We start from the raw sequence: 72,089 nt of genomic DNA, 5'->3' as shown, positions 1-72,089 counted from the left end.
TGTCAAAGTCCTTAACACCTTTGAGGAATATCAAACAAAACAATAGGTGCTACTTTAATGTTTAAAAGGGAAATCTGTCAAAGTCAGGATCTGTAAACTTCTTGAAGTCCTTTTCCAGGTTAACAGACTTAGTTCTTCTGGGAGGCCTCCAAAGGCACTAGGTCATCACTACCACTGGTGTCCATGACCAGCCCTACAGATGAGCAAGAGAAGCATGTCACCACTGTGACCTTTCTGGGGGCTGACCTAATAGTACACTGTGTTCTTCAGAGTGATTAAATTCTAAAGGGCATGTACATCAAAACACCAGTGCCATCATAATAAAAGTGCCTGGATGGATGTGTGTGTGTGTGTGTGTGTGTGTGTGTGTACCTATTAAGTCCCTGTATGTACAGAGATACATAACGTAGATAAGTATATGCATATGTGTATGTATACATTTATTTATCTATCTTTAATCAGCAAACTTTGAGCAATGGCCCACGATCAGACCACATCTGGACTATTGTACATTTTATGAGGGTTCATACATTTTATGAGGGTTCTAAACAATTTAAAATATACCCAAAAAAGGAATCCAGGCCAAGGAAAGATCTAGAAACTACTAGGTAGAATGAACAGATTAAGAAATTAGTTATTATTGCCCTGGAGAAGTGAAGATATAGTAAAAGTAGAGTCACTTCCAAATACTAAAGCAGTGTCACCTAGAGAGAGAAAGACTGGCAATGTATCACTCCAGGGGTAGAGCTGGAACAACTGGCAGAAATGACAGATGGAGAGATTGGTCCTCAATACTTGATGAACTTTCTAACAGCTTGAGAATGCACCAAAGTATTCAGGCCACTCAATTCAGCTGTCCTGCCAGTGTCCAGTTCAACTAACTGGAGAAGTTTGCCCGCATGGCAGCCTGAAAAGCCATGCTGAATGCATTCTCAGGACCCACATTCAGGCTGTCTACAATGTACTAATGATCCAAAAGAATAATAATAATAATAATAATAATAATAATAATTGCAAACAGTTATATAGCATACTTACTCTGTGCCAGGCTTTGTGCAATTACTTTACCTCTCAGAAGATAACAGTCCCAGAGAGATCTTTAAATCCTTCAGTGAGGCAGAAAGTAGGAAAATAATTCCACTTTTCACAGCGAAATATAAGTGAAATGGCAGAGAATTCAATCAGGTAAAATAATGTGACTTAGTTCTTTGGTTATTTTAAAATAATCTCATCCTTTAAACAAAATGTGACATATACAGACAATGAAATAATATCTACACTAATAAAAGACAAAGATGCTAATTGACCGTGCCTTCACTACCCCAAGCCATGCCCACCAGCCAATCAGAGTGGCTATATGCAAATTAACCCAACCAAGATGGCGGCTGGCAGCCATGGAGCTGGAGCAAGCAGGAGGCTTGGTTGCCCTGGTGATGAAGGAAAACAAGCTTCCCTCCCGCCCTGGCAGGCTGTGGCCTCCGCAAAAGGCAACAAAGTTTCAATTATAGAAGCTAAATAAATCCCAGATACCTGCTTCCAGCCAGCCTCCACTGGGAGCTTGGGTGGCTGGGGCTGGGGCCAGCCTGCAAACAGCCATCAGCCCCTCACCCAGATGGCCACACCCTCATGGGGTGAGGGTCCCTGCTGGTGGGCTTGGCCAGCCTGAAAACAGCCATCACCCCTCACCCAGACTGGCCAGGGACCCCAGAAAGACCCTCCACCCTGAAGGCGGTGTGGCCAGCCTGCAAACAGCCATCAGCCCCTCACCCAGACTGGCCAGGCATCCCAGCAGGACCCCCACCCTGAAGGGGGTGTGGCCAGCCTGAAAACAGCCATCAGACCCTCACCCATACTGGCCAGGCACCCCAGGGGTGAACCCCCTCCCCCGAAGGGGCTGTAGCCAGCCTGCAAACAGCCATCAGCCCCTCACTCAGGCTGGCCACACCCTCATGGGGTAAGGGTCCCTGCTGGGGGGCTTGGCCAGCCTGCAAACAGCCATCAGCCACTCACCCAGGCTGGCCAGGTACCCCAACAGGACCCCCCTCCCTGAAGGGGGTGTGGCCAGCCTGAAAACGGCCCTCAGCTCCTCACCCTGGCTGGCCAGGCACCCCAGCGGGACCCCCGCCCTGATCCAAGACACCCTTCAGGGAAAACCAGCTGGCCCCCATCCATGCACCAGGCCTCTATCCTATATAATAAAAGGGTAATATGCAAATTGACCCTAACAGCAGAACGACTGGGAATGACTGGTCACTATGACACACACCGACCATCAGGGGGCAGACGCTCAATGCAGGAGCTGCCCCCGGGTGGTCAGTATGCTTATAGACAAAAAGTAGATTAAAGGTAACCAGGGTCTGGTGAGAGGGGGAAATGGGGAATGATTGCTTAATGGCTATTGTAATAGCACCATTTTAGAGAGTTCAATTGTCCTCTCCCTCTCCCTCTTTGGCGCTTCCTGGCCATGCCCCTCCCTAAGAGGTGAGTGGTAGAAGGAGCCAAAAGGTCTTCAATTGTCCTCTCCCTCTTTGCTTCTGATGTAGTGGAAGCAGCCTCAATGTGGTGGGTACCAGAGTCATAAAAAAGTTATATCTGTGTCAACTTAAGGGAATTTGAAATTAGAGTCATAATAAGGAATAAAGAGGCATAGAAGGTTTTGACAAGAGCCCTGGACAGTGTGGCTCAGTTGATTGGGCATTGTCCTGTGCACCAAAAATTTGCCAGTTCCATTCCTGGTCAAGGGCACATGCCTGGGTCGCCGGTTTGATCCTTGGTAGGGGGTGTGCAGGAGGCAACCAATCGATATTACACCCTCATATCAATATTTCTCTCTTTAAAAATCAATTAACTATTAAAAAAAAGTTGACAACATTTGAATTTGATCCTGGCAAGTGCAAGCATATAAAGATGCCATGGTGGGTGGGAAAGCACAGGATGTGAGGATGAGAAATAGAAGACTGAATGTAGTTCTATGCCCCCGTTGTCACCTTGAATGACATATTCTTGGGGATTTGGGAGAGAGAGGGATTCTTTCTACATCCTTTCAATAGTGACGGAAGAATGAATGTTTACATCCTGGTGGAGGATGGGACTTTCCAGGTTTGGGGCTATCTTAGTCTCTTAGGGGCAGGCCTTGATTATGCATAACTATGTTGGAATTCATAATAGATCTGAAGAAGATGGTCATGCAGAGCTAGCACTGCAGTAATTTGTCCCCAAGAAAGCTGTATGGCTTCTAATTTCCACTTCTTTGTACGTATTTCTGCTTTTCCTTAAATTCTGCCTTCTCTCTAAGGAGGTCAAGTTCACCCTCTCTTTTCCCAAACTATGGAACTGAATAGAAATTGGGGAGACCTAAATTTGGCTGAATCAAAGCCCCAGTGAATTTGGAAGTGAAAGGATGAATTATCAGTTCTCTTGTTGCTGATTCTTTTTTTGTGATAAAAAAACACACAAACCCTTCATGTAGTCTGTCTTGGCAATAACTCGATTGATTATGAAAAATTACACTTTAATTTCCCTTTGGAAATACTTGCAACAATGAAGAGGAGAATTTACTCCCTTGAAGTCAGACAGCTGCCTTGATGTCTCTGTACGGTAATGTAATTAGTGAGCCACTGAGAAGCTGCCACTAAAATTGGCTACCGACGGAGGGGAGTAAGAAAGAGCTGCATCTTCTCATTCTTTGGCTTCTCACTGAATGCACAGAGGAAAGAATACAGTTCTTCTAAAGTACATGGCTAGTCCTGGATAATAATATGATCATTATAAAAATACTATAGAAAATATAGAGATGGAACAACCAGCATTTAAGCTAGTGTATGTTGAGTGCCTATTCCATTCCAGGTGCTCCCCATGCATTTATACTCTAAGACCCATTAAATCCATGACAAAACATTTAAGGCTCAGAGAGGTAAGTCACTTGTCTAAGGATGCAGAGCCAAGATGTGGACTTAATTCTGTCTGATGGCAAAGGCCATAAATAAGGTGATGCTTGTCTTTCCCCTTCTTAGCCCCAGTTTTCTCAGGCCCTTGGGTCCTGATATTCTCATAAATCCTCTCTATATTATGGCTTCCCCTAGTACTAGCTGCTTGAGTCTCCCCTGTCCTTACAGGCTGCATGCTCCCCACTTGACCTGTTTGTTTTCTGAACGCTGACTTGTCCTGTTCTTATTTCCTCAACTCCTTGTTATTCTCACGTTCCCTAACTGATATGAAGAGATTAATATACTACTCACTCATCACAGCAAATATTGGCTTATTGAAAGAGGTCATCTGTGGACAGTATTTCCATGATCCAAAGGAATGATTCTCTTATATGGAAAATGTCAGGCACCAAGACAAGCTGATTGAGAAATAATGTTTGTATGTCTGAGTGTGGCATTTGAGTGTGCATGTGGCTGCATGTTTGAAGAGGGGATTGCTGCTAGAGACATATTTTCATAGTATCCTAATAACATTCCTCCTAGCCAATACTTCCAATCTGTTTTCATTAATGCTCCCCTAAGAACAGTTTTTTCCTAATTGTTCCTTCCTATGACATAATGCTATCTGTTTAGCCACTAATGTAATCTCTGCTTTATACATAAAAAGAGTAAGGTTTTTAGACTCTAAGAACCAGTTTTTGCCCAGTTGTGTGTGATATGCTAATAGGCCAATGTTGAGAGACAGGATATAGCCTAGTGTTAAAAGCATACTCTCTGAGTTAAAATTCAAACTCTATTACATCCTGGCTGTGTGGTTTGAGCAAGTTACTTAACCCCTCTGTGCTTTAGTTCTATTTATAAAATGGGCATAATAATAGATCTTATTTCATAGGTTTGCTGTGGGTATTAAATGCATATAAAACACTTAGAAAAGGTCTGGAGGCAGAGTTGGATCAGCAGGCTGCGTGGGGTGACCAGGCCGACGGGAGGCCATGAGGGACGAAAAGGCTGGCAGGGGGGACAGTTGGGGGCGACCAGGCTGACAGCAGGGAGCAGTTGGGGGCAACCAGGCTGACAAAGGTGGCAGTAAGAGGTGACCAGGCCAGCGGCGGGGGCGGGCAGTTAGGGCGACCAGGCCAGCAGGGGGAGTGTAGTTGGGGGTGACCAGGCTGGCAGGGGTGGCAGTTGGGGATGATTAAGCTGGCAGGGGGGGCAGTGAGGAACCACTAGGCTGGCGGGGGCCGGGGCAGTTGGGGGTGACTAGGCCGGCAGGTGGGTTAGTTAGGGGCGGCCAAGCTGGCAGAGGGGGGCAGTTAGGGTCGACCAGGCTGGCAAGGGGGGCACTTAGGGGCAATCAGGCAGGCAGGCAGGTGAGCGATTAGGAGCCAGTGGTCCAGGATTGTGAGAGGGATGTCCAAGGGTTCCCGGATTGGAGAGGTTGCAGGCTGGGCTGAGGCCTCCCCCCTCCCCACTCCCCCACCCCCATGTATGATTATTGTGTACCAAGCCTCTAGTAAGAAAATATAAATAGGAAAAACACTTTTAAATTTGTATATAACTTTCAAATAAAATAATTTCCAAAGCTGTAATAATGAGAAACTTGAACATATTTGTCATCACTAATAGAAATCTTACCACAAACAGATGGTGGTAAATGGTTTAGAGGAGATGCTTAACAGCCTTAAGTATCAAAATAACAATTCTGAATTTAAGAAGTATATAAAGGAAATCATTCAAATCATGCCTAAAGATAATCTTAACCATTGTAACTTTTGTGAAGGGTTGCTTTTATTTTTATTGATTTTTTACAGAGAGGAAGGGAGAGGGATACAGTTAGTAATATCAATGAGAGAGAAACATCGATCAGCTGCCTCCTGCACACCTCCTACTGAGGATGTGCCCACAACCAAGGTACATGCCCTTGATTGGAATCAAACCTGGGTGGGACCTTTCAGTCTGCAGGCTGACACTCTATCCACTGAGCCAAACCAGTCAGGGCTGAAAGGTTGCTTTTAGAAAGGTTGGACATTTTAGCACCAGGAAGGTTTGTAACCTCTCCTATCTTTGGCTGACTTGTAGTTTGGGCGTAGCATGCAGCAGTGGGCCACATCCTGGTGGCTGGGAAGCTCTAACATCACCCATCGCCTTCCCTATTTTGTGTAAGCCTGGCCCACAACAAATGTGAGAGGAATTTTAACTAAGAGAAGGGTTGTTTTTGTTTTTAGAAGAATTTACTGAATTGTCTTAGTCGAAAAGAGAAGAAACAAGCTTGGCCATTTAAAGAGGAACAATTTTGGGCCCCATTCAGGCAGTCCTCACATGGGAGGCTTCACAGGTGGCAGCGCAGCCACAGCTCAGCACAGGAGAGGAAAGACTGCCACCAGGTCCAGTTTGTAGGGAATGCAGTGGCCAGGCTCTGACCCAGTGCGGCAGGAGGCGCATCTGTGGCTGAGCTGGTTTCCTGTGTGGCCCAAGTACTGGATTGCATCGGGCTCATTTACATCCTCTCCAGCACTAGGCCGTGTAGAGAGCCACTGGTAGATTTCTAAAAATATACAATTAAATCTCCTCTAGCCTCCATTTGAATAATTTTATGCTTTTTATTATTGTTTCCCAGCAGTGAACTCAGAGAAGAACTGCATGTTCTAGCAAAGCCTAATGATTGTTTTATAAATATTTATAAATCAGGTACTATCTTTCTTCCTTTCTCCTCTTGTCCTGAATATACATTATTTGGAGGCCCATTCTTCCCATCCTAGCAGATGCTTTGACGTTTCGCTGAGCTGGGAGGGCATTCAGAGTTTGACATTTTTCTTTGATTTGCTTGCCTGTACTTTGGGAGTCTTTGTTAAGAAGCTTCATTCTAAAGTATTTAAAGGTGGCCTCCTGAGGCTGCCTCATTGTTCACAGTTGCCAAAACCAAACTGAAGCCTCTTAGTAGAGATTTATATTCTTTTGCAGAAGAGAGAGCCCATTTAGTAAATTCATTTATCAACGGAGAAAATGTTACTCTTATTATTGGGACAATGTCTTTTGCCTGTCCTAAAAAGCATCAGGAATAAAGGGGAAGGCGAGGAGGAAATATCTCCAGCCAAAAAAAGTCAAAAACTGGCATCAGTAACCAGTTCTATGGGTCAGTCTTGTTCCTGGAAGGGCTGCTGTTTGTATTCTGGCAGTGGATGGCACTCCATCGATGTTTGGAAATCGTCTCTAGTGGCCCTGGCTTTCAGAAAGTGGTGCCAGACTAATTAGATTACATTAACTATGCCCAAACTATTATATTGGATTGACATTTTTCATTCTAAGCATTGAATCACTACAAAAGCTAATAACTAAATGAATGCAAGTTCCCTGTCTGGTACCAATCGGTTCTCCTGATTCTCACTGACTGTAATGGGACAGTGTCACATCAGAGGCCACAGTGAGACTGACAGCCCTGCAGAGTGGGCACTGCTTAATCAGAACTTGCTTTCCTAGTTTCTAGTTGTTCCCAGAGCCAAGGATATTAAATTGAGATCTTCCAGGAAACTGTTCTTGATGACAAAGGGAGAAGTGCTAGTCCAAGCTGCTTCATAGGTGAGCTCTCAGGGAGCAGGGGTACATAATCTCAGTAACCGTAATACCCATCGCCGCTACCAACAAGAGAATAGCAACCACCATGGAGCTGTAGGTCAAGTTTCTCCTTTGTACCAGAACAGACTCATATTAAGTGCTTTCTCACCTTCTCTCATTTTGCAATGATATTGGGGAAACAGCATATTTAAAAGTATTTGGGTAGGTGATATAATTCTCAGCCTCTGAAGAATGAGGAGATTGAGACTTACTAACTGAGGGGCTAAATAGCTTGCCCAAGTTCAAGGAGTGGCACAGCTGAGATGCACCTGAGACTGCGTGACTCCATAGCTGGTGCTCTGAAGCCCTACCTACATTTCATAAGAAGGGGCTCACCTTGGAGTGCGGTAGAAAGACCTCTTTACTTCCATTTTGTCACCTGGTTAAAAACAACATGTAGAGGTATTTTCTGACTTCCTCAATGATCCTGTAAAATCTGCTCTTTGTGGATTCTTTGCTCTTCAAAATAGTACCTCCAATACAGACAAAGGCAAGAATTAGTTCCTAGAATATTCTTTGGAGAAAGGGACATTCCTCTTCTCATGTTCTCTAAACAGAGTCCCAGTGAAACCAAGACCTGGATCTTACAGAGCTGCTCCAGATGTTAACTGGGATGGAAAATCCCATCTGAGACATGCATGTCACTGTCTGTCTAGCAGTTGAGAGAAAGAATCAAGGTGTGATATACGCCAGACCATGCAGAAGGCTGGCTGCTAGCGAGCCACCAACCACACACCACAAGCCCAGCAGAGCACCAGAATGCAGCCTCCCTGGCCTCTGTGGGAAGGCGCAGGAAAGGAAGTTAACTATCAATTTTTAAAAATCAAGATAAATCAGAACAATGAAGGACTTTACAGAACTAGGCTAGAAGACCACTTACATCTGGGTTAGTGGCATGGCATATAGCAGTGGTTTTCACATTTTTACATTTTCAAACAGTGAGACCCTTTTTAAAAATGAAGTTTCATATACATCTCTACTCTGCTACGAAGTTTAAATTGGAGATTCTCAGATTGTACCCGCAGCTGCTGGAGAGGGGGCAGGAATCCAGCCGATCACCTGCTGCTCCAAGTGTACCTAAGGCCCCACCAGCTCCCTGAGGATTTGTAAATTATCTTCTGCTGTATTTGTGTGGACCCTAAATTTACCTTAACTTTGAATATACTAGTATTTTACTAGCAAAGACAAATTTCAGTTTGACCCAATCAATATATTGTCCCAAATAGTGGCTCAGTGCACGAATTGGTGCACATTGAAAGGAAATTAATTAGAAGAAATATTTTACTATCACTATTCGCCCTTTCTCTATAATAGAAATGTCAGAGGTGAAAGAAAATTAGTAAAATGTACATGAAAATAATATATAAATTGATTAATAAACAATAACAACATGATATAACAACAAATATTTTCCATGAAATTTTTACTGTCAGAATCTTCATTTATTATTAATTTTTTAAGATATGTCAGGTATTCTGGAAAATTTACATCATTTGGACAAATTTTGCCTTTGCTACAACATCGAGTAAATTTTTCATCAGATGGTTTTTCATTGGAGAAATTTAGGGATAGGCAACATTGACATGTAACAGTCATTCCACCACAACTGTGTTTGATCATTGCATCCTCATTTACCTCATTTTTGCTATGAAGGCAGTTCCTACCATATTGGTAGTATTTGTCGATTACTGTTCTTCAGACATATTCTGTTGATGATGTCATTTGCTTTCAGCTTCAGAGGTATGTTGTGGCAGTAGTTGGTCTTCAGACATATTCTGTCAACAATCTCGGCTTCAGAATGTCAACAAAAACGTGACATCATTTCCCGGAGCTCACAGCCACCATTTTCAGGCTGGGCTGGGCTGTGGGCTGCATTTTGCTCCATGACAGTATCAGCTGTGATTTCGTGGTCTGTAGCTCCAGGTTCTTGGCAGGGCCTGTGTTCCACTTGGGGGAAACCGAGTGTTGCTTTGTTGGCACCCGGTCCACAGTGCTACCTGGTGCCGTTTCTCTGTGAGTGTTACGGCAGCTCCTGCATCAGGCATCAGCCCCCTGGTGGTCACTGCGTGTCATAGCGACTGGTCGGACAGTGGGAAGGACACTTAGCATATTAGCCTTTTATATATATAGATGATTGCAGAATTTAAATTGGTAAATTTAAAATAAAGTTAGGCTGACTATGTATTCCAAGTATCATGGGGTTTAAAAATAAAACTTTATAATAGAACTTTTCAAATATATTGAATAGATAGATTATATAATGAACCTCTATGTATTAATCATCAAGGTCCAATAATTATCAGCCTTCACAAATCTTTAATCTATCTTATTCTCCATTCATTTCCCTGGAATATTTTTTTTTAATCTCAAACTTCATTTCATTTCACACATAAATGCTTCAGTCTGTATTTCTAAACAATGGTACTTTTATAAAAAAAACAAAAACACATGCCATTATGATACTTAACAAAATCAATTGTAACTCTTGGTATTTTAACCTAATCAGTGTTTCTCCAAATGTATTTTGATATTAAATGTAACATTTTGATGTTAAAATCCATTAGATACTAACAAAGGGTATTTTTAGACAAAGAGTTTCATGGTCAAATTATTTGGTGGAACTCCTTGTTTAAAGAAAGTTAAACAGATTATCCACCTGCAGGACTTCTTAAAATAGTACAAATTGGGCCAAAAGTAGGTTTACAGTTTTGAGTACATGAAGCAAGAGTTTATTCTTATATTATTATTTATTATTTTTTTCGTATGAACAACTGTAAATCTACTTTTGTCCCACCATGTATGCTTAAAAAGTTTTGAAATTTATATGACTAATGACACATTTTTTTCAGGTGACAGACAAGCGTTTCACAAAATACATTAAGAGTAGAAAGACAATCTCAGCCCTTGACTGTAAATTCTTTGATGGCCTTAATGTTTGCATTTGCCAAAGTTAAGTACTTAGCCTTGCTCTTAGAGGGCAGTGGCTAAAGATTTTTAGTAAACATAAGTTGTCATCTTACCAAACAAAGAAATGCTGCTCAGGAAAGTTCTACCGTCTAATCATGGAAGAAGGCAAATTCTGTTATAACAACTCAAGAACGTCATGAACCTCATGATATGGTATTCCGTTGCATGCTATGGCTATCAATTCAACAGGATTCCAGAGAAGGGCAGATCCATGTGGCCCTGTAGAGTTCCTCTGTTCAGAAGGTACATGATAAAGATGAAGCTTGAGCAGGGCCTGCAAAAATGGAAAGGAGAGAGAAAGACATCTAGTATATGACTGACTAACATGAATAAGAACACAGAAATCTGAAAAATTATGGTGTGTTCAGGAAAGAGTTAGGAGGCCAGCCAGACTAGGGAATGGTGGGAAATGAGAGCTGATAAGGAGAGTGAAGTGTAAGAATGTTGAAGAACTTGACAATCTATTTGGAATATGATCCAGGTGGCATGATGATAAACTATTTGAGAACAGATGCTGTGTCTTTTATGGCATCCTTCCAAGTAGAATACCTTAAATATAGCCAATATGTAATACTGCAAACAAACAGATGTTTATATATGGAATTCCATTAAATGGGGTGAACCATGATTTCATGCGTCTCAACATAAACTCATTGATCAACATAGCTAGCTTATTGATTACTTCAGACAAGATTTTAAGAGGGTAGGTCATAGGGTGGGTCCATTTACATGGAAGTTAGGAAGGAAAGGAAAGATCAGAAATGTAGATGTTTGAGGACAGAGTTTCCCAAAACATAGAGCTCAGTAGTGAGGATGAAGGATAGAGAGGTTGGAAGAGGGGATGACTTAGGAAACAAGAGTCTCAGGTAGCAAGAAGAGAAGGGGAAAAAAAGGACAATAAAAAGCCCTTATTTGAGTAGAAAGTGGAGTCCTGTTGTAATGAGGATTTAGGGTTTAAGAATTGTCCCTGGTGTTAATGTTGGTAATCTAGATCAGTGCTACTCACAGGATGGTTTCTGAGCTGGTACAAGTCATTGAGTTGTTTCTGGTCAACAATGAGATAGTAAAATTGTGGGTAAGCCAGATAACCACCCAAGCAAGTATTTATTTTCTTGTAATTAATTTTTATTTTATTTACAAAAGTAATAGTTTTGAAGTATTGGGGAAAAAATATAGTGCTTCAGATGGTTTGAAATCACAGCCTCAATTATCCTTGAAAATGCCCCAAGGAATATCTTCTCTCACAGCTAATTTTTCATTCTGCATTAAAATAAGTGGCTATTTTTTTTGTAAGAGAGCCAGATGGCTTGCATTTATAGGACATCATATTAGAAAATTATGCACTTAATTCCTAAAAGCCATACCCAGCATGGAGATATACTGACACTTGGAGAGGCACAAGATAACTGGGAAGGACTAAGGCTGCCCACCTCCTCTTCACTGTGGTTTATTCTCATTGTGTAGACTAACAGGAGTAATTATTGGCTCTGTTTGAATGATTTTCTGTTACTCTTTTTTTTCTTCCATTTTCCCCTCCTCTCTCTTTGTCTTGAGCACATACGTTTGATATTTTACAACCATACAATGTGACTATCATACACATGACCACCCTGTTCATACATATAATTTTATTCTTTTCTAATATTTTCTGTTCTGATATGTCACCCCTAACTGATAAGTGAGGTAGGCAGGAAATGTATTATTATCCCATTTTACATATGAGGAAACTGAGGATGCAGAGAGGATTTGTGATGTATCCTATTCACACATCTATAACTCACATATTGACTGTCTGCCAAATGGTTTGATTTTTAACCATGGTAGAGGCAGCTGAGCAGAGTCAGAGAGCTTCCAAAATGTTTTAAAATTTTAAATGAAGCAGCATGTGCAAAGGGCCATCATGGAAACTGGTAGAGAGTAAATGCTCAATAAATGTTAGTTTCCTTTCCTTAAGAAATACCAAAACAGCTTGGAATGAAGAAAAGAGGGTGTGCTTTGAGTAAAACATGGCCCATGTTCTTTAAAATCAATAATTTCATAGTTGGCATTGTACAAATCATTAAAGTCAACCTTTCCTAAAGTATTCTCCAACTCATGTTAATAAGGTCACAATCTCTGTCACTTACTGCTTGACCTCCCTCAACTGTTTAATCTCTCTGAGTCCCAAGATTGTTGTTTGTTTGTTTGTTTGTTTTCCATCATAAAAAGGCTTGATATAATTTATTTTTCAGAGAGGCTGTGAGCTTTAAAGATAATGTGCCTACCACATAATGGGCACTTGATAATTGGTACTATTGTGTTATATACACACAATTTTACACTGACTTTATCCAGCATAAAACGTTCAAGTCAGCCAATAAATTTTAAATATCACCTTGACTGAGCATTGTGTGGAATAGATCTGCTACCCTTAATTACCTACGTTTTTAATTCAAAAGTCAGGCAATTAAGTCCAAGTGTCAACAATATGCGTCCACATGTACAAATACTTGTACAAAATGCCTATGTGTGTGCACTTAAAAATATGTATCTTCCCCAAATTTCTCTTGTATGGCACAATATTTGAGGCCTGCAGGGATGATTTATTATAGTCTGGCAGCACCACTTCTTCGAGGCTGGATACACTGGAGGAAGATTAAGAGGGAAGACAGAACCATTTGACAGTATAATTACACACACAACTTTTAATGTTATTGTGTATGTATCAAAGATATTGTATCAAAATTTAAAGAGATAAATATTTTAAATTTAGAAAATGAGAATACTTTCTGCTGGTGGGAAAGAAAGAAAAAGAAATTTAATAATATACCATTCAAACTTGCTTTAAATAATTATGTTATTTCAGATCTATAAGATAAACAGTCCACACCACAGAACCAAGGCATGGGCTATAATTTAATAAACACATGTCCCACAAGAGTGATGAAGAATATGGCCAGAGGCTGAAATTGGATGCATACATGATCCGGGGGTGTAACTTCATTTGTGAAATGAATCACAGTCTAAACTTGGACTCGGTTGACTTATTGAAATCATACTTTTGCACGAAATGTTGTTTTTCCTATAGGAACACTTTCCCCAGTTTATTTTTAGTTAAGTTCCTTTGAACAAAGCACTCCAGTGTTCACTAGGGGCCAGCTAAGGACACCTTTTAAGACCTTTATCCTCATATTTGACTCTCTTTGACTCACCTCCAAAGCCTCTCTAACCTCACTAATTCCAGCTCCCTCTTTCCCACTCCCTTCAAATTAACTGCAGAAAACAAACATCATGGGAGTTTTCAAAATTTATGTTCACGGATTTTGTAATCACTCTTTAACACCAAGCAAGAGGCAGTGAGATTTGGCAGGATAATTACGGGAGCAGGCAAATAGGAAAGTACAGTTTTAAGTCCCTCACTGTCATTAATGATCTGAAGAACTTGGGCAAGTCACTTCATTGGTCTTGGCCTCAGTTTCTTCATCCACACAGAGTGGGATGAACCAGGGAATGAATCTTAAACCAAGGAATTCAACTCTAACATCCTATGATGTTGGAAGGTAAATTTTCTGCCTTCATTCAGTCAGTGAAATCCATAAAGCAAATTCTCTCTCCAGTTCCACTAGTTGTCAACTAGATGATCACAAACAAATTTATTAGTCTTTTGCACAGTTTCCATATCTATCCAATAAACAAAATAATATTTTCCTGAAAGCAGTTGCTGTGGTGATTAAAGAAGATTACCTAAAGAACCTGTGCAGCACAGTGGCTGCCATAGAGTAGGTATTCAATAAATGGTATCTATTATTTAACTTTTAAGGGGCAAGGTTTTGACATAGTTTGATAAGAAGGCAACTGATAAGGTAGTTAATCAAGATAAATTATTTTCAGCAACTGTATTTCTCATATCAACTTTTCCACTTGAGTCCCACCCAGCTTATCCTAATATATAAAAACCCAGGGTCCATAATGACCTACCGAAGACTCAACCGAACACCACAAGTCAGTCCTGCAGTCAGTGCTGGGTTGCTGTGGTGACCCAGCACTGACTGCTGAGGGGGCTGCAGATCAGGCCCGGGGAGATGCCTGGAGAGAGAGGCAGGGTCTAATCCGCAGCTTCCGTGGCAGCTGTTAACCAGCCATTGCCTCTCTCTTTCTTTCCAGGTTTCACCTGCAGCCGTGCCTCTGTTTCTCTCTAGGCCTCTGCAGGGGCTGCTGATCAGCCCCACCTCTCTGATCAGGACAGGAGATAGGCCCAGAGATGCTGACTGGCATAGAAACTGACCAATTAGAACCAAATCTGGGTGAACTGTGAGGAGCCAATGGCTGCCTAGGAGGTGGAGCTTTTGATGCTGACTGGCATAGAAACCGACCAATCAGAACCAAATTGGCTGGCAGGAGAGGGCAGTTGGGGGCGAGATCAGGCCGGCAGGGGAGGGCAGTTAGGGGTGATCAGGCAGGCAGAGGCAGTTAGGGCGATCAGGCTGGCACGGGAGAGCAGTTAGGGGGGAGATCAGGCCAGCAGGGGATGGCAGTTGGGGGCAAGATCAGGATGGCAGGGGAGGGCAGTTGGGTGCAACCAGGCCAGCAGGGGAGGGCAGTTGGGGACAACCAGGTCGGTAGGGGAGGGCATTTGGGGGCAGCCAGGCCGGCAGGGGAGGGCAGTTGGGGGCGAGATCAGGCTGGCAGGGGAGGGCAGTTGGGGGCAACCAGGTCAGCAGGGCAGGGCAGTTTGGGGGCGTGATCAGGCTGGCAGGGGAGGGCAGTTGGGAGCAACCAGGCCGGCAGGGGAGAGCAGTTAGGGGTGAGATCAGGCCAGCAGGGGAGGGCAGTTGGGGGCAACCAGGCCAGCAGGAGAGAGCAGTTAGGGGTGAGATTAGGCCGGCAGGGGAGGGCAGTTGGGTGCAACCAGGTCGGCAGGGGAGGGCAGTTGGGGGCGATCAGGCAGGCAGAGGCAGTTAGAGGCGATCAGGCAGACAGAGTCAGTTAGGGGCGATCAGGCTGGCAGGGGAGAGCAGTTAGGGGCAAGATCAGGCCAGCAGGGGAAGGCAATTGGGGGCAATCAGGCAGGCAGAGGCAGTTAGGGGTGATCAGGCAGGCAGGCAGAGAGGTTAGGGGAGATCAGGCAGGAAGGCAGAGGCGGTTAGGGGCAATAAGGCAGGAAGGCAGAGGTAGTTAGGGGCGATCAGGCAGTCAGGCAGGTGAGCAGTTAGGGGCGATCAGGCAGATGAGCAGTTAGGAGCCAGTGGTCCCAGATTGTGAGAGGGATTTCCGACCCAAGGGGTCCACGATTGGAGAGGGTGCAGGCTGGGCTGAGGGAACCCCCCCCTCTGTGCACGAATTTCGTGCACTGGGCTACTAGTTCCTAATAAAGGGAAGCTAAGTAAATAATCTACCACAGCCAGCAAAGGGCCACCATATAATATTGCCACTTCACCTTCTGGGGACACACTTCATGGTGGTCTCTTGCTAAGAACCATCTAACTTCCTACTATTGTATTTTTCAATCTTAGATTCAAAGGATTAATGTATTTAGACATCATTTTAGATTAAATTCTGGGGTCAAATTAAAATAAATGATGTGTTTTCTAGCATAATGATTTCAACTAGGGGTTCTGGGTTTGACTCTTGTCTTTGCTGACATCTGTCTATGGGTAGCCTTTGGCAAGTTCCCTCACCCTTCTCTTCTTCATTCTCTCCATCTGTAAAGGTAAATAAAAAGAGCACATATCTCAAGGTTGATTTATAAAATAAATGAGTTATTACTTAGTAAAGTGCTAGCACATTTTAAGTACTGTTTTGTCAGTATTATTTTTGATTATTAGATTTTCTAGAGAGATACATAGAGAATGAGCTCCAGATGTGTGAACCACTGATTCAAGGTTGTACAATTGGTAGACCAGAGTGAAAAGGCTGATATTAAAGAAGAATGTGTTTAGATATGAATCGGGAGTGAAAAGGATCTATCACAACCCTATGTAAAACAAGTGAAGAAATAATGACTAAATAATTTTATCATTTTCCAAAATACCTACTGTATGCCAGTCATGCTCATAAATTACCTCATTTAATCCTCATGGTAGCTCTCTTTGAAATAATATTCTTCCTATTTTACTGATGAGCAAATTCAGGTCCAAAGAGGTTAGTAGCTTGGCCAAGTATACACAGGTAGTAAAAGGCAGGATTTTAATCTGCTTTGACTGAATTCAGAGTTCATGTTTATTCAGGATGTCATGTTGCCTTGCAGTTGGAATAGGGGTGGGGTGGTAAGAAATCTGAGGAGTAGGAGCGGTAAGTCTAGAAAATGTATTCTTTGTTTTAATCAAAAGTTTACCTATGTAATTTTACACTCCCGGGTAATTTTTGTTAAGAGCCTTAGATGTGCTGATATCTTCCCAGATACTTCACCATAAAGGAAATTTCTTAAGCATGTTCGAAGATTGACAATATTTCTTTCTTGTTTGTCAATAATTTAAAGTCTTTATTTTCCAGTTAGAGTGAGGTTAAAAGACATTGGCTTCTAGAAACTTACCAGTTTTACATAATATTTTTTCAAAAGTTATAGTTATTCTTAAGTGAATATTAGTTCAAGACATAACAAAATTTTGTAAGGTGGCATGCCAAAATTACTCATAGATACTCTAGAAATAATTAAAGAGCACAGGATTAGTCATTTTTCTCCAAAGCACTTTATTTATCTTTTTTAAAGTCAAAACCGTAACAAACTAAACTATTGTTGAAATATAGAGATTTTCATTTTTTGCTGGAGTGATTATCCTTGAAAGAAAATGAATCTTAAGAGTGAGGCTATAAAAATAGTAAAAAAGAGGCCAAAAAAATCATCAGAAAACCTTATTGAAAAACCATAAAAAGATCAGAGAGTAACTTTCTGGACTGGCTATAGCAATGTTTTTATTATGAGTTTAACAATCTGACCCCATTGTCCTGCTTCACCAAAGATGTTCAACTTTTTATTGTATTAATTTCAAATTTATATGTGCATTAAAAAAATAACCTACTTTCTCAGGAACAGGTTCCATTATAGATTATAAATAACACACTGAATCAGTTATTTTCAAGCATATTTTTGTTCTCTCACTTCAGTTCATTTTGAGTATCAAACCCAAAGATGATCCCTTAAAACAACACAGAACTTTTTTATTTTTTTTAAATAAAATCACTCTTCTTTTTTATCACACTTTCATTAAACATTTTATTAATGTACTAAAATATATTGAAGCCAACATTAAACCTCTCTACTCTCATGGCAGAATTATGTTCCTTCATTCTTCTCCCTCTGTGTGTCATGGAATGTTCTAGCCAGACTGTGAAATATGACCTTTGTGGGCCCCTGAAGGTCTTAGTGGACTACAGTAAGGAAAATACCAAACAAGGACATGAAAATAAAATAAAAACTAGATGAACTATTACAATAGCTTCCCCTATGAAAATCACTTTAAAACTTTAAAGTGCCATTTAAGTCATTAATATATTCATTTATTTAATTCATTTAACAAATGTTTATTGAGGGCTTTGCTACATGACAGGCATTATTATAGATGTAATATAATAATGAATAAATAAGTAATAAATCTGTCTCCATAGAGCTTAAACTATAGAGGGAGGTAAGTAAAACGCTGTTTATTTGAAGATGATAGTTGGTATAGAGGAGAATCTATAGAGAAGGAGGTCACAGAGTGCTGGGTTGAGTTAGGGATTACTACTTCCAATAGTGTAGGCAAAGAAGGACTGACAGAGAAAGTGATTTGAGTAAAGAAAGACCTAGAAGAGCTGAGGGAGGAAGGAATGTGGACACCTACCTGGAGGAACAGCTTTCCAAAGAGAGCACCCAGGGGATACAAATGCCCTGGGGTACCAATGTCCTCAGCATCTTCAAGGAGCAACACAAGTTGCTGTGTTAAGATTAGACAGAAGGGCGCAAGGGTGGAATCACACTTGCAAGTTCGGAAACTATTGAGTACAATAGGTGAAAAATGATGATGGTAGTAGCAGTGGAGATGTTGAAAAGACCAAACACATATAAACAGTGGTAACTTGTAATTTCTTTTGTCTCTGAAAGTAAGCATCCAAATGAGGCATATACTGTTCAACATCTGTTTCCAATAGAATTTATCATCTACTCTTTCTTAAAAATAAACTCATCAGAGGCTTTTTAAAATAACTGTTTGCATTTCTATATGAAATTTGACAATTTCCACACACAAAAAAAATTATCTTGGGATTTTGATGCAGACCATTACATACATTGATCAAATTGAAGTATTGTCTTATAGTTCATGATCCTGATGTATTCATCCATTTATTTCAATGTCCTATAATATTTCTCTACAAAGTTTTATGAGTTATTAAACATCATTTTAGGTGCACTCTTAGTTTTACTTTATATCTTTACTAGGGGCCCAGTGCACGAATTCGTGCACCTTGAAAGGAACTGTGGGCCTCAAGGCTGTGATGGGCACAGGGGCGGGTCTCGGCCCATCCTCTGCGCCCCTGCCCGGCCCCTCCCACCATGGCCTCAGTCCCCTGTCTGCATGCAGCCCCGCCTCTGCTGCCACAGCTCCAACTGGCGGCGCTGGCCCCACTTGCACCTGCTGTTGGCACAGAGCGACTAGATCTGGCGCCAGCAGCGAGTGCGAATGAAGGCGGCTGCCCTGATCACCCCTCAGGAGCAGGTGGTGGTGGAGAAGCCCTCAGGGGCGATCGGGTCTGGCAGCTGCTGCTCACACCTGCTGATAGCGCTGAGCGATCAGGACTGGTGCTGGGTGCCTGCAGTGGGTGCAAGTGGCAGCTCTGGCTCCAGCAGCAGGTGCAAGCACCTGGCAGGACCACGGCGCACGGGAGCAAAGAATTTTCAGGAACCACCAGAGACTTGCTCCGATGACAGCGACTGGCACCCTCTTTGGTCTGGCTCCCCCGCTCACCTGCTCCACCATCCCGCTGCGGCCAATGCCCACCATGTTCTGCACTCTGTCACCTGCTGCCTACACCCACCATGTTCTGCGTGCACCCCCTGGTGGTCAGCGCATGTCATAGTGACCAGTTCGGTTTTTCCACCATTTGGTCTATTTGCATATTAGGGTTTTATATATATTTAGATTTTATTTTTTTTTCTGGTACAATATATAGCAATCCAGTCAGTTTCTGTATGTTAACCTTACATTTAATGACTATGGTAAATTGTCAATTCATCTGAAGATCCTTTCACATTTTCTACATATGCAATTATGTCTTCTGAAAATAATCACAGTTTCATTTTTACTCTCTCATACTTCAGAACTTTAAGTCTTTTATACCTTATGTTATACAAAAGTTAACATTGGAATTGTTTGTTGTTTACAGTAAACATCCAAGTAAAGACATGTTTTGGTTGGATATTGGGGTTATTTTCTATAAAAGATTATGGTTGATAGAATATTTTTAGAAATCACCGATTGAGATTATATATATATATATATATATATATATATATATATAGCCTGGTGCACAAATTTGTGCACGGGTGGGTCCCTCGGGGTGGCCTCCAGGGATAGGGCCCCAGCTCACACCCCCAGGCTTGCAGCCCCACAGCCCCACAGCCCCACCTGGCACCTCACTGAGACCTAATGCCAACACCTCACCTGCTCAACCATCCCACCTCTGGGGCAATAGGTTGGGGCTGGGCCCCCCACCCAGCTCCCTCAGTGCCTGGGAGCCTGGCAGCGGCCCCACCCCCTGCTTGCACCCTCCTTGGCCTGGCACCACCCGCTCACCTGCTGTACCATCCCTCTGCTGTCCTGCTCTCGTTGGGGCCCATCAGGGGTGGCAGTGCCTTCACTGACATGGGCTTCCAGCGCCGCGTCACTGATGCCTGCCATATTCCATGCCGCCCCCTGGTGGTCAGTGCAGGTCATAGCGAGCAGTTGAACTGGTCAAACAATTTGCATATTAGGCTTTTATTATATAGGAGATATATATATATATATATATATATATATATATATATATATATATAAATATATATATATATATATTCAGATATTCCTCTGAATGACAGTCAGACTATAGAAATAAGAGTATATGCATTCCCAACCCTCATCACTACACTATCTATCTGTAAATTCAAAAACTGATATATGAAATCTCTGCTAAAGTATTTGGCATTCAAAGAAAAAATAATATGGTTAAAGTTTAATATTTAATATATTTCTATTTTATTTTACAAAAATGTCTGTACCCTAAGTTGTGTGTACATGAATCAGAAGTAGTGATGTTTGTAAAAGACATTAACATCTCACTTGCGTGTGTGGTTTAGAAAGGAGCAACCAGCTTCTCACTGTCCTGGGGAAGATTGCCCTCAGCAGTCTTAAATATTCAAGAGTCAAAATGAATGATACTTGTGAATCATTCAGCTTCATTTTGTCAAGATACAAAAGTAAACACACAAATCTACTGAACTACCAGGTTGTGGATTTTAAAGCCATTAGTCATGTCTATGGTCGTTATGATTATATTTCCTATAGTAATTTATTTAGGAAAGTCATAATTCTGACAAAGAAAAAAAGGCAGTTTTTGAATTTTCAAACAAATGACACAGCAATGAGAACCAAGAATACACATATTCCCATCTCCACAACCCTTTGATCTATCTTGATGCTGAAAATTAAATTTAATAACATCATCTATTTGTAAAAAAAAGAAAAAAGCTAAAAAGGTTAACTTTTTAAAAGTAATTTTTCAACACATTTATAGGCTGAGGATTACATTGAAATTGTGTGAGCTCATATTTTTCAGAGAATCATGGACTCATTGTGAGTTGCAAGTTTTTCTAGACTGTGGCTCTAGCATTTATTTGATGACATGATTGTCACATACTAGTTCAAATTAGTTTTTATTTCATTATGAATTCTTGTTTGACCTATGTATTTTTATAAACAAATTGCTTATTTCTCATACTTGTGGATTTTTCAATTATCTTTAGTATATTAGTTTTAGCTTTATTCCACTCTAATTAGGAAATGTATACTTAGTGACATCAGTCTTTTGAAATTTGTTAAGATTTGCTTTATGGCCCAGCATCTTGTTAATTTTGGTAAATGTTCTGTACACTTTTGAAAAAAAATGCAGCCTTTGAGTGCAGAGTTTTATATAGGCCAAGTACATTAATCATGTTGTTCATACCTATTATATTTTGTTTTGGTCTACTTATTGTTACAGAGAAAGTTGTGTTAAAACTTTCAGCTATAATTATTGATTTCTTTCTCATTTTATTTTGCCAACTTTTGTGCTATCTATTATGGGGATATTTTATTAGGTACATACACTGTGTTTTTATTGAACTTCCTATTAATAGATCATTTTATAATTATTAAAAAAACAACCTAGCAATACTTTCTGCCTTCCTATGTACTTTTCCAATAATGATATAGTTATAGCAGCTCTGTTTTTTTTATTTTTTTTAAATTTCCATTACAGTTGACATACAATATTATATTTGTTTCAGGTGTACAACGTAGTGATTAGACACTTCTAGAACTTATAAAGTTATCACCCTGATTAATCTAGGACCCATCTGACACCATACGTAGTTATTACAATGTTATTGGCTATGTTTCCTATGTTGTACTTTACATCACCATGATTGCTTTTATAACAGGATTTTTTCAGATACTCACAAGTGGGATTGCTGGGTCTCATGGTAGTTCTGTTTTTAATGTTTTGAGGAACCTCTATACAGTTTTCCATAGTGGCTGCACCAATTAACAATCCTACCAACAGTGCCCAAGGATTTCCTTTCCTCCACCAACACTTATTCTCACCAATACTTATTGTTTGTTGGTTTATTGACAATAGCCATTCTGACATTTGTGATGTGATATCTCATTGTGGTTTTAATTTGCAATTCCATGATGATAAGTGTTGTTTAGCATCTTCTCACATGCCTATTAGCCCTCTGTATTTTCATACTACCCAAAGCAATTTATAGATTCACTACAATCCCTATCAAATACCAATGGCATTTTTTCACAGAACTAGAATAAGTGATCCTAAAGTGTATATGCAGCCACAAAAGACCCTGAATAGCCACACCAATATTGAGAAAGAAGAACAAAGTTGGAGGCATCATGCTACCTGATACCAAACTACACTACAAGGCTACCAAATTGAAACTACATGTTACTGGCATTAAAACAGAACATAGATCAGTGGAACAGAATAGAGAGACCAGATGTAAATCCACATCTACCTGGTCAATTAGTCTATGAAAGGGAGGCAATAATGTACAATAGGGTAAAGACAGTCTGTTTAATAAATGGTGTTAGAAAAACTGGACAGGCACATGCAAAGGTTTGAAATTGGATGACTTTCTTAAACAATATAGAGGAATAAACTCAAAATGCATTAAAACTTAAATGTAAGACCCAAAATGATAAAACTCCTAGAAGAAAACATAGGCAGTAAACTCTTTGACATGACCCTTAGTAATATATTTTTGGATATGTCTCCTTAGGCAAGGGAAACAACCAAAAAATAAACAAATGGAAAGGAAACCAGCAACAAAATAAAAAGGCAACCTACTGAATGGGAGAAGATATATCTATATCTATATCTATATCTATATCTATATCTATATCTATATCTATATCTATATCTATATCTATCTATCTATATCTATATATATAAAAGCCTAAGTGACCTTCGCAACCCAACAGACGACCAAACAGGCTGTGTGGGGCGACCAGGCCGGCAGGGGGGTTAGTGAGGGGTGACCAAATGACTGAGTAGCAGGATGCATGGGGCAACCAGGCTGGCAGGGGGTTTAGTGAGGGGCAATCAAACAACCTAGCAGCAGGCTGTGTGGGGCGACTAGGCCAACGGGGGGGCGGGGGGCAGTTTGGGGCGACCAGGCCTGCAGGGGGAGGGCAGTGAGGGGCAACCAGGCTGGCAGAGGGGGGCAGTGAGGGGCAACCAGGCTGGTGGGGGGGCAGTTGGGGGTGACCAGGCTGGCGGGGGGGCAATAAGGGGCAACCAGGCCATCAGGGGGCAGTTGGGGGTGACCAGGCCAGCGGGTGGGGGGGCAGTTAGGGGTGATCAGGCAGGCAGGCAGGTGAGCAGTTAGGAGCCAGTGGTCCAGGATTGTGAGAGGGATGTCTGACTACTGATTTAGGCCAGGATCAGGCCTAAATCGGCAATCAGAAATCCCCCGAGGGGCTGGGCTGACCGGACCCCCCCACCCCCGTGTACAAATTTCTTGGGCCGGGCCTCTAGTTTGCTAATAATAATCTGATAAGGGGTTAATATCCAAAATATATAAGAAACTCATATAACAACACCAAAAAAAAAAAAACCACAAAAAAAACCACAAAAAACCCGCAGCAAATAATTTCATTAAAAAATGGACAGAAGACCTGAATAAACATTTCTCCAAAGTGGACATATAGATAGAGAGTATACCAACTTTGTTTTAACTTATTTTGCATTGTATTTTTCCCCAGTATTTTACTTTCAAACTCTCTGTTTTTTTTATATTTAAAGTGTAAAGCCAATAGTTGTTTTTCTAAATACTAGTTGATTTTTTAAAAGTTCAGTGTTTAGTATATTTACATTTAGTGCAATTATTACATTTGGAAGGCAGCTATGCTCACCACTATACCACCAACGCAATTGTTACATTTGGATTTAAATGTGTTATTTAATTAGTCATCTATTTGTTCCTCCTATACTAGACTTCCCTTTCCTTCCTTTCTTGGCCTTTTTTGTTTTTTTAATCCTCACCTGAGAATATTTTTCCCATTGACTTTTAGAGAGAGTGGAAGGAAGGAGAGACAGAGAGAAACACCAATGTGAGAGAGACACATCGATTGGTCACTTCCCGCATGCCCCTGACCAGGGCTGGGAGACTGCAACCAAGAAATAAAACCTGGGACCCCTTCAGACCATAGGCCGATGCTCTGTCTACTGAGCCAAACCCACTAGGGCTTGGCTTTTTTTAAAGGAGCAGTTACTACATTTTTTATGTCCTCCCTTCCCCTGATGTTTACTCTAAGACATCACTGCAAATATCTTTACATGTTAAAGTCCAAATTAATTATTTCTGTGCTATTTTAGTAATGTACGGGTCTTAGAACACATTAATACCTTTTATGCTTCTCCATTTTGTGCTTTTGTTATATATATTTTAATCATACATACATATATATCCTATCTAATAATAGACAAACATGGTATTTAACCATACCTCCACTACGCTTCCCATTGGCTAATCAGGGTGATATGCAAATTAACTACCAACCAAGATGGTGGCCGTCAGCCACTCAGCTGAAGCGAACATGAAGCTTGGTTGCCCCAGCGATGGAGGAAGCCAAGGTTCCCCGCCTGCTGCAGCCCAGCTCTGAGCTGCAATCTAAGCAACAATGTTGCAATTATAGAAGCTAAACAAACCCCAGATACCTGTTTTCAGCCAGCCGGCCTCGGAGCTGGAGCCGCAACGAAGTTTCAATTACAGAAGGTAAATAAATCCCAGAATAAAAAAAAAACACAGAAAAAAAGGAGAGACTGGGAGCTTCAGTTGCAGGCTTGGCCTGCCTGAAAACAGCCCTCAGCCCCTCATCCAGGCTGGCCAGGCACCCCAGTGGGGACCCCTACCATAAAAGGGGTGCGGGCAGCCTGAAAACAGCCATCAGCCACTCACCCAGGCTGGCCAGGCACCCAAGCGGGACCCCCACCCTGATCCAGGACACCATTCAGGGCAAACCAGCTGGCCCCCACCTGTGCACCAGGCCTCTATCCTATATAGTAAAAGGGTAATATGCAAACTGACCCTAACAGCAGAAAGACTGGGAATGACTGGTCACTATGACACACACTGACCACCAGGGGGCAGATGCTCAATGCAGGAGCTGCCCTCTGGTGGTCAGTGTGCTCCCACATGGAGGATCTCTGATCAGCCACAAGCAAGGCTGATGGCTGCCAGTACAGCGGTGGTGGTGGGAGCCTCTCCTGCCTCCTCAGCAGCGCTAAGGATGTCCGACTGCAGCTTAGGTCTGCTCCCTGCTGGCAAGTGGACATCCCCTAAGGGCTGCCGGGCTACCAGAGGAATGTCTGATTGCCAGCTTAGGCCCAATCCCCCGGGGAGCAGGCCTCAGCCAGCAGATGGTCCTCCCCCAAGGGGTCCCAGACTGTAAGAGGGCACAGGCCGGGCTGAGGACCGCCCCCCCCTCCCCCGAGTGCACAAATGTTTGTGCAGCGGGCCTCTAGTTACCTAATAATAGACAAACATGGAAATTAATCATCCCTCTGCTATGCTCACCAGCCAATCAGGAGAGTATGCAAATTAATCCAACAAAGATGGCGGTTAATTTGCATACATAGGGGCAAAGTAGCAGAGTGAAGACTGAAGGCTCTGTCCGAAGCGAAGGCCTGGGTCCCGGGTGCCAGAGGAAAGCCGGTGCCGGTAGCCAGGGGAAGGGAAGGCCTATTGCACGAATCTCTTCGTGCAATGGGCCTCTAATATATATATATTATATGTTAAGCCTCACAAGAAAGACATTATTAGTATTCTTGTGTACACTCAATATTCCTTTATATTTTCCCTGCGTGTTTATCTTCTCTCTTGTTCTTCACTTCTTTAAGCATTTCAGTGCTCCCATCAGTGATCATTCACTTTGGCCTAAAGAAGGTCTTACAGTATTTCCTTTAGTATAGATCTAATGGTGATGAAATCTCTATTTTGGCAATTTGAAACTATCATTCCATTATCTTCTGGCTTTGTATATTTCTGTTGAGAATTTAGTTACTATCTTACTTTTGTTCCTTTAATTTTGGAAATTCTTGACGTGCCTATATATGGTTGTTTCTATTTGTAGCATTTGTGGCACTTCTTCAATCTGTGGCACTGTATTTTCATCTATTTATGAAGGTTCTTAGCCACGTCTTCAAGTACTACTTTTGCCCTATTCTCTTTCTTCTCCTAGGATTCCAATTATATATATACTATCCTTTTGACCATGTTTTATGTGTGCTTTAAAACATGTGTTTTCCATTATTTCTCTGTCTGTGATTCAGTTTGAATACTTCTGACACAAATTTTATGTAACTAATATTTTCTTCAGTTTGTGTAATCTGCTCTTAAACCTTTCTATTAAGATGTAATTTCAGTTTGTTTTTCAATTCTGTGGTTGCCATTTGATTTTTTTATAGTTTATATTTCTCCTCTGAAATCTTTCTTTGATTTCTTTATTTTTTTTTTTTGGAGCAATATTTTTATTTTTTTAAATTTTGTTTTATTGCTTAAAGTATTACAAAGAGTATTACATATGTCTCCTCCCCCTCCCCGACCTTCCCCCGGCCTCTCCTACCCCGCAGTGTCTTGTGTCCATTGGTTATGCTTATATGCATGCATACAAGTCCTTCGGTTGATCTCTTACCACCCCCCCCCCCCAACCCTCCCCGGCCTTCCCACTGTAGTTTGACAGTCTGACTTCTTTATTTTTGAATTACGTCAATCATATATTTTAACATCAAGTCTGAGAAATATCTGTATCTTGTATAGGTCTTTTTCTGTCTTCTGCTTTTTATCTTTGATTGGGGGCACTTATTCTTGTCTTTTAGATACTCGTGAATTTTGTATTGAATTCTGGACATGGAATATGAAAATTTATTATCATCCTCCAAAAAGGATTTACTTTTTCTCCTAGAAGGCCATAGTGTTGGCCAGATTATCTTAATTTAATCATGGATTGAATAGATTGGAGGAGGGCTTTATTTTATGTGAGGAGTGGTAAATTTCCAGAGTCCCAATTGAAAGCATAAGTTGTTTACTAAGGCCTCTTCTTGGCTGACCCTGAACTACAGTTTTTTACTCCAAGTCACATAGAACTTCAGATGCTTTATACAGCTCCTGAGCTTGGAATTTCTCTCTAGTATCAATGATATAACTTGTTATATTGGTATGTAAAATACTTTAAAGTCCTACTCAAGGCCTCCTGTCACTCCCATCTCACCAAGATTAGTTCTCAATAATGAGACCTAAAGTTGGAGAATGGTAATAAAAACTTATCTGAGCATGCATGAGACCCACATTTTGGCCTCTAATCACTATTTTTCTATAAAAGGAAATAGATCATCTTGGAGAAGTGTTTGATTCCAGGGTTATGGCAAGATATATACAAGATCAACCTGGAATAGCTTGTCATACTTGAAAGCAAGGAAATGCTTTTCAAAAAATGAGGCTCATCACAAGAACACAGGTCCAACCTGAAGGACCTCTCAGTAGCCAAAGGTGGAACAATTTAAGCAACAAAATAAATAATAATAGTATTGGATTTACCCAGGAAATCAAATTATATCTATATTATAAACATATATAGTATAAACAGCTCTTCTTTACAGTAGAATTCAAATCAAACAAACGAGCTTAAACCCTGATTCTGTCTGTCATCGGGAGGGTTACTTAAAGTATATCGTCTTGGCTTTCTAGTCCTTGGTTTCCTCATCTTTAAAATGGGGACAGAAATAATACTTTGTTAAAGGATGGTTGTGAAAATCAAATGGGAGGATGCTTGTGCAGTGCTAAGAACAGGGATTTGCACATAGTAGGTACACAAGAGAAGTTGTAACTGGTAGAGCAGATGTGATTTCCTTTAGAGCTTGTCTCTGATTAATTTACAAATCCTCTTTCACAGTGTTCCCTCAGTATACACCAGTTCAATTCATACCATTTAAATGTGTATTTGATATTTATTAAGCTGCTCTTAAGTTTAGATAATTTCCTCAATTAAATTATAAAATCACTTAATGCAGAAAGAGTCTTCTACTCCTTTTATCATGCTCTGACTGCCTCATTCAGTATTCTACACACAACACAAGATGAATGTTCACTGACTGACTGATTATAAGTTGGCAACTCTGTATTCCTTCAGCTTCCTAATGAGCTGAAGCTTTCATATGCTGATAATATTTAATAAACTGAAAGTACTGCAACTTGGAATGTTGGCTAAAATATTTAAATATTGCACTAATATCTACATTTTGAATTAAATTTCCCATGTTGCTAGTCATATTATGGGGAAATAAGTATATAAAACATAGGAATACACTATCATGTGGCAGTTTGGAACACGGGTGACACAAGAGTTCTTCATCAGAATTCATTGTACATCTTTAGTCTTAGCAACTTAACTTTTCTGAATGGTCATGATAACATACCAAAAAATGCATATGTGATTTTTTAAAACAGATATTGATGAAAAATCATCTGTTTGAAGAAAGGTGTCAATTTCATTCTTTAGTTTGTCAGGGAAGGTCTTCTAGTTGGAAATGAAAGTTGTGTGGTTGATATTAACAATGATTACTCTTAAATTTAGGGAAATCTGAAGATGGTCAGCTGGCTTAGAGGGATCCAGAGAGTGTTAGGTCAAGAGGGTGGAGTTTGGCTTCAGGTGGCATGGATTTCCATCTTCATTCCAGGACTCACTAGGCTAGCTTTATATACCTTGGATATGTGTGGGTTTTGTTTCTTTATTTATCTGCTGCTCAGTTTGTTTATCTCCAAATTAGAATAATAGTAGTAGCTACCTAATCAGGTTGTTGTGAATATTAAATAAAATATTGTGTATAAAATAAAGGGTATCATGTACTCCATAATTGCACAGTAAGTGTTAGGTTTTCCTACTAGAGAGAGGTCCCTCTCTCTCCTGCAGGCCTTAGAACAGCCGTGGGCAAACTATGGCCCGCAGGCCGGATCCGGCCCGTTTGAAATGAATAAAACTAAAAAAAAAAAAAAATGACTGTACCCTTTTATGTAATGATGTTTACTTTGAATTTATATTAGTTCACACAAACACTCCATCCATGCTTTTGTTCCGGCCCTCCGGTCCAGTTTAAGAACCCATTGTGGCCCTCGAGTCAAAAAGTTTGCCCACCCCTGCCCTAGAATCTTAGAGGGTAGGGTGACAGGAATCTTAAAGATTTTTGAGATCAGCCTGGTTATTTTCACAAAGAAAGAAACTGAGGCACAACAACTTCCTTAAGGAAGCAAAGCTGTATTAATTGAAAATGGCTAGTTCAGGGGAAGTAACTGCAATCTTTATAGATTACATCCATTGGAGTCAATAGGCAAACATCAGTCCTTACTGAAATGGACTCCCCCTAATCCCAAACAGCAGTTCTTACTACAGTGCTCTCACCCTTATCCCTTCCCTTTCAATTGTTGTGTGTGTGTGTGTGTGTGTGTGTGTGTGTGTGGTTTTTGTTTTGTTTTGTTTTTAAATATATTTTTATTGATTTCAGAGAGGAAAGGAAAGGGAGAGAGAGAGATAAACATCAATGATGAGAGAGAATCATTCATCAGCTGCCTCCTGCATGCCCCCTACTAGGGATCAAGCCTGCAACCCAGGCATGTACCCTGACTGGAATCGAACCTGGGACCCTTCAGTCCCCAGGCCAGCACTCTATCCACTGAGCCAAACTGGCTAGGGATCAGTTGGTTTTATGGCTACTTGTCTGAATGATAGAAGTAGTTAAAAAAAAAAGCATTGGGTGTTCATTGAATTATTATTGGTTAATATACTTTTCAGGTCAGATAGATGGCAAAATGTGGAAATAATACAAATACCCATTGACAAAAGAATGGACAAATAAAGTGTCATGTATTTATGCTATATGAAAAACAATATAGGATTCAAAAAAGAATGAAATATAACTACATAAAACAAAATGGATTCTTTACAGTAAGTCCAAAATATTAAAAGTTAAAAACAACTGACACAATAAAATATAAGTTTAGACATGATAAAATGATATAAATGGAAAGCAAGTTTATGGTAGACAATAATTTAGGATAAGGCAATTTTCAAGGGGGAAGAGAAGGGATAAGTTAATACCAATGAAATAAATGTAAGTAATTGCCAATGTTCTGGTTTCTATATGGGGATTTTTTTTGTGGTTTAATATATTAATAACATAAACAAAGGAAAGAAGGCCTAGTGCAAATCAACCATAAAGGTGTGTCATGAACAAATGTTTTAAGCATAATAGCAGATATGTGTATATATGTGTATATGTATGTATCTATAATAATAAAAGCATAATATGCTAATTAGATCTGACGTCCTTCCGGACAACCTTCCAGATGAAGCCGGGGCTGCAAGGGAAGCCCGGGTTCTGGGTGCCAGAGGGAAGCCACTGCCTACAGCTGGGGGAAGGAAGGGCTACTCTTGCACGAATTTCGTGCATTGGACCTCTAGTGTATATATAACAGACATATAATGTGTATGTGTGTCTATATCCATCTATATATCTATATCTCTGTATCTCTATATATCTATATCTATATCTATAGAGAGAGAGCAAGAGAGAGAGAGATGTCTACATTATGTTTTGTGTCTCCTTATATTGGGAAGTTAAGATGAACATATCATATGTTGCTTTGTCTTCACAAGACTCTTAAGAACTTCCTTATTCACAGCAGAATAGTCAATACCCTGTGAGAACAGCTATGTTTAAGGCAAATTTTGCTTCTATTTCTGGCAAAGAAGGAAGAATAGTGAATGAGATCTTACACATCAGCACAATGTCTTCCGCTGACATTCAAGGATTCAGCAAAAATCGGAATTCTTTGCTCCTTGGCTGTACATTGGTGTTAAATTATTCTGTAGCTTGTCAAACAGCATGCCTTCCCTGGAGGACGCCAGTGCACTCATAATCCCCATCCTCCCATTTTATATATAAACACATTGAGGTAAAGTACTTCTGAGCTCCTAAACTCCCTTGTAAATCCTTAAGCTGAAGGAGTCAGAACAGTTCATCAGATCTTGGAACAACCATCTGTGTTCCCCTATTTCTAAGTACTTTTTAATTTCTTATTTTCACTTTTGTCTTCTCTCTTTCTCCAAAATGGTAGATAAATACACAGGACATGGTTTTCACTGGTGAAGAAAGTCTAGACAGAAAAGATGAGAACATGATGGAAACAATGACAACCAACATCTCTTGACTGTGTACTGTTCCAGGCACAGTTTTGCTTTGTGCCTGACACATGCTTTGTGTTGGGAATATATTGTATCATTTAATTATCAGGACAAAGATTGAAAAGCTAATACAAGTACTTACCTTACTGGAACAGAAATCTCATCCTGTTTTCGTTTTTGCTCTTTACCATACTGTACACATGGCAAGTAACAAAGCTTAGTATTCATTCAGAAGCCACTAACACATGGAGGTGAGAGAGATTCCATATATTATGGTATAACAATAATGAAAGTCCTTGGTTACAAAATACTTCGGATAATTGAACTCCTAGGTGTGAAGGTTTTATCTGATTTTTGGCAGGCCTCTGAGGTCCTCATATGCTTATTTTGTGTTATACTATGCTTCAATCTTAGATGATAGAGAATTTGTCAGCCATATATTTCTCTGATCTAGTTCGCCCAGAAGAGCAGGTGTGAAGGATTATTACTTTTTTGTGTGCTACAACCCCTCAGAGTTTTGTTATTTGTGCCTGTGACTCAAATATTTGGAATGAATGGAATAGGCATGTGTGGTACTTAATTGGTATTGCTTTCTATAAAGCATGAAGGTGCAATTTTCAATAATAAATGACCATATGATGATCCATGCTGGACATATAGGCAAGCTATCACAAGTGGAATTTATTAGATAGCTTATGTCATTATTCTAACCTCATTTTATGTGACATAATATGCCTGGATCTTTATTCTTCCCATGCTGCCAAACCTTGCCTAAAAGCATTCCAAGGGACAGGAGAGAGGGAGCCTCTTGGCCTTGGGGCTTTTGCCTGGTCCTAAAGCATGTGCAGAGCCACAGTGAGATGGGAGGTGTGAAATAGTTGAGGCCCCAGAACAAATCATACTGCATGATCCTGTCCTCCTCCTAGTCCCACTGCACATTTTTATAAATTAAAATGTACCCAGTGTTTGAAAAGATCCAAAACCAGAAGGTCAGAGCGTATATAAGGAGAGATAAGGCTAATGTTTTTGATGGGAGGTGGTTTAATGAGACCCATAACTGGCCACATGACTTTGGACAAGTTAATTTCCCTGAGCCTTTGTTTCCTTGGTAGCGATAATAACTGCATCTTCTTCATAGGATTGTTTTAAGGATCACATGAAATTATGTGTGTAAATTTCTTATCACAGAATATTGCATACACTGTACAGTCAATAATTAGACATAATTATTTTGTAGAAAATAAGAATGACGTATCCTTTACAAGCCTTTTGTGCGGAACTAGTGTGCTGTGTGCCTGGCACAATGCCTGACTCATAGTAAGACCTAAGGACAGTTAGCTTTTCTTCCTTTGTACTTGTTATTAAAATAACACAAGGATCCTAAACAATGGGCCCCAAGGCTCTGACTCACCATTTTTAGGGCTTTATTATTTGTAAATCTGTAATTTATAGAGTGTGTTTCAAGCTTTAACTCACTTGGCCCTCACAAGAAGCTGGTTGCTTCCTCTTCTGAAAAATAGGCTTCGTCATTCCCCAGTTTCGCATAAGAGGAAATTGTAGCTCATGAAGTTTAAGTGACATGTACAAGTTATGCAGTTGGAGAGGGAGAATCTGCACTCAGGTGTGTAGGATGCCTATGTTAGCATTCTTTCCATATTACCTCTCTGAAGATCCTAGCTCATACTGAGCTAACTAGATTGAATTACAATTTTTTTTTGCCTAGCCATTACCTTACATAATTCATACAAGCTGTCTTCATGGTTTTATTGATGCAACTGGGACTTTTAACTGTGTCCTTCAGAGCAGTGCCAGAGTTGAGAATCAACTCCTAACCAAGAAGCCAGGAAAGTGAATGCCATGTAAAGACTTTTTTTTTTTTTTTGGAAGATTGCTGTTTGTTTAAAGTGAAAGAACTTTCTGGAGATGCAGCCGTGGCAAATGTATCAGCTCCTTGCAGTGTCATCAATCACAGAGGCCCAGGAAAAAAGCAAGCTGAACCCAGTACCCATCCTTGTAAATTATTTTTCAGGAAATCCTGCAGGCTTGGTTTTTTACCAGGAAACATTTACAGTTTAATATAGAGGACCACAGAATTCACATGGAACTGATTTCTGTTTCTTTTTGTTCTGCTTACACAAAGGAAATTCAATTTTTCAAGAACAGCAGAGAAATACACAGGCACTGGACTAATATATTGGCGCCTGTCACTTTGAACCGAGGGATTGTGTCATTTCTCATTGCCAGTCCTGACAGCACCTCAAATAAAGAGGTGTCTTAGCAAATTATATTCTTGATATCACTTACTGAAATGCAACAGCTCCATTTTAAATAATAAAGTGACAATGCAAATACCTGGAGCTGGATATGAAGAAAGTTTACCACAGCTTAACTGATGGTTCATTATATCGCTCATGCCATTATCTTAATCTCCTATTTTCATCATGCGTCTGTAAATGTGCAAAACTACAAAGCCAGGGGTATTTTTGTATTTTATCTGAATCCAGAGGAAGAGATTGTTAAATTATCATTGCTTTGATATTAAATAGCTTGAACCTGTACAATGACCTTTGAATATGCAAATGCAGGAGCTTTGTTGCAAAAAAATCGGTTTGCTAATTGTTGAAATGATAAATGAGAAAAAAATGGGAGAAAACTGGCATTTACTTTGAAGCAAACCTCGTTGAAGGTTTATGTGATAAGGATAAAGAAAATGTTTTATATTTATGTGCAGGTTCAGAAGAATGATTGTCTAGGGCTGTTCAAATCTGTGACTTTGCAGCTGTAATCAAAACCAGCGGGAGAGTTTCTGACTTATGTCCCTGGCAGAGAACTCGTGGAATACATAATACATGCCCAGAAGAATTTCAGTAGTTCCTTAGGTAACAATTTTCATTTCTCTGCTCTTAAGACATTTGAAAAATGAAAGGCTGTAACTCCAAATCAAACAATAATTAAACATCCGTCTTCATTTTTAAATGAGCTTTTTAACACCAACGTGTTCATAAATCTAATGCTCCCAGAAATGAGGGGTGACTACAGTTCCAAAGAATGATGATGTCAGTGGGCACATTTTCCCCTGGCAATCAACCATTTCAACCTTGAGCTTCAGCATCTCGAATGTAGGAATGTCAGGGTTACTCCCAACAGAAAGATGTGTCCAGAGTAGTTGGGCTTGGACAAACACCCACGAGGACTTGGATGTGGCATCTCATTTCATTTTACTCTTGGGAGACTTGGCTTAGGTCTCCAGGCCAACTGTGATCCTGCCATATTACAATTGTGAGTCCATTTTTATTGCAGACTGTGAGTTATGTGCACATAATTCTCCAGAAGGCAGCTCTGTACAGACGTTCTTAGTGAAAGGAGAAGGTAGCGTATTTCCCAAATCCCCCACTCCTGCTCACCTGGACCTGGTGGTGCTAAATGTTCTCCACTGCTTTAGGTGAAGTGTATCACAGTGGTGAAATATGTGGGTTCTGGAGCCACGTAGTAGTCATGTGCTCTTGAACAAGTTTTTTGTCTCTGCCTCAGTTTTCTGATCTGTAATAAAGTTTTAATGCTACCACTTACCTCAAAGTATTATGTAGTAAGCACTCAAGTTGGATATTAATACTCTAGTAGAACCACCTGGGCCACTGGAAAAGCAATTCAGAACTCTTGGCTATGAATGTGGATGCAGCCTATCTCAAGAGAAACAATGAAATGTAATGAGAATATGAGAAAAATCAATAATGTTCATTCAGTGCTAGTAAGTCCCAGGTATTCTGCTAAGTGCTTAATATCTTACAGTAATGCCAGGAGTTAGATATTGTATTTAATCCCTCTTTAGAGATGCAGAGTGTTAGTTGGTGGTAGAGATGGAACCTCAGTTTGTCTATAACCCAATCTTAAACTCTAATCGCTCTACTAGAACACAGGTTAGGATTGGGAGTCCAACCTATTGCCATTAAAAGCTTCGTAGCTTTGGGATTTTCTATAAATTATTTCATTTCTCTGGAACTTTATTTTCTCTTTTGATAGAATTGCATGACCTCTATAGCTTTTTCTAGTTCTGAAAACCTATGACTCTATAATGAGAGTGTATATTTGGTATGGAAGGAAAGTGAGAGGGAGAAGGGAGAGACAGAAGAAGAGAGAAGAGACTTCAGTGAATAATTATAATTACACACAAATATGTTTTTGTAGCTTAAAAGGAAGTCAGATACTTTCCGATATTTTAGTACATTTGTACAATATGTCAATGTATCATCACCATCATTTTATAAATGAGGACATTGAAGTATAGAAATTTTGTAACTTGGCAAGGTCACATAGCTCAAGGTCACATACTGCCAATATGAAACAACATTCTCTGAATTAGGCTGAAAAGTCAATGTACTCAACACTTCTAAAAACATCTATTGCTTAATAATGCAAATAGTGATGTATTTCATGTCATGCAATTAAAGATTCATTTGAACGATACAAATCAAATCCTGTTTGTCACTGGCAACTCTTTAATTTCAATTGGATCTTCAATGGGTGGTATCCTCTTTAGATTTATTTTCCTGCTTTATTTCATTATCATCTCCAACCTTTATCCAGTATTCCATGCACAATGGAATTTATTATGTAAGTGGATCCTGCAATGAATCCACTAAAAATTCTGTGACTATATATTTCATAATGAAATCCATTCATTCTGTTATACCTCTATGTATCAAATTGTCTATATTTATCCATTGAGGACAATGATCTTCTCCTTGTCAAGGTTTAAAAATGTAATGAGATATCTGTGACGAAGCTTGAACAAGAAGAAGTGCACAGTAATCATCATCTCATTTGTAAATCTGAATTTTTGCTTAGGAAAGGTTCTAAAAGAAGACATTTTTGTAAACTCATGAAGTTTCTTTTAATATCAAACAAACTGGATTTTGAAAACTTGTTTTGAAGATACCAAAGCTCTTGACAGCAAAAAGAATCCACCCTGTAGGTAATTGTAGAGCTGTTCTTCAAAAAGAATAATGCAATCAAATCTGTTAGCAATAATACAATAATAAAAATTCTGGTTTCTATTTTTATCAGAAGTCAGGGTCTATTAATATTTATGCACCTTCATGTGAGTGTGTATGTGTAAAGCTCCTCCTTTTAAAATCTCAATTGTAAAATAAAATCACAGAACTCATCCCTTCCTTCCTCTCTTTTAGTTTCCTATTCCAGGGGAATTATTCTTCGAGGACTTTTGTGATAGCAAACAAATTTGTTTCTTAAATGGAGCATTGGTTTTTGCACTTTTGCTGGAAGGCTGGAGGAGATCAGAATGCCTGTTTGCTTCATAGATTCCCATAAAATTCAACTTCTCCCAGTCATACATCTCTCTGATTATTGCTTAGCCTATACATATTTCAACAAGGAGAAACACAGTCTCGAATTGTTAATACCAAAAAGCTTTAAGAGTTTGATTTCAACTGCAGCATGTGGATATATTTATAAAGGCTGAAATCCTTCACATACTTTGTGCTCAGATTATAATTTTACTTGCTAAATTATTAAGCATACTTTTAGAGGGATAGTATTCTTATTAAGAAGGAAAAATTCCTAGGGTTTATACAATATACATATATATTTTCTATACACACACATATATTTTTTCTATACACACATATATTTCATATACACACACATGTGTGTATAATGAGCATCTACACTGTTTAGCAAAGGATTTTTCTCTGAAATGATTCTGTTAAAACAATCACATCTCACAAATCTCAGACAACCGCAGTGGGCTGGGTTTCTAACCTCTGGAGAGTATGGTATTGTGGTTTACTCATGATAGGCAGAGCTGGTGGAAAAGTTAACTACTTGGCAGTGGATCGCATTTCTGTAATAATGCAATACACATTGTACATTGATTCATTTCAGATTTGGCACAAAATGAAGCAGCAAATATAGATATTTCTTTAGTCTTCTGACACCAGGTTTGACCATAAACTTCATGCAGATGCTACTTTTTTCTTCTTTGCAATGAATTTCAATGAGGAGTCAGGAGTCCATTGGCAAAAAAAAAATTCAACTTTAAAATTTACGGGTTTGGAATTTTGATCAAAATCCAAATCTTTTGGCATTTTAGTTCATTTGCCTTTGGCAAAGAAAAATAAAATCTTGTTTTCAAAAAGAGAGAAGTCAGAAGTGAACTTTATTAAAAAAGGCTCAAGCAGCTGTTTAAAGGGCTGTTTTGATGATGTCAGTGCAAGAGAATAAAAAACACATGGATTTAAATTCCTTTAAATTATACAAACCTCTAAAAATTAAAGGAACTGTGTTTTAGGAAAATGTGTTTTAAGTTTATTAACTCAGGAATCAGTCTCCCATGGTTTCTAAACAGTTTTATATTGGTGGGACACTGCAATTATTTGTTAAACTTAAAGACAAGTGGGAACACAGAACATGGTTCAGTAAGAATTAAGAGGCTTATTTGTAAACCCAAACGGGAGTGGTCCCTACCAGCCAGTGAGAAAGCATGAATATCCCCCCTTTTTTCCTCCTGTTGCCAATGATACAGTAGTTACAGAGGGAGAATGAGGGGTATGCTTTCCACCAGCAAATACAGTTTCCTGTGATGTTTTATTTTCTGCTTCAATGTTTATCTCCCTATTGTGTAGACAAACACTGGCTCCTGAAGAGCTGTGGGATATATACCAATTGTTGACAGGGATCTGCCAACTTAAAAGATTCTCCACGTCTTCTGAAAATCATAGGCTCATTCTTCTAAAAGTAGGGACCTTTTTTTAGCTTCATAAATTGGGCAGGAAGACAGACCATAAACAACTTTACCATTCAATTCTTAAAGCAACATAACACCTCTTTGCAGAAGAAGATGTGGTGAAATTTTGACAAATGAATACATTCATATATAGACTCAATAATAAAAGCATTCAAAAGCATGATTGATACTCCCAAGCAGTAATTTCTTGTTCTTAATTTGGTAGAAAATAAAAGTTCATGTCTTCACCTGCTAGTTCCTAGGTCTCCTCTAAACTGATTTGGTCATGACACTATGCTGTGATGTTGGGACTTTGAGTCCTGAAATAGCAGACAGGAAGAAACAAATCACTTCTGCCCCAGCAGCGTCTTGATACACTTTTTGAACAACCACAAAACAGTAGATCCCACCTCCTTAGTCTTGGGAGATAGAGCAGTCCTATCTTTTGGGAACAATGGCGAGACTAACCTAGAATCTCTACAGAAGTCTAGATGTTTCTAAGTCTGATGGTAGGGAATATAACTATTATTACTGGTGTTGCCCATAAGTGCTATGTCATAAACTTACAGGTATAGGTAAATACTTAACAGTTGTATGTGGTAGTGCTTAAGAAATAATAATTATTATTTCACACATTATTTACTCTATCATCTGCAACTCTCCTATGCAGTAACTATTTTTATTGCCACATTGCAAATAAGAAACACAAGATTTAGAGAGGAAGCATGACTTGTTAAGCCATATAAACTGCTAGAATGTGACACAAGAATAGAAGTCATGCCTGTCTCATTCCAAAGTCCACGCCATTCAAATTAAAAATACTCACTAAAGCGACTAAAATTAAAAAGACAGACAACATGGAACAATTGGGCCTTGTACATCTTGCCAGTAGGAGTGTAAATTGGTACAGCCACATTGGAGAACTATTCAGAGAATTCAATTAAAGCTGAATATTCTCAGATCTAATGTTCCAACAATTCTACTCCTAGATATGGCAACAAAAATATGTAAGTATATTTACTGAGAGATGTGTGCAAGAATGTTCCTATCAGCATTATTTATAATTTTCCCAAGCTGGAAACGCCCAAAATGTCTGTCCACAATAGATTGGATATAAAAATGGTGTTCCATTCATCCAGTGAAGTTCCATACAGCTGTAAGAATGAACAAACAACTCCAACCACACAGATGAATCTCATAAACCTAGAATGGAATGACAGCTGCCATATTTAAAGAAGTACATTCTACAAGAGTCCATTTATATAAAATTCAAAACCAGAAAGAGTCACCTATAATTTTAGATGGAGGGATAAGAGTTACCCTTGGGGAACAGATGATTGGAAGGAAGCATGGATTGTGCTTCTGGTATTCCTAGAAATGATTTGTTTCTTGATATGAGTGCTCATTATGTGGGTCCATTCACTGGGTAACATTTATTGAATTGTTCTTATGATTTCTGCACTTTCCTATACAGAGTGTACTTACAAGCTTTACTTTCCAGTACAACGTTTACTCTCACAAATGTAATGCCGGACACCCTCGGGAAGAGGAGCGTGAAGCTGGTGTCCATGGAGAGACATCCCAGCCCCCATGCACCAGGCCCCTACTGATCTCCTACAGTCAATCGCCAGCTATGAACAGGTGAGCTCTTTCAAATGAGCCCACACTTGAAATAACTGCTGGGCAGAGAGGTCTTCAACAACCTGTGTGTCACCCGGGAAAGAACACAGAGGCTTCCACCCACTGATGCAGCATCACCCCTAGCATAATGCAACTCAGTCATCCATACTGAGTCCACAAAAAGTCTGGTGAGTTCACTAAGTTTACTCCTGCTCCACTGATGTGGATGAGTGTTGTAAAGCACGCCTAGCCACCCGGCCTGTTTTGCTGGCCAAGGAAACACATTCATCCAGTCATGGCAATTGGAGTTGGGTGTTTACTTTCAAAACCCCTCTCTCTCCCAGCCTAATAAAAACTTTCCAGCAAGGGGAGGCTATCCTCGATGCATTCTGTTTCTAGGCCTGTTGCCTGATTTCTTTTTGGCAGTACTGAGCATGTGGCCGTAGCATAATTTGCATGGTTTATATGCACACCCAAGTTTAATTTGAAATCACAAGACCTCAGGGTCCCTGATGCTGTATAACCTGGGACTTCCATCTGTAGCACAGCATATGTTAGTCTGATGCAGTAAAACTGGGCAAGAAATCCACATCTAATTATAAACATACAAGCAGAATGTCAGGTAAATTACACTTCCTGCAAGTAAATTATTCCTTTAGGACACAAGTGGACTTTGGCATGCTGGTCAACCTTCCCCACAGCGCCCTCTGCCTGTAAGTACCCACAGTGGAGCATTGAAAACTAAATATTCATTTCAGGAGGTTTGGAGCCCTTAACAAGTATCTTGCTGTATCTACAAGGAATATTTTGTCTAAACCCTGTGAAATATAGAGACAGATGAACAAAGACTAAGTTTAAACACAGTTAATATTCAATTGCATCTTATGATTATGAAGTGCCCTAGGGCAGGGTTTTTCAAACTGTAGGATACATTTCACAAGTGGGTCATGAAATTAATTTAAAGGATTGCTACTAGCACTTTTAAAAACTGAAACAGGAGAGATTAGGAAAGAAAATGTTAGAGTGAATTGTACGTGACGATTGTCAGCATTGTTTACAGCAGCACTTTTTGTTTAATTTTATGTGTGTATGTTATGCCAGGGTATATGATATGTTTCTCACTGGATGACAGTTTTTAAAAGTTTGAAGAAACTGCTCAAAGGTGCATTGTAAACAAACATAATATTGTGATGACTGTAACCATATAATTGCAGCAACTTTATAGCCCTTCCATTTAACAAAACCAGCTCCATGTCTGGCAAGCACTAGGCACTGAAAATAGAGCAGTGAACTGGCAGACAAGTGTCCCCCTTCATGGAACTTACATTTAGGGAGGAAAAGTGCATTGGATATGAATTACACAATTAATTATGCAATTATAGTGGTCACAAGTGACACTAAGGAAACAAATCCAGGGGTTATGAGAGTGAGTACAGGAGGCTCTGACAGCTTGGGAGGCGGGGAGGAAAGAAGGGATATCAGGAAACCATTTCTACAAGAAGTGATATTTGAGCTAAAATCCGAAGAAGTGAGTCAGAATGAAGTTCAGTATCAGAAACTTTAAATATTTTAACACAGCTCTTGATATTCTCCAATTCCCCATTGGCATCGCAGGGTATCTCATGCCTCACGTGGAGGCCAGAAAAGCCCCCTTTGACACCGACAGTGTTTTTTGTCAATGCTATGTTCCCACAATTTCCTTTTCATAGGCCCTCACTTTTCATCCAAACTGACTGATTCCTGCCTTGCACCGCTCATGGACAGACAGCCTACCAAGTCAGCGTCAGTGGCACTTCCAATGAGTATCTGGAAGTGTTAGAGCAGCAGTTCTCAACCTGTGGGTCGCGACCCCTTTGAGGTCGAACAACTCTTTCACAGGGGTCGCCTAAGACCATCGGAAAACACATATATAATTACATATTGTTTTGTGATTAATCACTATACTTTAATTATGTTCAATTTGTAACAATGAAAATACATCCTGCATATCAGATATTTACATTATGATTCATAACAGTAGCAAAATTGCAGTTATGAAGTAGCAACGAAAATAATTTTATGGTTGGGGGTCACCACAACATGAGGAACTGTATTAAAGGGTCACGGCATTAGGAAGGTTGAGAACCACTGTGTTAGAGTAAAAGTTTGGGAGCTGATGGAGGGAGGGTTTTGAGCGTGTGTGTGTGTGTGTGTGTGTGTGTGTGTGTGTGTGTGTCTGTGTGTGTTGATCAGCTCTGCCCCCAGCTGGCTGCTTCTCTGAGAGTCCTCCCCTGTTCGTGGGAGAGAAGCACCAAGTCATATCTGTTTGGCTCCTGAAAAATAAACTCTGTCCTCCCACTATTCACACGATGCCTTTTCCAACTCTGGTCATTAATGAGAAACTTCCATGCAGCAGATTTCTTTGTGGGGTGAACACTGCATTTGTTTGGAGAAATAGTTTGACCCCTCTGCTTGGAATGGGGTTGGGGAGATGGCGAGACATCAATCTGGCACAACTCACAAAACTTCCTTCTGAAGTGGGTAGGCTCTTCTTAGAGAACTAGCTTTTTCTTTCTGAGGATCTGTAGTATGGGATTACGGTGGTAAGGACTGGAGCGGAGCCGAAGGGCTCTGATAGTAGAGAGAAGTGGGCCTTCCCTGGGAGAGATCCAGGAAGCTGTGCGCTGCATAGAAGAAAGATAAGAGAGGAAAACGCTTGGGGCATCTCTCTTAGCTTTTGGCCCTCATGGCTTCCCTTCACTCTGGAGCTCACTCAAGAGTGAGCTTTGCATTTTCAGAGTTATTTGTATCCTATCTGTTATTCCAGTGGTTGGAACAAAGGTATTGTTTTTCTCCTCATGATATCTCCTTTGACAAGTGGCTAGCAACAGAAGTCTTTGGTATATTTAAATTGTGAGCAAAAGCCACACACTGTACTGTATATACAAATTAAACAGGGTGAGGCAGAGTAGCCTTACAGTTGTGAGTATGCAAAACACAGTGTTTATTCTTGTATTTTTATTTATTAATTACTGTATTATTTTCCATAGGAACAACTGTAAACCCACTTTGGCCCCACCCTGTATTTAGCAACAGTTTATTTTCTTTCCGTCCTCCCAGTGCAATTTCTAGGATAATTATTAGAGTTGAAAAATCTCAGCAGCACCAGTAATATTGTTACTTTTATAGAATGTTGCAAGATATCACATTAGTGAACTAGATCAGTCTCTAAATCAGTGATCATGTTTTAATCAGAGATTACAGACTCTAAACCACATGGTGGGGTCCTCTGCTCTTCTCCAGAAGAAATAGAAAACTAAAATGAAGGCAATTCTGGTAAGAAAATAAGTTTCCTATTTTACCCCCTCTCATTTATCATGGTGATAATTAAAATTGGTAAGAAACTTTCATTCACTAAGTTTTTAACAAATTTCAGGCAGAGAGAACTATGGAGGGATTTTAAAATTGTTTACTTAGGGGCAATGTAATGCCTCCCTGCCCCCAAGCACTTTGGTGGCAGTCTGCATTGCTCACTGATACCTCTGCATGAGTGACTGTTTGTGAGTGACTGAAACGGTGTTGAGGTCTTTTTCTCAGTAGGTGTAAGTTGAGAACAGAGACATAGCAGTCAGAAGTTGAAAGAAGCATGGTCTTTTGTTTACTACCAAAGCAATAGAATATGGCATTTTCTTCTATAGCCACATCAAGATCTCACTTGGCTTTTTGTTATACTGACAAGAAATAGTGATATAAATAGTACAAGGTAGCTAGTTGGGGGTCACAAACCTTTTCTGTTAAGGCCAGATAGTAAACACTGTAGGCTTTGTAACTCGGACTGCCCGTGTTGGAACTACTCAAAGGTCCTTTTACCTGAGCGAAAAATAGCCATAATCATATGTAAAGGAATGGGGATAGCTTGTTCTAATAAAACTTTATTACAAAGACAGGGAGTAGCCTAGATTTGGTCTGCAGGCTGTTAGTTTGCCAATCCCTGATCTATGTAAAAAGGCAAAACCTTAACAGAAAGAAGGCTGAAACCTATAGTTGCCCACATCAATCTTACGTTTTCCCAATAACTGTTTTTTTGCAAAGTAATTATTATAGGTTCATGGGTGTTTTGTTGTTGTTTTTGTTTCTGGTGGTTTGTAAAGACTTTAGGGGTACTATATTTTCTTTCTTTAATCCTTTCAGCAAATAAAAACTTCAGAGTGCTTTTCAAAACTATTGTGCTTTCTTCCCCCTGACAGTTGTGTTGATGTTAATGTTTTTAAAATAATGCTTTTCCCAGAAGAAAACTGTACATCTGATTGCCATGTGTTATTAGAAAGGAAATCTAATGCCCTACGACTAGAGAGTAACAATCTGAAGCAAATCTAATCAGGGCACTGCCTGTGATTCAGAAGGATAATGTTGGCATTCACTAAGCTTTCTCCCAGAGTCCAATAATATGTCAAAGTCCTATATGTTCATAGAATGTTTTGATTCAAACTTGTTTTCCAGTTAGCATAGTGCTATTTTGTAGCTCCAAAGAGGATGATTTAAAAAAGCCAATTTCATAGATTCATGGAGTTGGAGGAGACCTTGGTGATCACTGGTCCACTCACCAGCCCATGGTTCATTGGACTTCACACCATGCCCACACCTGCTTGCACACTTTCAGTAATAGGAGGCCCCCTGCGCCCCAGGGAAGCACATTCTGTTTTTGGTTGGCTTATTGTCATTCAAGATGTTATTGCTACATTTAGACAATATTTGCCTTCCTCTAGATCAGCGGTTCTCAACCTGTGGGTCGCGACCCCTTTGGGAGTCGAACGACCCTTTCACAGGGGTCGCCTAAGACCACCGGAAAACACATATATAATTACATATTGTTTTGTGATTAATCACTACGCTTTAATTATGTTCAATTTGTAACAATGAAAAAACAGCCTGCATATCAGATATTTACATTACGATTCATAACAGTAGCAAAGTTACAGTTATGAAATAGCAACGAAAATAATTTTATGGTTGGGGGTCACCACAACATGAGGAACTGTATTAAAGGGTCGCGGCATTAGGAAGGTTGAGAACCACTGCTCTGGATTTTCCTGGCTACTGAGACAACAGTACTTTACTACTCTGAACACTTGTCCAGAGGAACAGTCTTCTATATATTTGAGGGTAACTGTCTTTCATGATTATTTCTTTCTCAAGGCTACACACCAATTCTTTGCAAACACCACACCTAACATAGGTGAGAAGTCTTAAACTCAGATGTCCACGTGGTTGGGGAGAGAATATAAACAAGTGAATGCATGTTGAGTGGACTGAGGTGGGTCAGACAGAGAACGATCCCCCAGGGAAGAGGCAAGTGCTACCTGGCATCAAGCAGGTAGTGCTGTGTGGAAGTCTGGGCCAGGGCTGCTGGGAAGATCTCAAGGAAACCAAGGATCAAGATTTCTATTTGCAATCTACCAATTTTTAAATGTTGGCAAATGATTCAAAAAAAAAAGTGTAAACATTCTGTAAGCTAAACAAAACACATCTGTGGGCCAGATTTGGCTTGTGGGACACTGGTTTGCAGCCTCAAGTTTAGATTCATCTTACCATCCTGGTTGCCACATTTTGTACACATTTCTATGTAGTCACTTGTAACATGAGGAACATTAACCATTGCAAACAGGGACAGAATTTCTTAATTGAAAGGAAAACAGAGAAATAGTAACTTCAACACAGATAAGCACCAGAGAGCAACTTTACTGCATAATCAACATTTAGGTCACACATAATATAAGGTTAAATTTTAAATTTTTAACCATTGTGAACTCTAAAAGTAAAGACATGTGTTAACAGTTGATGTGATAGGTCGACAAGAAAACATATTGCTCTTGTCTCCTAAAAACAGGAATAAAACACTAAAGGAATATAATATAAAACCATTACCAGACCATATGTTTGTGATATAAAATGAGGTATTTTCTTGCCACAATATCACATAACCATGGCAAACTGCCATTAGCCCTACTCTCCCACCATAAAAGAGAGAGAGAGAGAGAGATTCAACAGACATTCTTGGGATAAATTGGGTTGATGTTTTATAAGCATTTAATTTATAAAATATATTCCTGAAGTTCAATACCACTCACCAAGGGAAATAATTTTATCATTGGGTTGAGAGGATATTGTTTTGTCATTTGTAAGTCTGCCCTTTCTATGACACATGGGTTTGGTGAGTTTAGAAGGACTTATCTGGAATGCATTTTTGTGCCTGTGCTTCCTGCCCTCTGTTGCATGTTCTGATTTCCAAGACAGTTTGCCCTTTCCCCTTATTTCCTCAGGAATCTGTAGGAACTTAATTAAAAGAACAGAATGAACACGAAGCCCCAGCTGGACAGACCCTGGTGTTAAGGTCAATGCCAGCACCTTATCTAATTGCTGACCTCTTCCTCATGGAAAGGGTTGTCTTGGGTGACTCTGCAATTCAATTGCTGCCATAAAAGTTTCTTTGTCCAAAGCTGTCAACTCATAGGGAGCAAAAGCAGAGTAGTTTTGTGGAATATCTTAGAGGCAACAAATCCGTTTATTTTAAAACTGCCTCCTTTTTACAGTTCACACAAGCATTTTGTAAAACCTTTTAGAAACCGTAGGAGCAGAGCTATAAAGACTTTAGAGCATATTAATATGTTAAAAATTTGGACATATTTTCCTGCTGAATATTAGGAAGATATTTTAGATAAAATATTGTAGTTATAGAGGCACAGTGATTTTAGAGTTTAGAGTATTTTGTTATTCCTGGATTTAGTCTTTGTGATTATAAAAAGAAATGGCAGGGAACACTATTTCCCTTCAGCAAATAGAGATTAGACCTCTAGACAGATAGTAATTAAACCAATACCATACATAGTTGCACTGGACAGTTAATCTGTTAGGTGAAACCTAGTATTAATAACACTAATACTGAGAAGGAAAAATACCCATCTTCTTGTTTCATGTGAATACTCCTAAAAAGATTTAGGTCAATCAAGTGCAACAAACAAATAATATCTAGACAACTTAAAAAGCTAGACAATTATCATTATTTTCACTTTATTACTACCATAAACCTAATCACCCCATAGATTTACCCTCTCTAAGGGTAGTTCTTAAATGCACATTCTAGAATCCAGTTCTTTAAATTCAGCCTTTGCTTTGCAATGTATGTATTTAGATTAATCGACTATGAAATGTAACACAGCTATTTCGTACAAACTTTGATACCTACAGAAATTGCATGAAATTGTATTTTATAACTTCTATCTCCCTGAATGCTGCTTTCCAATTTTCTTAATCTCTGACTCTGAAAATCCTTCTCATGCTGCTTATGAAACAGTTACTATCCTGAATGAGTTTCGAAAGAGTAATAACATATAGGCCATCTTAATGTACAATTCATATGGATTAGTAGCCACTTTTCCACATGCCTCTTTGGATGCATTTTGGATGCATATTATTCTAAAGTGCCTGATATAAAATTAACCTTGACATTTGCGAGTTCATGTGTATTTGCCAAGACACGACTTGTAAACACTAGCAGAATTTCTGATCCAAATGACAGTGTCATTGGGAAAGACTTTCTAGTTGATGTCTGTACAGTTTTATATATAAAAATTATATATGCACACATACAAATCATATGTTATATACACATATATGAAGTTAATTTAAAAATTTGCTCTGTGAAGGACCCTGTTAGAAGACTGAAAAGACAAGCTACAGACTGGGAGAAAATATTTGTGAATCACATATCTCATAAAGGACTTGTACCTAGAATATATAAAGAACTCTCAAATATCAACAGTAAAAACAAACAAACAAAATTCAATTAGAAAATGAGCAAAATATATGAAGAGATATTTCACCAAAATAGATCTACAGATGGCATGGCAATTAAGAACATGAAAAGATGTTCAGCATCACTAGCTATTAGGGAAATTAAAATTAAGTCCAAGTGATATATCACTGTATACTTATTAGAGCAGCTAAAATGAAAATAAAAAAATAGAAGGCCAAATGCTGCTGAAGTGGCTGAGCAACTAGATTTCTCATACATTGTTGGTGGGGTTTTAAGGTCATAGAGCTACTCTGGGAAATAGTTTGGCAGTTTTGTTAAAAAAACAAACAAACACACAACTGAACATACACTTACCATACAAAGCAGTCATTGCTCTTCTAGGCATTTAATGTTCAGTAGAAAACCTGGGAGAGAATGTTCACAGCTGCTTTATTTGTAATAGCCTCAAACTAGAAACATCCAAATGTCCTGTAAGGTGGGTGGTTAAACTGATGGGTGATTAAACAAACTGTGGAACATGCATAAGATGTAATATTACTCAGTAGTAAAAAGGAATGGACTGTTGATACATGTAACAACTGGGATGGATCCCAAGGGCATAGGCCCAATGAAATGAGCCAATCCCCAAACAGTCCATACTGTATGAATCTGTTTATGTAACAATTTCAAAATGACAACATTATAGAGAGAGGTATCAGCTTAGTGGTTGCTAGGGGACGGGGTGATGGGAGAAGTAGGTGGTGGATGTGACTATACTAGTAAAAGGATAGGATGAGGAAAAATCTTTGTAGTGATGGAATAGTTATGTATCCTGATGGTCGTAATGGTTACACCAATCTACAGGTGTGATAAAATGACAGAATTGACACACACATGTAGCAATGTCTACTTTCTGGCTTTGATACTGTACTATATTTATGTAAATTGTACCCTTTGGAGGAAACTGGGTGAAGGTACCTGGATCTTTCTGTATTATTGCAGCTTCCTATAAATAAATGATTATGTTGATATAAAAAGTACTACTTGTAAAAGCCTCCAAGAAGTATGTTGAATCCATAGCTTATGTATTAATTATTCAAAAAAGGTAAAAACATTGTTATTTTAATGAATGTATACCCTCGGTTTTTGGTGACAAGTAGACATGAATCTCTGCTTTTTCACTTATTAGCAATAGGTTACAGAAAATTACTTATTGTCTCCAAGTCTCAATTTCCTTTCCTGTTAAAATGTAATTATGGGACTAATACCTACCTTGTAGCAGAATGAATATATATTGCTCTTAGATTTCTGACATCTAAATATACTCCAATAAATGAGACTTGAAAGTATTTTCTTTCTTTCAGGCCTTCATAGAGCTCTGCACTAATTCTTTATTTCATTGCTGAGTTTAAATTGATATATGTTTATGACTTGACTGAGCAGCTGGATGGGAAACTTCATGAGCTCAAGAACTGGGTTACCTTGGATGCCATTAGCACCTAGTAAATTACTATGTAAACTTGTTATTAATACATACTTATCAAGCACACAATTTGCTTTGCATAATCCAGTGGTCACTTTTCAGTGTCTCCTGGAATATAACTTCTCAGCAGCATTTGACAGAGTTGACCATTTCTCCACTTTAAATCCTGCTATGGGACTGAACTGTGTCCCCCTAACTAGTTTATACGTTGAAGCTATAACCCCATAGTGATGGTATTTGGAGATGGGGACTTTTAGATGAGGTCATGAGCCTCCCACCCATATGATGGGATTAGTGCCTTCAAAAGAAGAGACCCCAGAGAGCTCTCTCTCCATCTCCTTCCCCCATGTAAAGACACTGTGAGAAGGAAGCTGTCTGCAAACCAGAAAGAGCACTCTCCCCAGAAGCCTACCATGCTGGCACCTTGATTTTGGACTTCTCATTCTCCAGAACTATGAAAACGGGCATCCTGTTGTTCAAGCCACCTGGTCTAAGGTATTTTGTATGGAAGCCGAAGTCGACTAATACATATTTTCCCCCTTGTTAATGGCATCCTTTCCTCTCAGTTTCTCTTTTATCTTATTGGCTAATTTTACTCAGTCTCTTTTGATTTTCCATAAGTCTTTCAATATTAGAGACTCTGTGGTCTCTCTTAAGCCCTTTTTTTCCTCTTCTTAACTTTATACTTCTCTCTTAAATGACCTGGTCAGTTGCCAAAGTTCCAGTTGTTATCTCTATGCTAGTAACATCCACATTCATATCCCCAGTTCACACCTTGCTTTCGAGCTCCAGACTCAGGTATCTAAATTTCCCCTGGGGTATCTTACAGTCATCAATATGTCTAAAACTGAGCATGTATTGGTCAGGCTTCTGGCAGGAAATAGAAGAAAGTTTAATAAAGAATCTATTTGTAAAATTGTGGACGAGGTTTAGAAAAAGGCCTAGTAACAGCAGGAAGCTATTAGCACTCCCAGATCTGTGGGGCAAGGAAAGGAAGCGGTTACAAGAAGAGAGAGAGAGAGAGAGCCAGAGAGCTGTATAGAGAGGGCTGTTTGATAGATAGTGGGACATAGCCAACCCAAGAAAACCCTGCACGAAAAGACTGAATGGAGTAAGTATCCAATCCTCACTCTCCTCTCTTCCTTTGATCTCTTTCTTCTGCCCCACTCACTGAACCCAACTGGAGTGAGAGAGCAAAGTCACCTCCTGATGTAGGACCTGAAGATCAGCCTCCTGGAGCAGAAAGGGGTAGTGAAAGGAGGAGATTCGATCTAGAAGATTAAAAGAAAGCTGTCCATCGAGCTGCGGTCTCATTTGGAGACTAATGAAAAATCTCATTCCAAACCCACCGAGGAGGCCTCATTCAGTTCCTGCAGCTGTGGAATGGAGGTCCCTATTTCCTCCCTAGCTGTTGGCTGGGGATCATTCCCAACAACTGCAGGCCATCTGCGGGGCCTTGTTGGGGACTCTTGTTTATTTTGTTGTTGTTTTGTTTTTAATTTTAATGATTTCAGAAAAGAAGGGAGAGGGAGAGAGAGATAGAAACATCAATAATGAGACTCACTGATCAGCTGCCTCCTGCACGCCCCACACTGGGGATTGAGCCCACAACCCGGGCATGTGCCCTTGACTGGAATTGAACCCAGGACCCTTCAGTCTGCAGGCTGACGCTCTAGCCACTGAGCAAAACCGGCTAGGAAGGGTCTCTTGTTTTATTCAGTTAGGACAGAGTGTTACATAATGTAGCAGAATCACAGGGTTGATTATCCCATCACCTTTTCCATATAATCTGGTCAAGGGAGGAGCTATACCATTACATTAACAGGTGTTTGACTATACTCAATGGGGGTGTTGTACACAGTGCAGACATCAGGGGCAAGAAACTTGGGGGGCACATCCTATATAATAACAGCATAAATGCAAATTGACCAAATGGCGGAATGACCAGTTGGCAGGGGGCATGGCCAGCAAGCAGGTGGCACCAGGCCAGCCTAGGCATGTGCCAGTGGGCAGAGGGAGGGGACAGCGATCAGGGGTGGTGGTGACCAGCAGAGGAGGAGGTGTTATTTGGGAGGTCAGTGCCAGCCACTCGCTGGCCCCCCTGATCAGCCTGCCCAGTCACCTCCCACAGAGGGAGGCCATACTATGGGGAGCGGGCCTAAGCCATCAGCCAGACATCCCCTGAGGGCTCCCGAACTGCAAGAGGGTGCAGGCTGGGCTGAGGGACACGCCCCCTCCCCCCCCCCCCCCCCCCAGAGTGCACAAATTTTCATATACTGGGCCTCTAGTAGGATAATAACTATACATTCTCCTGATGTCAGCTGACACATAACTTTTTGAGAAAAATTTCTCACCATGCCTCTCTTTCAGGCTTATTGGATTTCAGATGGTCAAGATTTACAAATAGTTTCTAGAATGCAAGCAGTCAAAAATCACAGACAAATTAGAAGGAGGTTGGAGAGATCTTCCTGCCCCATGCATGCATGCTTTAACCCAGAATGTTAAATGTGGTCTACATGTGAGATTTGAAATTAAGTTATGAAACATATCCATTTTTATCCTAGAAGAGGTGTACATTCTCTGGGGAGCCATGTCTCATAGGTCCATATATTATAGATTTGTTTACCATAAGTGATCCTAAACCCGAGAAATCCTTCTAAGAAGATTCCCCAGATAAGGTCACTTATAATAGCAAGCACCATTGGTCTGTTTGCCTGGAGGTGTAGTTATCATGTACTTTCTCTACCTACCTCCCCGCCCCCAGCCTGGTAATTGGAGGAGAAATAGATCATTGGCCATGTATTAGTGTCCTAGAGCTGCTGTAACAAATTACCACAAACTGAAAGGATTAAACAACATTTTTTATTCTCTCACAGTTCTGGAGGTTAGAAGTCCAAAATCAAGGTATCAGCAAGGCCACAATCTCTCTGCAGGTTTTAGGTAGATGACATCATTCTTTGCTTTTTCAGCTCCTGGTACCTGAAAGCATTCCTTGACTTGTGGCCACATCACTCCAATCTCTGTCTCCATGGCCACATGTCGCCTCCTCCTATTTTCCGCATCTTCAGCTCTTTTTTTCTGTCTCAAATTTCCCTCTGCATTTCTCTTGTAAGGACACTTATTGGACTTAAGCCTCACCCAATAATACAAATGCATCTTCTTATCTAAATATTCTTAATATTTTTAAAAAGATCCTTTTTCTAAATAAGGTAGCATTCACAGGTACTGGGGATGAGGACATGGTTATGTCTTTTGGGGGCCCTGATTCAACCTACTACAAGTCAACTGCTTGAATGCCTTTTCCCCCTGGGTCCTCACATTCCATGCACCACAGCACCCTGCTCTTTGGCACAATAGCAACTGTGCTTCCTTAATTGTGATTGTGCAATATCTGTCTTGGTTCACTGGAGCACAACCTCCCCCACAGGTAGGAACCTTGTCTGTCTTGTTCACAACTGTGTTCCCAACACCCAACATGATGATTTGCATATTTGAGACACATAATAAGTGGATTTTCCCCTCACACCAACTGGATGATAGGTTTCTCTTGCACTTTGCTGGCTAGAAATAGCGTAAGCCATTGGTAATTAAAGTTCTTCCCATTAATTGTGAACTTGTCATCTCTCAAGCTGTCCCACTAAAAAAAGCACTCATCTTCTGGATCTAAAGGAAGATATTTCTCTTTCAACCTATTGCTATAACTCCAGATCAATCTCATGGTATGAGAAGGGCGTTGACATATCGATGGTACAACTCAACTCCTTTGCTATAGTTCATGCCATATAAATGTGGCACAAGACACCATATCTACTTTAACTGCTCAGTTTCATAAGGATGATAAAATTCTTTTTTTACAATAGGAATATTGAATCCTTTTGAGTATGAACTGTCTTTCTGCATGCTGCGCCTTACACACTGCAGAACACAGAAGTGGTACTCAGTGAATAACAAATAACAACCACAATGATGATTGTAATGCACACCGTAATATTGTTACTAGAAATATAATTACGTGAACAGACAATTTACAGAAGAGAAGGGACCTCAGAGCCCTTGTGTTGTCAATCTGGCCTCTCTCTTAATCAGGGATAATAATAATAAAAGTACCCCCCTCCCCATCTGCAGTCAGCTTGTCAATATTTATAGGATGCTGTATATAACAATGGCATCTCCATGCAGATGGATTAAGATCGAGGAGCAGCTGCAGATGGCTGTTCATTAACTGAACGAAGAAAATGAATTTGAACAAAGGCACTTATGGAACCCCTAATTTATTAGTGCTGTAATAGGGAAGAGCAGCTCTGTGGAATGGTAACTGAGTAAGACTGGTTACGAAGATAATTGTGAAAACAAGACACAGAATCAGTACAATATACTGGGACATTTTATTGCCTATAAGTCCTGTAGAATTACAAGGTCAACAGATATCAGACTCAACATTTAATCCTTCATATTTATTAATTACATTCAACAAAACACTTGCCATCAATCCACAGACTAAAGCTAGATTAATATCCTGTCACAAAATCCTGCTCAATTTGTGCAAAGAGAGATTAAGATTAATTTTATTTCTCTATTGTATTTAATACAGAACACACACACACACACACACACAAATTCTTTCCTCCAATACTTTCTGACTGTGGTCCTGAGAATGACTTCCTGTCATTCCAGGATTAGATGAGGTAAGGTATGTTAAATACCCAATAAAATGTCATATACAAAAAGGTACTTCCCTGATGTATTTTTTTCCTTCCATGACACAGCTGTTACATGACCAAGAGAACTGTTGCCTACATCACTGCAATGACTTCTACTTCTCCAAAAGCGCCTGTAAGTATCTAAAATCTGACATTAGCCAGAATTCATGTCAGTGAGTTCCAAAGTGGAAAATGCTCTATCAAGATGAAACAAAAATATTCATAAACAGGTGAATGATAAACACATTGTGGTATTTCCATAGAATGCAATAAAAGGCACTCAACAATAAAAGGAACAGACTACTGATACATCATTCAGCAATATGGATGAATCTCAAAATCGTTATGCCAAATGAAGGAAGAGAGACCCAAAGAGTGCATACTGAGTGACTCCATATATGAGCTTCTTGAAAAGCAATAGAGATTGAAATAGACCAGCGGTGTCTGAGGCCAGGAGTGAGGACATTCTCTAAGAAGGGGTCATGTTCATGGCTCCATTTGTCAAAACTCATTGAACTCTTCACTGAAACTGAGTTTACTTACTGCACATAAATTATAACTCAGTGAATTGGTTTTAAAAACTCTTTTGCTCAAATATGTTTGAGAAATATTATATCATATATTCTCCTCTGAAATTCATAATTAATCAATTAAAGACTCTAAAGGCAATTGAATCATTAAAAGCTCTGAGAAATCCTGTGGTGTAGGACATTGACTAACTGTTGATTTCCACATTCCCTGAATCTATGTTACTTATACTCCCTCCCATTTTGAAAATTAAATCTTATTTGTCCAGAATAGAACTTTTTAGTTCTAATTTAAATTTACCATAAAAATTCATACTTAAAATGTAAATTTAAATAATAGTCCAAAAGGGTACAGCCTTTTAAATATTAACATCCTTGGCTTATTAATTTATTAGCTGTGTGATCATGGGTGGGTCACTTTAATTCTTTGTACCACAATTTCCTCACCTGAAAAAAGGGATATTAGTCCCTGTCTCACAGGTATAGCAAGGATGAAATAAGTTAAGGTTTTAATGCACTTTGAACTGTGTGTTCCAGGGGAAATGTGTTTGTTACTCCCGAGGCACATTTTGAAAACAGAAAGCCTTCCTTTGATCATCCACATAAGCAGAGAAAGTCAGGATGAATATCATTATCTTATAGGACCCTTAAATGGGAGGGGATAAATGACTGATGCTTCTTAATGAAGAAGCTGCTCAAATGATCTGTATGGAAAGCAATGCACAATGATGCTCTGGAGAGAGAAACAAACTCGAATTGACTCCTCTGCTCTGAGGTTTACTGTCTGTGTAACGTGGGAAGTCATATGATGTTTCTAGACCTCAGTTTACATTCATTAAAAATAAGGTGGTTGATAGAGGCAGAAAGCAGATTAGTGATTGCCAGGGACAGAGAGGAAGGGGCAATGGGATGTGACTACTCAATGGGTATAGGATTGTTATTTTTTTCAGGGGGATAATGAAAATGATCCTGGATTAGAGAGTGGTGTTGGTCCTACATCATTCTGGACATACTAAAAGCTACTGAATTATACACTTTATTAAAGTGGTAAATTAATTATTAAAGTGGTAAATTTTATCTCAATAAAAATATAAAGTGGTTGTATTAGGTAATATTCAAGATCCCTTATAGTTTGTTCATTCATTCATTTATTCAGTAAGTTTCTACTAAGCTTCCACTGTACAACACAATAATGAGCAAAAAAAAAAAAAAGACCTGATCCCTAACCTTACAAAAATTATATCTTTGAGCTTTTCTTCCTAATGGTGACCCTAGTTTAGGGTATCATGCTTTGTTCTCTTTAAATCAAAGGATAACTTAAGAGGTTGGAAAGCATGCTAAGGTTTTGATGCTATGGCATCAGTTATAATTTGATATTATATATAGAAGGAAGAAAGGGAAGGGACTACCACTTACTCAGCTCCAAGTAGCAGTCACTGTGGACTTGACTGGGCTTATGTCATTTAATCCTCCCCAGATCTGTATAAAATAAGAGTTATGCACATAATGCCAGATAAACTAAGCCTCAAAGAAGTTAAGTGAATCTTATTTAAATTACAGATTTTATAAGTAATACAGCAAGGAGTTGAAATACATAAACCCATGAATTGCATATAATACTACATTTGCTCCCAAATGTAATTCTTATACACCTAACATTACTTATGTAAAATGTAGAGTACATATAACATGTAAGTTTTACAAGGCATTGACTCATGTTTAGGATCTTGATAACTATTATTTTGTCATGTATTTCTAGCAGTTGAGATATACAGACACTGCAACTTTGATAATTCTGGTGTTAAAATGCCAGTGTCTCTGAGATTGTCACAGAAGGTCCTAAGCAACAACAGGATGAGAGGACAGGGTAATAGAAGAGAAAAGAACAGGATAATTACTTCCAGGACAACCCTAGTGAAAATAAATGTCAAGGATGTTGAAAGTAGCAAATGATGGAATAGAGAGGAGCCTGCTTCTTGGCCATTTTTTCGATTAATAGAGTTACATTTCAGTGCCAATAACATTTAGATTTCCTTTACATTTCCACTCCATTCTCACTATCACCCTTGGTCTATACTCTCATCAGTTTATGTCTGTATCCTAGCCTTTAATCTCTTTCTATTTCCACCTATTTTGTACTAGTAATACCTCTGTTCGCATCCCTTTTCTTCCCACTTTTTCTGGATACATCTGTTTGTCTCCTCTATAAGTCCAAACAGGCTTGGGAGTTTGTCCATGACATAACAGGAAGCACATCAAATATTTTGGGTTCAGCCATTGCATTGCTTCCACTTAAGATGTCTTTCTTGCCAAGAAAATATGGGAGTGGGAGTTGTCACATTCTTGTAGTCCAGTCTTCTTTCTTATCACATTTGGATACAGTCTCCTTATATAGGTTTCTAAATTCCAGATTAATTTCCCTGATTTTTCTTGTCCATCTCTGTTTCTCTCACTCTTGTCATCTACTTGGTTACCAATAACCTGACCAAAGGCCAAATTTCCCTGCTGATGCATCACCTTGAACACAGACTCAAACTTCTCAGTCTTTTCCTTCATCTCTGCCACAGGAATTGTCTTGACTCCGTTGCTTTTGTAAACACCTTAATTTGTTTAAAAAGTCAAGAAGTTCTAATTATTTATTAGATAAATAAATAAATATAGCTGTATAATATAAGCCCAGTGACCATTATGGCAGAATGACTGGACAGCCAGAATGACCGGTCACTATGATGTGCACTGACCACCAGGGGGCAGACGTTCAATGCAGGAGCTGCCCCCTGATGGTCAGTGCGCTCCCACAGCAGGAGTGCCACTCAGCCAGAAGTTGGGCTCACGGCTGGCAAGTACAGCGGCAGTGGCGGGAGCCTCTCCTGCCTTGGTGGCAGCGCTAAGGGAGTGGCGAGACAAGCGGTAAGGAGAGAGCAGGTGGGTGGTTAGGAGTGAGCAGGTGGGAAGTTAGGACGAGGGGTCCTGATTGCAAGAGAAGGCGCAGGCTGAGCTGAGAGACACCTCCCCCTATGCACAAATTTTGTGCGTCAGGCCTAAGCGACCATTATGACAGAACGACCAGTCATTATGATGTGCACTGACCACGAGGGGGCAGACACTCAATGCAGGAGCTTCCCCCAGCCCACAGGCCCTGGTTGTTGATGGGGCCTGCTGGCCAACCTCTTGGGTTCCCCCCCGCCAGCCGGCAGGCCCCAATTGGAAGATCAGAGCTGGGCCCCCAGGCTGGGATGTGGAACCGGGAGTGAGTGGTGGTGGACACGGCCCCTTTCCCAGGCAGGCGGGTCAAGGGCCCGCTCCCTCCTTGGGGCCGGCAGCCAACCTCCCAGGTCCCTCCTCCTGTCCTCCCCCTCCCCCCCCACCCCCCCACCCCCCCCCGGCTGGCAAGCCCTGATCACCTGATCGGGACCGGGCCCTGGGCTGGGATGGGAAGCTGGGGGTGGTGAGGGAAGGGGGAAGAGGCAGGAAGGTGGGGAGGTGGGAAACCTGAGAGGCCCTGATAGCCAGCCAGGCCTAGGGACCCCACCCATGCACGAATTTCGTGCACTGGGCCTCTAGTAAATAAATAAAAGCCAAAATTGTTCACAAGATTCTATGGTTTTATTAACACAATACAATGTGCACACAAGGTATCTATTCATTTTTTTTTTGTTATGCAACCTGGCATTGGGATTGGTGACTCTGATGGCCAGCTGGGCTGCTCTTTCCACAATGGCTTTGCGGTTCTTTGAGGGGACGTTGTGAGCAGTCTCAGCACAGTAAGATCTATTGATATCAGCATCACTTCAAGCTCCTTGACATTGTGGACCAGGAACTTCCACAATCCACCAGGCAGTATGTGACTTTGTTTTCTTGCTCCCATAACCGGTGTTTGTGCCAGTTACACTTAATTTTGACATAGGGGTCTGACTGGTGCTGGAAGAACTTGTTGGTCCTCTTTTTGACAATTGTGGACTTCATAAGGGGTTTAAGAGTGGCCCTAATGCTGAATAGGAGATGGCTGCCACCTCCGTAGGCAGCACCAAGGAAGGGCAACAAAAGCCAATATTGAAAGAGTGACACAGACTTTGTTCCTGCTCTGTGCGTGCTGATTCAGGGGTAACCTATTTGCTGCTGATCCCTGCTCTCCTGGCTGATTCTGCTTCAGACCTTGACCCACATTTACCTCCCAGGCACCATGCTACCATCCATAATCTGCAACCTTTACACCTGCTTGCTACAAAAAAGATCTCTTTCATTATTTTATTTCCTATCCTTTTAAGAATCAGCAAAATTTAGCTGCTCAACATGTTGACTCTCAAATTATGCTTATCTTTCACTAACCCAGGTGTTCCACTACAAACTTCAAACAATGAGAATCTTGTTCTGTTGCCCAGAAAAATTAAATGAATGAATTTTATTTTCTCATTTTAATGCCCCTCTGGATTTCTATTGGTCATAGCACACAACAAAAGCTTAAACACTCATTAGGATAATGACTAAATATTCATTTATTTGACTTTACCAATATTTGTTGTTTGGGATTTATATGGACTTCAAAGCAGGTTCCCAATGAGTAAAGGGCTTGGGAATTCTTGTGGCCACCCGGTGATTCTTCTACATATAAACTGTATCATATATATATATATATATATATATATATATATATATATATATATAATACTTTGTATACTATATAACATGTATATCTACTATACATAATGCTTACTTGTGGTCACTATATTCAAATAAATATATCCACATACAGCCACCATGTTACACACAGAAGTAATACAGTGTGATGATACCTTCTGATAGTGAACATTTATAACTAGAATATATTTTACTTTATAAATGAGAGCAATGATATTCCCTAAATCTTTCCAATAATTTCCCCCTGTACCTCTTCTTGCTTTTTAGTTTTTGAAATATAAAGTCTGTATGTTTTTGATTAAAATAAAAAATCTCTTTCTGTTAATAATCAGAATTAATTTCAGACGAGGCCAAGAGTAGAGTTCCTTTGGAAATATGCCTAGGAGATCCCATGAGTGCCTGGTAACACTTAAACCTTCACTAAATATCTGATTATATATTTATCAAATAACATATCTGTTTATATCAAGCTTCACAATCACTCACTCTCATGCATTAGGCAGACATATGGATTGTTTAATGATATTGGCATGTCTTCTGTCTCCAGAGCTGTTTCCTGCCATGCCATCACACACTATCAAATCATAGGTGCTTTTTGTTTTAAAAAGCAAGGGATGAATTTTGGAATGACAACCTGGCTCCGATGATCTAAAAATGAATGATAAAGCTTTAAAAAAAAGCCTAGGTTAAAAAATAATTCTAAGATGCTGATTTACGAAGATCCCTGACGTTGTTTTGGTTACTGGAAATTTTGCAACGCTGGAAATTTATTCTAGTGAGCTAAGTGACACTCACTATTCTGTTTGCTGCTTTTCTGAACCAGTAACCTGAGAAGATGCTTATAACTGTTTTCCTTAATCCCCAGCTGAACAGATAAAGGTGAATTTCTGAAATCAGAAGGAAAGAAATATTGCAAGTAATCACTAGTGATAACATTTGCTGGACAGACTTCAGATATCTAAAAATAGGACATTGATTTCTAGTTCCACAGAAAGAATCTGATGTAAGCAGTGTCAGGAAGTGCCACCTAAACAGAGTGAAAATGCCCCATGGGGTTATATAACTCACCGGAGTCATTTTGAAGTTCTGCATGTAAATTGTATAAACTCCCAACAATATAATCCTCAGGATATGGGGATGATTGGCAGGCTGCAAAGCTTTTTCTTTAGACTCAAACAGTTCTTTGATACAAACAATATTTTTCATTTCAAAGGTAATTGTTGGTAGCCAATAGGCACTGATAGTCCCATGTGGTTAGCACAATAAGTACATTGCCTTTCAAAAACAGTATTGCTTTTCATGTGATAGAGACCATTTGTGCAATTGAAAACCCATTCAGAAAGCATGCTGACAGACAGACCCTTTAAAATTCCAAGATGTAAATGTATTGAAGTGCACTATTAGGCTTTCACACAAAAGCTCCCTGAAAAATAATTTAATATATATATATATTCAGCCATCATTGTATTTACTCTTTTGGCAATAATTCATTTCCCCTCATTTTCCACTACATGCAGCGGAAAACCTCAGCTGTGTCTCAGCTGAAACAAAGGCTAGCCACAGCCCCGAATTTCAGCTTTTATCATTGGATCAATTACTGTTTCCAACTGTCCCATTTTGGTTTCTTACCAAAAATTTATAAATAACCCACAGGACACAGCGATGATAAATGATTGCATAGCCTATCCCTGGTCAGAAATGCCTAGGAAAGTAGATTTTTCAAGTAAGTCTTGAAAATTGTCTTTTTTTTTTTTCACCTCCTAGAGTGAGTTTATTTTACAACAAATAGGAAATGGTTTCTGTCTTTTCTTTTATTTATACTAATTCTTTTCAGAGGGAAAGCAGGCCAGTAAGAGAGATCTTCAGGCTGTTCAAATTTTTACTTATTGACAGAGCTGAAGAAAACATGTAATAAGATAATGTAACAAAATGAACTATTAAAAAGCATAAAGCTAAGAGTAAAGGAAGCTGCATTACCATTCAAGAGGTTAACCATAATCTTATTAAGACATAAAAGTCGAGCTTTAAAAGAATTCCACTGAAAATTCTGAGTGATGCATTGTCTGAAAGAAAATCAATCCCTACATCACATCAAGAATAACCTTTTACAAATGTCTACAAACTATTGATAACTATCCAAAAAAAAAAAGTTCAATGATTATCTTGAGGCTTTATTAAGTCAATTCCTGTAAAATGAAAAGCTTAACTGGGTCTTGGTACCTGTGAAAGATTTGGTCATTATATAAAACAGGTGGGAAGAGAGGCACGGTTCATTCTTTTCTCTTCAATTGAGTCACTGTGTGACCTTCAAACAGTTTCTTAATCTCTCTGTTTCATTTACTGTATATCTTGTGTGAAAATGAGAGTTCACTTAAACTACAAAATCAGCAGATGCCAGAAGGACTGAAGACATCATTTTCCTAAAAGTGCTTACAGCTATTGAGAAGCACAGATCTATGCACTAAAAGTAAAAATCTATATTCTAAAATTAATGCTTTTACTATTGTATGTGCTAGAAAGGCTGCATGGACTCTAACCTAAATGTAGAGATTTCAGCTGCTGTTTTTCTAATAAATGTCCCCAGGCTTTTTCAGTTTCCCCTGTACGGTTTTAGCTAATCTAGGGTCTCCTACGCTGTATTTGCTGTACCACAGTTATCATCAACATCATCAAATAGTCTTCTAGATATTTTGGCTAAACTCCAAAATGCTTGTTAATGATAGCACTATAATAATGTATTATATATGAACTAGAGGCCCGGTGCACAAAAATTTGTGCACTCGGGGGGGGGGGGGGAGTCCCTCAGCCCGACCTGTGCCCTCTCGCAGTCCAGGACCACTCTGGAGATAATGACCTGCTGGCTTAGGCCAGCTCCCAGGCGGCAGAGGGCAGGCCCAATCCCTAGGTGCAGCCCCTGGTCGGGCTCAGAGCAGGGCCGATTGGGGAGTTGGGGTGCCTTCCCCTGTCATGCACAGAGCAGGGCAGATTGGGAGGTTGCGATGCCACCCTCAGTCACGCTCAGGGTAGGGCCGATTGGGGGGTTGGGGCACCACCCCCTGTCACACTCAAGGCAGGGTCGATGGGGAGGTTGCGGCGCCACCCCCTGTCACGCACAGAGCAGGGTCCATCAGGGGCCTTGGGGCTCCGTACCCTGTCATGCACAGAGCAGGGCCAGTCAGGGGGTTGGGGCGCTGCCCCCTGTCACGCACAGAGCAGGGCCCATCAGGGGGGTTGGGGTTCTGTACCCTGTCACGCACAGAGCAGGGTCAATCCGGGGGTTGGGGAGCTCCCCCCTGTCATGCAAAGAGCAGGGCCGATCAAGGGGTTGAGGAGCTCCCCCCTGTCACTCACAGAGTAGGGCCGATAGGGGAGTTGGGGCACCACCCCCTGTCACACTCAGGGCAGGGTGGATCAGGGGGTTGGGGCGCCGCCCTCTATCACCCACAGAGCAGGGCCAATCAGGTGGTTGGGGCGCCGCCACTCTCACACTCAGGGCAGGGCCGATGGGGAGGTTATGGCTCTACCCTATCACACACAGAGCAGGGCCCCTGGGGGGTGGGGGCGGGTTGGGGCGCTGCACCCTCTCACACACAGAGCGGGGCCGATCAGGGGGTTGGGGAGCTCCCCCCTATCAGGCACAGAGCAGAGCTGGTCAGGGGGTTGGGGCACCTTCCCCTGTCACGAACTGAGCAGGGCAGATAGGGAGGTTGTGGCCCCGCCCCCTGTCACACACAGAGCCGCAGGGCGATCAGGGGGTTTGGGCGCTGCCCCCTGTCATGCTGATCCCGGTGCCGGGATATTACCCTTTTACTATATAGGATAGAGGCCTGGTGCATGGGTGGGGCTGGCTGGTTTGCCCTGAAGGGTGTCCTGGATAAGGGTGGGGGTCCCCACTGGGATGCCTGGCCAGCCTGGGTGAGGGGATGATGGCTGTTTGCAGCTGGTCACACACCCTTCAGGGTGGGGGTCCCCACTGGGGTGCCTGGCCAGTCTGGGTGAGGGGCTGAGGGCTGTTTTCAGGCCGACTGAAGCTCCCAACTGCTCCTTTTTTTCTTTTTATTCTGGGCCAGCTTTATAGCTCTGGCTCCAGCTCTGAGGCCTCTGCTGCTGAAAGAAGGTATCTGGTTTGTTTAGGTTCTATAATCGAAACAATGTATAACTCCAGCTCTGAGATCCCGGCTCGCTGAAAGCAGGTTTCTGGGGTTTTGTTTAGCTTCTATATTTGTTACTATGTTTCAAACTACAGGCTCAGAGGCCGGCAAGGCAGGCGGGGAACGTTGGAGTCCTCCGTCACTGAAGCAAGTAAGCCTCATATTAGTTTCAAGCTGCCTGGCTGCCGGCCGCCATCTTGGCTGGCAGTTAATTTGCATATCTCACTGATTAGCCAATGGGAAGGGTAACGGTCATACGCTAATTACCATGTTTCTCTTTTATTAGGTAGGATACCATTTTCCACTTGATAGTCTAATGCACACATTGCTCTCTTGGTTACTAAATGAGTCTCTTTTGAGGGTGATGGTACACTTACTATGATTTTAGTCCTTCTGAGCTAGGGAGCTGGTGGTGTTTGTCATCCAGAAATGGAACATTTCTGGGATTTTGCCACTTAAGCCAAATCATATGATTCACCAGTGTAATCGTCTTTGTTGGTTATATAATAGCACCCATTTGGCTATAGCAAGGAGTGTGAATGCCAGTCCTACAGGTCAAGATACTAAAATTAATGAAGTGAAACTGGTATTGTTGAGACAATAAGAGCAGAGGACTTTGTCAAGCTGACGACTCAGTTCTGATTGCTGCCACACAGCAACTCAAGCCCATTATCAAGCTCTGCAAAAATGTTAAGAAAACACAAAAGCTGTACACATGCATGCATGTAAAATATCCCAATTTTAAAAATAGTCATCAATTAAACTATTTTAAGAACTCTGAGAGAGCTCTGTGCTATTGGAAGTCTCACATTATCAAAAAGTTCATCATAAAAAAACAGTGTTTGAATGGGAAAGTAGAGATTAAAAGCTTGAGGGTTAGACTCTCTAACACAAGTCTTTCTCCTGAAGGAATGTCCCAGTCGGGGTGGTTTTTCTCATTATGTCGTGTAGAACTATAATAACTAAACATCACAGAGTGTTGACTTCATATGGGTTTTGCTCAAGAGCAACATTTTCTACCACCACAAGCGTCATCGCTGATATAGCTCTTCTTACATTTCCATCACTCTCCTCATCACTGTTAAGATAAACAAACCATAAAGTCACTCAAACAAAAGAGATGGGTTATAAACACCACTGCATTGTACATGGGTTGCTTCTGATTTCCACCTCATTAAAACCTGAAACACATACTGTACTTGGATACGCACAAAAAAAGTGGTATTTTTATTTCCTGTAACTATCTTCATCTCACTCAAAGACATCCATTCCTGCTTTTGGCAGAAAAGATATTTGAAAATTTGCCAACTACAGTATCTCAGGCCCTTCCTCAGGTCCAAATAATTTATTTTTTGTTTGAATGGTCTCATTTCATAAATTATGAAAGGCACTCAAAGTTCAATTCCTATCCAACCTGCCTCTTTTCTCCCACTTCCCAAGGCAGCTTCTGGTTTGCAAGTTACTTTTCTCTCCTGATGGTGGGTAGTTGGCCCAGGGTCCTCAAACCCTTCTGGATCTCCACGGGCCACCTGTAAGTGTCCAGCTCTGGTGCCCAGTAATGAAAAGCTAACTCTCACACTCAGGGCAGGGCCGATGGGGAGGTGATGGCTCTACCCCATCACACACAGAGCAGGGCCCGTGGGGGGAAGGGGGTTGGGGAGCTCCCCTCTATCAGGCACAGAGCAGAGCTGGTCAGGGGGTTGGGGCCCCGCCCCCTGTCACACACAGAGCCGCAGGGCGATCAGGGGGTTTGGGCGCTGCCCCGGGATATTACCCTTTTACTATATAGGATAGAGGCCTGGTGCATGGGTGGGGCCGGCTGGTTTGCCCTGAAGGGTGTCCTGGATCAGGGTGGGGGTCCCCACTGGGGTGCCTGGCCAGTCTCGGTGAGGGGCTGAGGGCTGTTTTCAGGCTGGGAGTGACTGAAGTTCCCAACCACTCCTTTTTTTCTTTTTTTTTTCTTTTTTATTCTGGGCCAGCTTTACCTTGAGGCTTGGCTCCAGCTCTTAGGCCTCCGGGGCTGAAAGTAGGTTTCTGGCCTTTGCTTACAATGTTGCGAATCTGCTGGCTGAAGTCCGGCAGTATTTGTTACAATGTTTCTTAAACTGCCCGCTCAGAGGCCTGCAGCCGCAGGTGGGGAACGTTGGTTTCCTCCAATGATCCTCCGTCACTGAGGCAAGCAAGCCTCATGTTAGTTTCAAGCTGCCTGGCTGCCGGCTGCCATCTTGGCTGACAGTTAATTTGCATATCTCGCTGATTAGCCAATGAAAAGGGTAGCGGTCGTATGCCAATTACCATGTTTCTCTTTTATTAGTGTAGATAGTTTATTACAAACTGAATTTTATTGACTGCTTCTATGTGGTGTCATTTTATATGCTCCTCTATTTCCTGTACAAGCTGTAAATTGGTAGTTAGGTCTAAAGGCTTAATTCAAGGATTTGTTGTTTCTAATTTTTATTTTTTGGCAATAATGTTTTGAGTGGTTTGTGCACTTCCACCAAGATACATCTGTCTGTCTTTCTTTTGTGATGTTAACAATTCATAGTTACTGCTTAGATCCATTCTTTCTATAGGGAATGGTAATATTCAATTCTATCATTCTTCCTTTATTCATTTGCTAAAACGCAACCACAAAGAGAACTTTCTCTTTACAACATTTGATTAGCATAATTCAGAAAGAAGAAAAAAAAAACAGGATAAAATTTTACTCTATTACTTTATTCACCGGTTTTCAAAATAATGCATTGGGTCCCTAGCATTCTCCAAAGGTGTCCAATGACACCATTATTTTTAAAATTAGTATCATTATTAACTCATAGATTTAAACATATTTGATGTAGTTTAATCTACTATATTTGTTTTACTTTTTGATTAATAAATTGTCATGACTTTGACCAGTGGCAGCTTCATCGACTTGACTCCTGAATCTTTTGACTGCCCAAATAATCTGTTAAATCAGCCTTGCTTTTTAACTCAAAACAAAAGAAAACAAAAAAAAAAAATCACACTTTTTAAAAAGTTTTTGAACTGAAGTTTTCTTGATTTGAACTGTACCAGCTGGTGCTCACACAAGCAAGTGTAGCCATGCTGAGAGCTGCCCATTGCCATGACACTTCCCAGAAAAGAGTAAAAGAACTGGCCAGCTGGCTTGGCTCAATGGTTGAGCATCAACCTATGAACCAGGAGGTCATGGTTTGATTCTCAGTCAGGGCACATGCCCAGGTTGCAGGCTCCATCCCCAGTAGTGGGGCATGCAAGAGGCAGCCAATCAACGATTCTCTCTCATCATTGATGTTTCTATCTCTCTCTTCCTCTCCCTTTCTCTCTGAAGTCAATAAAAATATATTTTTTAAAAAAAGAGTAAAAGAACCACCCAGTCAACCCATAGGAACACAAGAAAATAATGAATAATTGTTTTAAGACACTAAATTTGATTTTTAAAATAAAGTGATACATAATTTTCAATATAGTATACTCACTTAACTCCATAATGATTGTTTGTTTTCTAACTTTCACTAGTACCACTTCATAGCATTATATAGAGATATTCAACATTCATTTATAAAGCTGTACAGTACTTCATTGTATGGACATATCGTGTGGCCTTTTGTGTATGTCGTGTTTCATTTATCATAATGTTTTCAAAGTTCATTTCTTTTTAATGGCTGAATAATATTCCATTTATGAATATATCATTTTTTGTTCACACATTCACCTCTTAATAGAAATTTGGGTTGTTTCTAGTTTTTGACTATTGTGAATAGAGCTGCTAAAAACAATTGCACAAAAGTTTCTATTTGAAGACCTATTTTGAACACTTGGGGTCTATACCCAGGAATGGAATTGCTGAATCAGAGGGTAAATTCTATATTTACTTCTACTCTTGCTGGCAGGCAGATCCTCTCATTATTAGCTACTTTCTTCATAACTAATATGAAAAGCTGTGTACAGTTGGACATACCACTGAATTCCTGTGATCCCCAGTTCTCTCTGGGGTGATTAGATTAGGTGATTGGATTAGGTGAATAGATTTGCCAGGGGATCTTTCCATTGTTGGTGACTTTTCACCTAATTCAGCCTTATTTTTCATTCATAAATGAGAAGTTTTAAAGTTATCTTCTTTATAGCCACACATTTTGTTCACAGCTCTAGGCGATTTACTGCCTAAAGTTCAGGTTGCTAGAGTGAAGATACTGAGTAACGATCATATTTACTTTAACTTTTTGTCTCATTATCTGGTTCTGGGGATTCTAACTTTCTTCATTTCTGTCTCAGGTTTAGGTACCCAGACTTATTTATTTTTTATTTGGTTTCCACTTGCTTTTTTTCCCCTTCATGGCAAGAGGGAAAAAAAGGAAAGTAGAAAATAGTTTGGTCAGCGGTGTGACTCTTTCCTGGTGATCTTTTTCCAGTGGGCAGTATTTTCCTCTGGGAAACCACACTACCGTTTTTCATTTCCAAACTAAATTCATATTTATACCTTATTAAGACCTCATTTGCACTAAATGGCTCTTTGTCGAACCTCTATTTGTATTTGCCTGTGTGTTATGTATGAATTTATGGGTGGATTTCTACCACAGTTTCCTTAAACGGTGAGCCCACTTTCCATTTGGAACCCTTTAAACAACATCTAAAGTAAACACAGTAATAAAATATTTTAAAACACGCAATTCTGCTTTAGATATACAATTTTATTTCAGAGAAATGCTTTTATTACAGTTAAGGATAAAGACAAATACTCTTGATTATACCAAAGCATTCTATGCTATTGTCTCCATGGTTTCCTAGCTACTAAAGGAATGAAATATCAGATAGGAACCATATTCAAGGAGTTTTAATGTAAAATAAGTTAAAATGCAATCCAATATTCTAGTCTTCAATATTATAATACAGATGAAATCAGGCTCTGAGAGGACTCAATGGAAGATTCCAGTTCTTATTAGAAAGCCAGGCAATTAGGGGAAAAGTGTGGTTTAAGGAAGAAGAAACCTGGGGCTCTGTTAAATTAATTATGTGAGTTGAATCAAAGAAGTCTGAGTTGAAATTATTTTTACAACTATTCTTCAACAGAATTAGAAGGCTGTAAGTGGGAGATCTGGAAAAGATCATAAAGGAAGGGGTTTTTCAAGGGAAGAAGTGGTAAATTTCTCCTTGTAGCCCCATAACTCTTAATTCTTTTAAAATGTTCTGCTGCAGAGCATTATTTTCCTTTGTAAAAATCCCCTAAATTCTTGCCAATAACAAGCACCTATATTTCATAGTCTGTTGAATCAAGACTGATCTATGGTAATTTACAGAAAGATGCATTGAGGCCCGTCCCCAAAAGGGATGCTATCATTTCATGCAAAAGTGACTCAAGAGTAAAATGAACTCTCAGAAATGTTATTCTTTCACTGGCCAACTCCTGTCATCCTATAGGCAGCGCCTAAAGTTGATGGGCTCTGAGGTGGGAGGTTGCTGTTGTAGCTATGTTTCTAAGTCTAGGGAGTTACTGCTCTTATGTTTTTAAATAGTAAGAGGACATTGCAACATTTAAACTTTTTCATTGGGAGTTTTGCCTGCATCAAAAAATTGAAGATACAACTTGTATTGAAATAAAACTGCTACCAGAGGGAATTCTTTCCCCTCAGATTTTTATTCATGAGGTATTAAGAATTTCCCTAGTTTTTTGAACTACAGTGATGAATGCATTTTGGCAAAGTGAAAATTGAATATAAAATTTTATGATGAATTATAAATACAGATATATTTCATTCTCTCATCTCAATACTTTGCATTAAATATGAGTGTTGTAATTCTTACAAGTGACTGAGTTAATTTTATCTGAGAAAATAATAAAATGATCATTCATTTTAGAAAGGCGTTTGGAAAGTTTACACTCATTTCCTTTTTGTTTTTACATACATATATAACTCACTCTTGAAGAACCAGGAAAACGCTTTACACATTTCACGAACTCCATCAAGTGGAAAAGAACTCAAAGCAAATATTGACATAGAGTAGTGACTTACCATATTACTGAGCAGGGAGAAATTTAAATTAGCTTCTTGAAGGATAGATCAACAAAACCCAATGGTAAGTGAAGTCTGCACTGATCTTTGAGAAAACTTGAACTCTGGAGTAGATTTTGGAAATTTTAATGAGACTGAAATGGAAAGCAGGATGAGTAGTTTGCAGATTGTTCATGGTTATTTTAAAGATCTGTGTGTACAGATGAAAGGCATGTGGGGAGGGCAAGAGAAACCAGAGCTTCTATCAATTATAACTTAATTGCAATAAGTCAATGTAGTAAAAGATAATGAAATAATAATGAAATAAAATAATCCTAATAAAATAAAATATGACACAAATGTAAGAAACCTGCAAACATCACTTCAATACAAGATGCTCAGAAAAGAGAGTTGGAAAACTTGTTTTGCCTTCCCCTTCACCTACATCTTGATGTGTTTGTGTTTTTTTCATGCAGAAGGGGTTAGGGGTCCTATGAAGGTTCATAAAGCTGCTTATCCTAGTGAGAGTCACCAAGACTTCACATTCCCCTACAGAGAACAGAATAGTACATCAGGCTGCAGAATATCCTAGTGAGAGTCACCAAGGTTTCACATTCCCCTACAAAGAACAGAATAGTACATCAGGCTGCAGAATAGATGCCACTTATGACTGGAAAAGGACCTTGCTGTCACTTGTCATGAAAATCTCTCCTTGGATACAAATAGCAGAATAACTTAAAACAAAACAAAACATTTTAAACAAAAATCACTGGATCAAATTTATCGCATATTTAATACATTTTATCTAGTTATAGTCCAGGAAGGCTTTGAGAAGTTGATTCAATATTAAATAAAATTAAAAAGTACATATGGGGAAATAATAATTTATGTTAAAATAAGTAAAATAAATAAAATTAAGCTAAGATTTCAATTCGTACTCAAAACACATACTATAGAGAAAGGACCACATATTTGGCTCTAAGGTTTTTAATTAATAATGCAAAATAAAAACTGGACCAAATATGATAACTCAGGATTTTTCCCTTAGGGGAAGGGAAGCCCAAATATTCTCAGTACTCTGTCCAGGGAAAAGTTTTCCCAAGACTTAATAAAGTACGCTCTGCGAAATGTAATAAATAGTCTTCAACAGCACTTCACATGCTACAATTCTGGTCTCTGAGGGCAATTTGGAGATCATGATGGCATGATCCTGGAAGTGTCCTTGTATTTGTGAACATACAACTTAGGATAACCACCTTGTTGAGTGGTTTTTGTTTGTGTCGCAAGAATTTTGAATTACAGAAATGTAAACAAACAAAACTTAAGGGAAGAATAACTGAGAATAAAAAATAATTCACAAGGAATATGTAAGAATCATGAGTTTGTCTGCAATTAAAAATATACTCTTTACCTATAAAGCAAAAGCTGATAAAATTTAAAGTTAAATTTTACAAGCTAACACTCATGATGGGATATTTTAACTCAAGTCTATAAGAAACTTCATAGGCCAAGTCGCCAAAAATAATTAGGATATAGATGTTTTGAATGAAACATTGTATACACACACAGAAAGGGAGGGAAAGAGAGAATGAACTTTACATCAAAAATTAAAAAGTATACTTTCAAGTACGCAGGAAATAAGTATCAAAATTGAGCTCAGACATTCCACTCTTTCTGACTAAAATTAAATTAAACTAATAGTTCAGTAATAAATTGATAAAATTAGAAAATTTGGAAATTTAGGAAGGCACTTCTAAATTTAAAATAGAGATTTAAAAATATTTAGAGTTAAAAAATAAGAATATTAAATATAAAATTATAACATGTAAGATTATAGCTAGAATAAATTTGCAGTTTTAAGTGCCTTTATTTTCTTTTAATATATATGTTTATTATAGTATTAGAGATATACAATAATATTTGAAAATATATGAGTTGAGCTTTTAACTCAAGAAGCTAAGAAAGTAACAAAGAACAAACTCTTAGTTAGGGAGAAGAAATTTTCAAAAATAAGATAAAAAGATAAAAATTAAAGTAAAATGTGACAAAGAAACAAAAGAAAGGATCAACAAAATTAAATATGATTTATTTTTATATTTTTAGTTTTGCATCTGAGAATTTTTTTTTAATTTTTATTTTATTGCTTAAAGAATTACAAAGAGTACTACATATGTCTTCTTTTTTTTTCTCCCCATTCAGGTCAATGGGGGGGAAAAAAGGAGACATAAATATAGTTTTCTAATGAACCAGTAAAATAGAGTGATCAAGAAAAATGAAAAAAATTTAAAGTATGAGCTTGAAGGGACACAACTGCAAACACTGTATCCATTTTTAAAATCATAGGAGAATACTACAAGTGAAGTTAAAAACATGAAAACTTGGATTAAGTATAAATATCTCTAGAATAATATACAAATTTTAAAAAAGAACAGAAGTGTAATAAATCATTAGCTTTTAAATAAATTTAACTTATAATAAAAATATTGTCCCATTTCTCTTTTCCTCTCTTCTAACAAAACAGAATAAAATCTGGAACCGGACTGCTCACAGGTGAATATTGTCCAACCTTCAAAAAAACCAACATACAAAATATTTAACAGAATAGGTAAAGAGGGAAAATCAGCTACCAATGCATTTTAGACAAATAATAACTGAAACTATACCAGACAAGGACTTAAAAAGAAAGTGAAAATTATGAGCATAGATACATAGTTTCTAAATAAAATACTATAAAGAGAAATTAAATTATTTAATATACATGTCACAATAATACCCTGTTTAATAAATCAAGAACAGTTCAACTTTAAAAGAATCCAGTAGAAAAATGGGACAATAACATGAAAAGGCAATTCACATAAGAGAAAACCTATAAACATATTAATAGATATTAAACCTGACTAATACTTTAGGGAAAAATACACAATACCAAAACAAAAATGAAAAAAAAAACATTTTATGTACATAGGGTTGATAAAATTTAAGAAGTATGACAATATCAAATATTGACAAAAACAAAG

The sequence above is a fragment of the Myotis daubentonii genome, chromosome 13, assembly GCF_963259705.1.
Source record: "Myotis daubentonii chromosome 13, mMyoDau2.1, whole genome shotgun sequence".
NCBI classification, from domain to species: domain Eukaryota; kingdom Metazoa; phylum Chordata; class Mammalia; order Chiroptera; family Vespertilionidae; genus Myotis; species Myotis daubentonii.
This window is presented reverse-complemented; position numbering follows the sequence as displayed.